The 72089-nt window shown below is 42.3% G+C and overlaps 2 protein-coding genes across 15 annotated transcripts in view; both read right to left on the reverse strand.

Moving 5' to 3' along the window:
* Window positions 1–2470: 2470 nt before the first annotated feature.
* Window positions 2471–48356, reverse strand: LOC110491743 (alpha-tectorin). Of its 3 annotated transcripts, none has more exons than XM_036946622.1 (25): window positions 48274–48356; window positions 48083–48161; window positions 47892–47915; window positions 33930–34051; window positions 32653–32931; window positions 32373–32468; window positions 30039–30192; window positions 29399–29799; window positions 27387–27966; window positions 26685–27268; window positions 22743–23313; window positions 20245–20846; window positions 19655–19812; window positions 19002–19402; window positions 18288–18484; window positions 16283–16681; window positions 15672–15955; window positions 14882–15153; window positions 14560–14679; window positions 14225–14409; window positions 13186–13355; window positions 10638–10886; window positions 9615–9777; window positions 8535–8637; window positions 2471–3169 (listed from the first exon to the last, which is right to left on the reverse strand). In XM_036946622.1, the coding sequence occupies exons 2-25, from the start codon at window positions 48126–48128 to the stop codon at window positions 3063–3065; spliced, it is 6267 nt and encodes a 2088-aa protein (XP_036802517.1). In that variant the 5' UTR covers window positions 48129–48161; window positions 48274–48356; the 3' UTR covers window positions 2471–3062. The 3 variants fall into 3 exon arrangements, with proteins under 3 accessions (XP_036802517.1, XP_036802518.1, XP_036802519.1); XM_036946623.1 differs by having other exon boundaries at window positions 14560–14676; window positions 48274–48355; XM_036946624.1 differs by lacking the exons at window positions 47892–47915; window positions 48083–48161; window positions 48274–48356 and adding an exon at window positions 34512–34593.
* A 14684-nt stretch (window positions 48357–63040) lies between these two features.
* LOC110491745 overlaps window positions 63041–72089 on the reverse strand; it is a 15431-nt gene continuing 6382 nt past the window's right edge. For 3 of the 12 annotated variants that reach the window (XR_002468874.2, XR_002468872.2, XR_002468876.2), the window contains 9 exons: window positions 70383–70439; window positions 66815–67391; window positions 66499–66731; window positions 65722–66104; window positions 64936–65282; window positions 64685–64802; window positions 63873–63978; window positions 63508–63681; window positions 63041–63395 (listed from right to left, as the gene is read on the reverse strand). Coding sequence is in view for 1 of the 12 variants with exons in the window: in XM_036946625.1 (XP_036802520.1) it covers window positions 66451–66731; window positions 66815–66916; window positions 70383–70439 (440 nt within the window). In the remaining 11 variants the exon portion in view is untranslated. The other 9 variants (XR_005036487.1, XR_005036488.1, XR_002468880.2 and 6 more) reach the window with 7 other exon arrangements.

Below are 72089 nucleotides of genomic sequence, written 5' to 3' on the forward strand. Positions count from 1 at the left end.
GTTTACAGGCTTTGCAAGAAGAACGATTTCCCTAACAATCCTGTTACATGGACACATTAAAAATCAGGCTAACTGATGGCACTCTGATTAATGCTGAAAATCGCTAATCAAAATAAAAATTTTACCACAGTAATCATGTTATTTTTGGGAAGCATATTTGATTCTGAGTTCGGTCATTATAACGTTTGTATGTGAAAACTACTTCTAAGATGCATACATTCAGTTGTTCCGAAATTACCTCACTTTCAGTTGAAGTCGGAAGTTCACAACGAGTTATTAAAACTTGTTTATCAACCAGTCCACTAATTTATTGTTAACAAACTATAGTTTTGGCAAGTCGGTTAGGACATCTACTTTGTGCATGACACAAGTCATTTTTCCAACAATTGTTTACAGAAGGATTATTTCACTTATAATTCACTATATCACAATTACAGTGGGTCAGAAGTTTACAGACACTAAATTGACTGTGCCTTTTAAACAGCTTGGAAAATTCAAGAAAAAAATGTAATGGCTTTTGAAGTTTCTGATAGGCTAATTGACACCACTTGAGTCAATTGGAGGTGTACCTGTGGATGTATTTCAAGGCCTACCTTCAAACTCAGTGCCTCTTTGCTTAACATCATGGGAAAATCAAAAGAAATTAGCGAAGACCTCAGAGCAATTTCCTAACGCCTGAAGGTACAACGTTCATCTGTACAAACAGTAGCATGCAAGTATAAACACCATGGGACCACGCAGCCATCATACCACTCAGGAAGGAGACACATTCTGTCTCCTAGAGATGAACGTACTTTGGTGCGAAAAGTGCAAATCAATCCCAGATCAACAGCAAAAGACCTTGTGAAGATGCTGGAGGAAACAGGTACAACAGTATCTATATCCACAGTAAAACGAGTCCTATGACTCGACATAACTTGAAAGGTCGCTCAGCAAGGAAGAAGCCACTGCTCCAAAACTGCCATAAAAAAGCCAGACTACGGTTTGCAACTGCACATGGGGACAAAGATCGTACTTTTTGGAGAAATGTCCTCTGGTCTGATGAAACAAAAATTTAACTGTTTGGCCATAATGACCATTGTTATGTTTGGAGGAAAAAGGGGGAGGCTTGCAAGCCGAAGAACACCATCCCAACCGTGAAGCACGGGGGTGGCCGCATCATGATGTGTTGGTACTTTGCTGCAGGAGGGACTGGTGCACAAAATAGATGGCATCATGAGGCAAGAAAATTATGTGGATATATTGAAGCAACATCTCAAGACATCAGTCAGGAAGTTAAAGCTTGGTCGCAAATGCCTCTGCCTGTGGAGTAAGAAGAAACCTGTCAACTTGGACTGCCTTTTGAATCATGGTGTGGATCATCCTGCCTCTGTCTTTGCATTGACAATCCCTGTCCCATCACCTGTTGTCCTTTACGTAGTCCGGGGAGAATGTCACTTCGCACCGATTTCATGTCGGTTGTAAGGTCCTCTATTATTTTCACGAGCCGCTCATCACATTAAGTGGTTGCAGCACCTGAGCCTGGCACAAGGGGTTAGATGTGGCAGACATGTTAACCATTAGACTTGGGGAGTTCAAATGCATTTTCTTCTGTGCTCGCGCCCAGCAATTACAAATGCCTGTTTCAGAGTAACAGCCCCATGTTCGTGGCGTGTAAGCCTGAAGCACTGGGTACAGTCCAGCTTCAAAACGTTTCATTTGGATGGCAGCATCATTGTAGCCTGGAAAAGCTTCCTGTGTTAGACGTGTGATTTCAGCTGCATACACCTCTAATGCTGATCTTGGGAGTCTGGGCCTAATATTTAACAAAGCTCTGAAAAGGAGTATTGCTTTCCACCAAAAACATCACTCCACTTTTCCATAGTCCAATTCAATTGCTTGTTGCAGGGAAATCCAACAAGACAGTGCATCATCACTCAGTTTAGTTGGAAGACTTGTGGCTAAACAATTGTCTGTTGTGCCAGCACAAGCTTTGACAGCTAATTCCCAAACGTTTTTTCCTTTGAGTAAAACTCTCCTTGTCCTTTCCATCGCCATGAAATGGTGGGGGCAGATCCACTTTGTAATGTAGCATGTTGTTAACAGTGGGATGCGCCGGGTACCAGGCAGTACTCACAGGGGCTCCAGTGGTTTCTGCTCGTCCCTCGGGTCCTCTCAGCGGTGCAACGACGTCCTCGCGCACCTCCTCAGAGTCCGACGTTCTCGTTTTAGCTGTTTGGTCCGTTTGTTATTCCACTCACTTGTATTTGTATAGTCTGTTTGTTAGTTTGTTTAGTTTTATTGTTATTGGTCATGAATAGCAAGCTTCACAGCAGAGACTCATTCATTCATATTCCATTTGCTAACTAGGTCAATGCTTTAGTAGGTAGCTATTGATGCAAAACAGCATAAAAGTCTGTAATTCCTAACAGAACCCACTGTCACCAACTATGTAAAGGCATGGATATAAAGATGAGCCGAACAACTTCTGTCGTCAATGATTCATATTTAATTTCCAACTGCTAGTTCCACATAAAACATGTCATACATCAAAAGGCTAGTTCAAAGACAGCCTGGGAACATGCATGAACTCCAATAACCTTTTCCCAAGACAAGTATTCTATGAAATGATTACATCCTCTCCTGGCAAGTAGACATGAACCATACATCACTTTCTACATTAGGATAACATGGCTTCATGGTTGGCCTAGCAAAACATTGAATTTGCAATGCTCCGGAGTTGAGAATATTGATAGCCTATATCCAGAGACCAAAAAGTTGAACAGGTAAACACATTTTAAAATTGCAGGAGGGGAATTGTAAATCAAACGATTAATTAACAATATTTCACAATATCACTGTACAGTTTTATCGACTTCATTGTAAACCTCAACACACACTATATCCCTTTACTCAAACATGATCACTATATCACCATTAACAATGTCACTGTGAAGGTTGGTCTACTTCATTGTACACCTCAACACACACTCTACAATGTCTCTTCAGTCATACAGTCATATTCAGATTATTTTGTAACCGGACAGACCCAAGCCTGGGTTTGCCACAGAGACAGATTGGTCCTAGATCAGTGTTGTGACACTCAGGAGGACAGAGAGCAGCAGGGTCACCAGGGAGCCAATCTGACCTGGGGCTCCACTCACTCTCTCTGATATTGGAATCGACATATCTGAGGAGAAATCAAAACAGATCAGAGATCAGTTAGTCCAAAAAATAAGAGCACTGAACAAAATAGGAATAATAATAATACATTTCATTTGTATAGCGCTTTTCATTACAGAGTTATCGCAAAGCTCTACTGAGGAAAAAAAACAATGATACAGAATAAAAACAAATACATTTAGAATCAAGGCAAGTAAAATATCAATAGTGAGCTTGGTGCTAAATACATTTAAGGGTGGGTTTTAAGACCAGTTATAGAAGTTCTGAGTGATGGAGAGAATCTCAGATGGTCAGGTGAGGGGCAAGGGAGCAGAAGGCTCGGTACCCCATAGTTTGGAGACATGTCTTGGGGACTTGAAATAGTAGAGAGTGGCTGGAGTGTAGAGTATGATGTAGTGAGGCTCAATCCATTTGAGGCTTTAAATACAAGCATGACCATTTTTAAGTTGATCCTGTAGTTGACCAGGTAGCCAGTGAAGTTGGGCGATGATTGGGGGGGTGTGGTCTGACTTCTTGGTCCTGGTCAGGACCCTGGCAGCACTGTTCTTGACTAGTTTGAGCCTCTGTAATAATTTGGCTGGGGGGCACCCAAACAGCGCATTGCCGTAGTTGATCCGAGAAACGATGTACACTACCATTCAAATGTTTGGGGTCACTTAGTAATGTCCTTGTTTTTGAAAGAAGAGCACCTTTTTGTCCATTAAAATGACATAAAATTGATCAGAAATACAGTGTAGACATTGTTAATGTTGTAAATTACTATTGTAGCTGGAAATGGCAGATTTTTTATGGAATATCTACATAGGCGTACAGAGGCCCATCATCAGCAACCATCACTCCTGTGTTCCAATGGCACTTTGTGTTAGCTAATCCAAGTTTATAATTTTAAAAGGCTAATTGATCAAAACCCTTTTGCAATTATGTTAGCACATCTGAAAACTGTTGTCCTGATTTAAAAAAAGCAATAAACCTGGCCTTCTTTAGACTAGCTGAGTATCTGGAGCATCAGCATTTGTGGGTTTGATTACAGGCTCAGAATGGCCAGAAACAAAGACCTTTCTACTGAAACTCGTTAGTCTATTCTTGTTCTGAGAAATTAAGGCTATTCCATCTGAGAAATTGTCAAGAAACTGCAGATCTCGTACAACGCTGTGTACTACTCCCTTCACAGAACAGTGCAAACTGGCTCTAACCAGAATAGAAAGACGAGTGGGAGGCCCTGGTGCACAACTGAGCAACAGGACAAGTACATTAGAGTGTCTAGTTTGAGAAACAGATGCCTCACAAGTCCTCAACTGGCAGCTTCATTAAATAGTACCCACAAAACACCAGTCTCAACATCAATAGTAAAGAGGCAACTCTGGGACGCTAGCCTTCTAGGCAGAGTTCCTCTGTCCAGTGTCTGTTCTTTTGCCCATCTTAATCTTTTATTTTTATTGGCCAGTCTGAGATATGGCTTTTTCTTTGCGATTCTGCCTAGAAGGCCAGACTGTTGTTTTGCGGGTACTATTTAATGAAGCTGCCAGTTGAGGACTTGTGAGGCATCTGTTTCTCAAACTAGACACTCTAATTAGAACGTGGTGTAGGTATGGATGAATTCCTCTGCATCTGGATGGGAGAGGGATGGTATGACCAAGGCAATTATGTTTTACATGTGCATCGATGGACAGAGAAGGATCAAACTTGACTCCTAAGTAGGAGATGACAGAGGACAGGTGGATGGCCTGGCCGTTGATTGTAAGGGAGATGTTTCCAGTACTGGTGACCTGCTTGGGTTTCCCAATAAGCATAGCCTCAGTCTTGCTACTGTTCAACTGGAGGAAGTTCTGTTTCATCCATGCCCTGATGTCCTTTAGGCAGCCGCTGAGTCTTGCTAGGGTCAGAGATGGTGTCTAGTTTTTTGTTGTAAACCTGGTTTCGTCAGTGTAGCAGTGGAAGTTAATGTTATAATATCTGACGATTTAGGGAGCATGTAAATTAAAAACAGGATAGGGACCAGCACTGACCCCTGTGACTGTAGACTCCTATGATCTGGACTCTCTAAAAAGGATGTATTGTTTCCTATGGGAGAGGTAGGAGGAGAACCAGTTCAGAACTGTTCCAGAGACAGTAGTATGCTCTCTGATAAGCCGCAGGAGGATGACGTGGTCTACGGTGTCAAAAGCAACACTGAGATCTAAGAGGAGGAGGATGCTGATCCATAATCATCAGCCATCAGTAGGTCGTTGGTAACTTTATCCAAAGCTGTTTCAGTGCCGTGCAAGAGCTGGAAGCCAGACTGGAAAACCTTGTGCAACTGCACTTTCTCCAGAACTTTTGATAGGAAGAGGGGGTTGGAGATGGACCTGTAGTTGGATAGGATGTCCTGGTCAAGTTTGGGTTTCTTCAGTAAGGGGGGGTTTTGAGAATCGATGGTACTTCTCCGGTCAGCAGGGACTTGTTGATCAGGGTGGTGACAAACATAAGCAGGCTAGATGAGCAGTTTTTGAGTAGGGGTGTAGGGAAAGGGTCAAGGGAGCAAGTGGTGGCCTTCATTTGTGAGATGATTGAATGCACAACAGCGGATGTGACTTCTGTAAAGTTGCTGAAGGGAGGGGCACGTGGGGTCCTGGCCGTCTTAGAGGCCATTATATTTGTCCTGATGGTATCAATCTTTGTCTTTAAAAAAATCTCAGAAGCGATTGCACTGCTCAGAGGAGGCTGCAGGAGAGCATGAGTTTGCAGGGTTGAAAAGGCGGTTAATGGTAGGGCTAACTTTGTCATTGTCAACCGTGGCAGAGTAGAAGGCTGATCGTGCTGCTTTTAAGGCAGCAGAGTAGCTTGCCTTGTGGTCTTTATACATCCTTCCTCAGATGTCTCTCAATCTTACTGCCATGAGTCTTCATTCTGTGCAGTTCATGAGTGAACCAAGGAGACGAGCGTTAGAATGTTACTTCACATGTTTTTTATGGGGCAAGGATGTTCAAAATATTACTCTGTGCGCTGTTATACAGATTGACCATGTCATCGAGGGCCAGCTCACAGCAGTCAAACTCAAAGGTGGGCTGCATGTGTACCTGAAAGAGGGATGAGGTTAAGTTTCCTCAGGTTGCAGAATTTAATGGTCTTTCTTTGGGCGGTAGAGAAGAGTTGGGGCGGTTACAGTGTCACAGCGTTGTGGTCAGAGATGCCTAGCTCGATGACATCCAAGTCAGAGGCAGGGACATCGCATTTTCATTGCATGTTGGTTGGTCCACTGTGCTCTGTATGGACTGTATTGGCTTGGAGTGGGTGACGTCAATTGCCTGAGGGTCAGCTTGCAGAACTGGCAAGTGGTCCTTATTGTCCAACTCCAGTGTGCATGCTGTACTGCTCGCACTGCGAGTGCACACAATAGACTTTCATTTGTGGATCAATTTCCCATGGCCTATCGTCCTCGGCATCTGCATGTTTTCCGTAGGATCCCGTATTGCATTAAGCCTGTTCTTGAGCTCCTTGCACAGAGTTGTTTTAATCTGTTCAAAACTGTGCATAATGGAGGAAAGTTGCTGCCATTTCTTAATATTTGATCCTGCCATGCTCGATGGCAACGTTCTTATCCCTTGCTTGCTAGCTAGCCAACTAGCCAGGGCTAACACAGTCACGGCCTCTGCAGAATAACAGCAAAGTACTTCCATTTGCATTTGCTTAAAACCTCTAAAAGTGGAAACTGTTGGGGGAGGGGGGTACTAACTTATGGAATTGTTTTAGGATGGTCATGGAATATTTAGCTAATATTGAATTTTAGGACTCCTTTAGGTACCCCAAAAAATATAGAACAATTACTGATTTTGGCCTTTACTACTATAGCCCATTGAAACGCATTGAATAAGACATTCATAATGGCAAAAAAATACAGTAAAAAAAGAAATGATAAGGAATAAGGTTTTGAAGTGTCTGTCCTATATCTAGGAGATACTGTATAAGAAAGCTCAGGAAATATACAGTACCAGTCAAAAGGTTTGGACACACCTACTCATTCCATTTTTTTTTATTTTTTTTACTATTTTCTACATAAAGTGAAGACATCAAAACTGTGAAATAATGCGTATTGAATAATGTAGTAACCAAAAGTGTTAAACAAATCAAAATGTATTTTATATTTGAGATTCTTCAAAGTAGCCACCCTTTGCCTTGATGACAGCTTTGCACACTCTTGATTTGTATACTGTACACTGTTTTGTTTACTACATGATTCCATATGTTATTTCATAGTTTTGATGTCTTCACTATTATTCTACAATGTAGAAAATAGTAAAAAATAAAGAAAACCCTAGAATGAGTAGGTATGTCCAAACTTTGGACTGGAACTGTATATATTATAGTTTTCTTCTACACATACTTAACCCCATATTTTTTGGGGCAAAAAAAACACCTCCATACTTCCATTCATTTGTATGGGTCACCTTCAGACGCGTCCCGTGACACTTGTGAGGTCATATAGCAAAGCGGAGTAGTCTCCCCCATAATGAGGAAGGCCGACATAGGCGGATGCGGTGGATTGAGACTCAGCCCACGCAAAAAAAAAACATGATATCGATATCTTAAATTGATGGATTTTGATGGGGATTATTTTATTATGTTACTTAGATTGACGCACGGGTGTGGCAATCAGTGGAGGCTGCTGAGGGGAGGATGGCTCATAATAATGGCTGGAACGGAGCAAATGGAATGGCATCAAAGACACGCTATAGCCATTACCACGAGCACGTGCTCCCCAAACAAGGTGCCGCCAACCTCCTGTGGCATCAATAGACTCTTAAGGATTAAGCGGTTTTCTATTGACATTCATTTGGAGACATCCATAACAATGAGCTGATGATGCCCAATTTTGCCTGGACACTCGTCGACACTGGTCATCGCTGTTAATTATCTATGCATAGTCACATCACCCCTACCTACATGTACAAATCACCTTAAATTCATGTTCATCACTCACAACGTTATGTCATCAGATGCTCCAAAAAAATATATCTCTGCAAAAACAAATCTATTGCTAGCTAGCTAGCTACATTTTTCTTTGTTGGACTTGCATCTATGCAATTTAGTTTTGTGTGGTTGTTGGTTTAGCTTTCTGTAACTTTATAGCAAATACGGTCTGCATGTGTAGACGCATATTGCGTCATGATTGCAAGGTGTCCCGATATCTTTTCCAACTGTCCCAAAATCTTTTCCAACCGTCCTGTTATCTGGTTTTAATGTGTATTCTAGAATTCCCTTCTCGCCAGTCAGAAACGAGTATTCAACAATGCTGTAAGTTATTTTCAATTTGTGCAGTTGGTACGGTATACCATAGTGTATTCTGTATAAAATATCATATTCTAAGGCCAGAAATACACAGTGGTAAATATTACCTCTGTCTTTTCCATTCAAAACCAGAGGTCCCATGGAAATGGCAGCGCTGTCGTGGAAGGACACGTCCCTGCGTCCTCTGTGGTGGTGCCCAGGGTAGCAGTGCTGCAGGACACAGAAACCAGACGGAAGACTGTATTACCATGTTTAGGCTATGGACTACTAGAGTTTCCTCCAAATGACTACTGTTTGTAAACAAGTTCAACTTATCTAGGATGATTCCAGAACATTTTTTTTACATTTAACTATAAGTGGTTGTCTTGGCTATTTGACATTAACTCACAAAAGTGAGAGGATAATCTAACATCAGCTGATTTTAGAGAAAAATGTCAAAGTTCAATTTTTTAAAAACATCAAAGGCATCAACAGGATGCTTGACTTCCGGCGTGTGTAGGGCAGCCTTGGGTAAATTAACAAATAAAATAATTTAGTTGCATTTTAAAGGGGCAATCTCCAGTTGCTACATCCATTTTAGGATTTATAAATGAATGATATGTACCCATTGATTCTTTACGAATATCACTTATTACCATTGGTTCTTTACGAATATAACTTATTAATGTCTCATGAGATTAGTTCAACTGTTCTACCCCTTCAGAACCCCAAAATATACGTTTTTGTACACCAATTTTTTTAAACAAATTAAATGTAAAAAAAACACTGTATAGCCTCAAACATGGTTAAAAATATACTTTTTATATCATGGATGGTCAGTACTCGCATCCATTGCTCTGTTTATCAATTTGAGAGTGTTTACATTTCTTCAGCCCCATCCCTCAGCTTTTTACCGAAATAGTGGCAGGGCAAACACTTTGATATTGTTTCAACTGCGGATTGCCACTTTAACGTAAAGCTTTGAGCTTGCCTGGTACAATGGAATCAACAATGGAATAGTCGCAAAAGAGCAAACCACACACATCTGCCACTCCAGACAGGCTCAATTAAAAATGCCCAAAGTATTTGAAAGTAAACAAATACTCTTTTAACCCTGGGACCTGTTTCATTTGTGCCTTACACAATGTTTTCAAACGTTTTGCAAAATGAACATGGCCCAGGTGTGTTGGGGAGGGGAGGAGACTCACAGTGGTGCAGTCGTTGAGGTGCAGCAGGCACAGGTGGACCTGGCAGTGCAGGAAGACACTGGAGGAGTTCCTGGTGAAGGTGAACATCCGGAAGGAGAAGTGGGCCGATGTGGAGACGCCATTTTGGATAAGCTCCACCGTGCTGTCCTCAGGGTTAGGGCACCTGGAGTAAACAAGGAAGCAGGGGAGGAAATGGGAGGAGGAAGTGAAGGAGGAAGTAAATGATAAGTTATGCTGTTATTTTTGCTTTCTAAATGAAATGTCATTTTGGTGATTACATGTGATTACATTAGGATGGTTTAACAGTCAAGCATTTATCAATATCTCAACTATTTTGTTCCATCAAGTGTAGTTTCCTTGTTAGATAAATACAATTTTAGTTGACCAGGAAATGACAACCTGTTTAACTGCGCGGTTGTTTTGGACCTGGTACCAATTGCTAGCGTCATTTTAAGATGTCTGGCTTGAAAATCAGCAAGCCACTACCCAAACTAGATCAAACTAGACTCTGGCCAAGTCACATCATGTGATATTCTACTGCGATCTAGTGGATGAATTGAGAATCAGACATGAGATCTGATTACATCAGCGAAAAGGTTATGACTAAAGCTTTCTCATCACATGTATATAATTCCTGTAAGGCGAAAATGAAAGCATGGGACGTTGCACAAGTCCCGCACTTTTAAAATGGCTGTGTTCCCATTGGAATTTGTGCATGTTAAGAGCGTCACCCATAGCTGCAAGAAGTAGTTTGTCAGGGGGTGGGGGGTTGGGTTGCTGAGAATGTTTTGTTCAATTCTGATTATTCAGGACCCCTACTTCCCGTAGCTATGGCGCCATTTTCCCGTAGCTATGGCGTAGCTAAGTTATGACCATTTTTGTTTAGTTTTGATCCTTTTGGAATGGTAATTGGTGTCATTTTTATATCAAACCTACACTTTCAAATCTCTTATTTCCATCATGGGGACAATTTGTGGCTCTGAACATGCTAACATTTCCCTGGTAAACATAATGTCTCCATACTCTCTAGCAATAAGATTCCAGCGGACGGCGTAGTTTGGGTCGTTCACAGGCGTGGCCCAACAGGAGTCCAGCACAGTAGAGATCTGATGACCGTCCACTCCGTCCACCTGCACGGCCACATAGATCTGCTGGTCAATCTCCACGTTGATGTGAGAACCAGATAACGGGTAGCGGAAGCCGGCATCCTGGTATGGGATCATCCGCATTTGGTAGTGGCCCTTGCCGGAAGGAAGCTTCCTGGTCACAATGCTATGGAGCAGAGGAACAAAATGTTATTCAAATAACTAGACAAAACTCAAGGGTTGAAGATTAAAAAATCCCATGACTGAAACAGAAGTCGATCTCAAACCAATTGTCTGAGGGGCCTAGTTAACCTCCCCTGCCATGTAAAAAAGTAATGACCATCATACTTTTAGGGGAAGAGTACATGTATTGTACATAAACTGTAAATTTGTTCTATTCCAGTACCCTTGCTTAGGGGGTTCCAGCTTCCTCTTCTGGGATTTTTTTTGTGTAGACGGTCTGAGTAGCTCAGTTCTGGTGACTTTAGAAGTAGTTTCTACTCTAAAATAAAATATAATTTCCACCTCCAGAAATGAGCCCAATAACATATTGGTAAAAAGCATTATTTTTATGCATGGTCTGTCTATATTATCACATATGCTATAAATACATATGCTGAAGCATGGGGTTTGTCCATATGCATTTACCCGATTGGACACAACATCCTGATTGTTAATATTATTAATTATTATTACACACTCAAAAAGTTATATATTTTTGTTGTTTCTATTACGAAGTATGTCATTGCCCTTTTAAGATGACATTGCCTCTTTAAGAGCTCTGTTGCACAGTTGCGCCTTAAAACTACAATATTGCGACCAGACCAAATTCACATAGAAATGTGAGTTATATATTTGTCATTCTCATTGAAAGCAAGTCTAAGAAGTGGTAGATCACTTTTATATGCGCTATTTCTATGCTTCTTGTTCTTAAGTTGTGTTTTTGCATCTTTTACTTTTGGTTTTGTACAGCAGCTGCAAAGAGCAGAAAATACGATATTTTTGGTTATGGGAAATATATTTCACAGCTGTTTAGATGGTACAATGATTCTCTACACAATGACTGCTTGTTTTGTCCCATAAACTGAAATTAGGCAAACTATTATAATTTTAGCAACCAGGAAATGGCAGAGTGATTTCTGCATATTGCACCGTTAAACAGGCTTGAAACTCTGGTTGTACCTGCATTTTTAAAATGATGCCACACATTTTAAGAAAACAGGAATAAATGGAAAGCTGGGATCCCCCAAAACTGCTTTCAAAACATAATTGCATAAAAAATGATTGTGCATTGACTGCTTGTCATAATACGTTTTCCTCCCTGCGGCTCTCGCAACCTGAATGAGCCTCGAGAATAATATGTATATTGCATAGAACACACAACAAGCCGACTAGGTGAATATGTCAACTATTGGGTTGTCTGATTTTGTTTAAATAATAACACTGGAAAGTTTCATCGTTAGTGATGAAATACAGGCTTTGAATTACTTTGCCAGCAGCTACAGTAGGCTACCCACCACTATTTGAGTTGAGCGCTGGGGTGGTGCGCATAATAGACTGGTTATTTCCTTTCATCTGAACATCAGTGTCAGCAACAATCATGCATTTCAGTTCACAGCGTATGCACTGAACTCACCAGAATTCTCTTCCCCGCAGTGACAGAGAACTTTAACCATTGTAAGACTATTCAGCTAATTTGTCATAATTAACGGATACTGCGAGATTCTGGCTACCGTAACTGTAGACTTCAAGTCAATGCGCTAACACTAGTCAGTACTGTCTCGCGAAACTTGTTCCGAAATACAGCGCGCAGAGACATAAAAATGGTATCCACGAGTTCATCTACTCTGGGTAAATAGAAAAATGGCCAGAATACCGCCTAAAAGGCCTAAAATAAAGGTTATTTGTATAGCACATTTTATACAGGTGAAGCGCAACCTAAATTGTTGTACATAAAAAAAGTAGTTTATAAAAGGATTATAAAAATATACTTTTAATATGAAAGGATCATTTTGATAATAGGATAACATGAGCATAAAACAGAGTTTCACGCACTGACTACAGAATATTAACAATGATATACTGTACTAGCACACATAGCACTTAAATACATCCTCCAGCGATGTTATTTACTTTTCCTGTTGAAAAGCGATATCCCAAGTATAAATACAGTACACACACTAAAGGGTAAAAAATAAAAAAATAAATGTTTTGAGCAAAATAGTTTTTTTTTTTACACAACTGCAAACTTCAAGGAATAGGGCATTCAAGGAGTTGGTCTGATGGTCAGATGTGATGTCATCAGCCTCCCACTTGCTTGAGATACAACTTGTGTCATGTCATGTCTGACCTGGACCACCTATTGATGTGTCCTTTGTTAAGTAAATAAGGTGTTACTTGAGGTGAAAAGGAGACTGGAGGAGAACTTTAATGCTAAAATCAATTCAATTCCAGTCAGCATAGGCTGTTTGAGAGGGTGCTCTGACCTCTCTAGAGGGTTGAGATCCATGGTCATGGACAAGGACTGGTAGAGGGGGTACTCGCAGCAGAAGCGCAGGTTGAGGTGCCTCGCACGGCTGATGACCCCCATCGCCCCTCCGTGGGGTTCCACCTCACCCTGGATGTAGTTCTGATAGATGAAGTGAGTCCCGTTGCTCTGCGGAGAAAAAACAAACAAAATAAGAACATTTGTCTCATTCCAAAGAGTCTCATTCCAAAACGCTCTATGTCCCTTTTCTGAAATGTTGATAAATTAGCTTATGAAAAAACAATGGTGTGTTTTTTCACTATCTAATCATGGCATGGGGTTGTTCAATGACAGACATGTATTTGTTTGATATCTATCAGAGACAAATATGCATGTTTTTTTGCAAAACGCTATATACAGTACAGTAGCTCTCTCACTCTCAGAGAAATAAGTAGTCCTGCTTGGTTTTACACAGTTAAATGTGACAAACAACAACAAAAAAATATAAATAACTGTACAAATGACACATTTGTGAAGTCAACATTAAAAACAAATCTATGCAGTAATATGAGATCTGAATGTAAAACATTTACATTTGACATTTTAGCATCTTCTCCAGAGGGACTTACAGTTAGTGCATTGATCTTAACAAAAAAACATTTGAACACACATTAAATCGATGAATTAAAAATCTGAGAATATTCATATTTTAAACACACATGAAGGTACCCATAAGCAGTCATTTGTAGTGGAAAAACCCAAATGTGAAAAACTGGTGGATGTAGAATATTATAAATAAAATCTTCACTTGATGGGCACCTACTGTATGTAAGGATTTCATAGCACATTCATAAACTACAGTATACTGCATTTATGCAGTAAGAAGTCAGCAACACTCGACAATGAAAAGTTGACAAATATTTATAATATGAATCATTATTTGGACTATGATTTGTATTTGTTGAGCCTTTTTTGAGCATGGGTTGTCTGTGAAGTGCACTATGAGACTACATAATCCCAAGTGATAATATCATGATTGAACTGTGAAAATACAGTACCATAAGAGTTGTCCCACAGAGTTGGTTGTCGTTGTCGAAGTGGAACTCCAGGCGTCCATCCCGGACAGACCCGTTGCAGGTGGAGTCAGTGAGGTGCAGGGCGTGGGGTGGGAAACCGGCTTCAAATAGCTGGCACCGGGACAGAGACATGATGCCTGAACTGCTGGAGCAAGACGTGACCGAATCTAAGGGCGGAGATGGACAAAGACCATGGATTAATCTCTAAACGTCCGTCCTCAGTTTCTCGTATCCTCTATACTCATCCTGAATTTGCACAGGAGACGTGGGTTTCGGACAACGTCGGTCACATTGGCGAAGTGCTAGGGAAGTCTCACCGTAGCTTTCGTTGTTGGGCCGATGGTGGTTCTCGTCACAGAAACAGCCGTAGACGCCGTCCTGATCCCCACACCACTCATCATCAGTACAGTCCAGATCATCACAAGGGTCCGACTCTGCTAGAGAGAGGGAGGGAGAGAAGGAGGGAGAGAGTGATAGAGAAAGAGGGGAGAGAGGGACAATTGGCAACAGTAACTACTACAGGGTTAACTAGAAATAGTATGGACAGACATTTGGAAAAGAACAGTAATGCCTACTAATTGCCAATTTCTCAATTTTTCCATTTAGACAAAATGCCCCCAAAGACACCCGGACACTCACCACACAGCAGAACCGCACGCCATTCTGGGATATCGAGACCCAGGACGGAACAGGACTCTTCATAGGCCGCCACGGCAGAACACAGCATCCCATTGGCTGGAGTGTATAAGCAAAGGTCGTAGACACAGGAAGTGAAGTAGGGCTGGGGGTCAGAGTGCAGGTGGCAGGCGCTGAAGGGGCCGGTAGTGTTGGTGATGATGCTACACAGGTCCGTGTATTCCACAATGAAGGGACAGTCGTCTCCGCCGCCTCTGTTATCAGAAGCCCCACATCTGGAAAAGGACACGTAGAAGAGTTAGTTAGTTATTTACCTGGTGAGTGAGTGGCTACATTACGATTCTGTACCCTTCTCCGACTAGTGTGAAGAATATGGTTGAAACTCCCTCCAGCCATGCTTGGACCAATCCAATGGTTTTAAATACATGAGGGCGAGTGAACGAGACCACACTTCTGGAGAAGGGTAGAGAGTCGGAAGGCAGTGAGTGAGTGAGTGAGTCAGTGAGTGAGTGAGTGAGTATAGCATAGCACTTTTATCTGTTAGGAAATAACGAAAACATTGCAAGGGAATAACAGTCACTGTACAATCATCTAATCCCTTGTGTTTCCGTTATTGATGAAAGTATGTATTTTCATTCTGCTAAAAACTTTGCTTCTGAATCATCTTCTTGTGTTTTTTTATGAAATTATACATTCTATGGCATATTTTGAATAAACTGAATTTCAATAGAGGTTGTTTCCCCAGAAGCCTTAGTTGTTTCAAAGCCTGACAACAACAGCAGCAGCAGCTCACCCTGGCCGGCTAGTGTCTGCCTTCCAACCGTCACCAAAGTCATAGTCACTCCGCGCCGGCGTGCCATTGGGCAGGACTTTGTCATCTTCCGGGTCACCGTTGAGGTTGCCACACATCCCGCACACTGCACCGTGGTGGCTCCGGCCCAGCCTGACCATCAGGGTGCTACGGCCGTCGAACTGGACCGTCAGGTCACTGGAGTTGAGCATCACGAAGCCCCGCTCCCGCACCACTCCGGCAATAGAGCCGATGGAGGAGGGGATAGAGACCTCACTCCCGTCCACCTGACCGAGAAAAAAGGGGGAATGTCGGAAAGAGATTTGAGGTTATTGGAAAAGACCTCAGGCCTAAACTTGACTAGTTTGATAGAGGACAGTGGACGACAAAGAGACCTCAAGAAGCTTTTGTCCTTGTAAGCAAGAAAATAAGTATTTGTAGGTAGTGTGAACAAAGCAAAAGCAATGAGGACAAAAACTTGTTGTTGGGGAAGGCTAGGCGACTACCATCTTGAAGGGCTCTATAATAAAAGTCTCATATCATTGCTAAAAACTGACAGATTTGTCACATTTGCATCAACTTTAAAAGTGTTATTTGGATTTTAGTGCATTTACCATCACGCTCTGGCTCTGTCCAATGGAGACATGGGTCTCCTCCCCTCCATGGGACAGCCACACATCCACCAGCGACACAAACGAGACAAGGTTGTTGCCACGGTGACGGTTGGTGGCCACCACACGGAACGTGAGGCCATTAATGGAGTGGTTGGAACAGGTCCTAGCGATGTCATAGGAGCAGGTGCCCTGGAAATGGGCCACGGCCCCGTCAAAAGTGATGTAATGGGGGTCGCCCCAGACCGTGCAAGTGGACAAGGCGCTGAAGCAGCCCAGGCGGCCATTTTTTATGGCGCACTCCTGGTTGGGGGTGCAGGATGCGGCAGAGCAGCGGAGGTCATTTGGGGCGTAGCACTCACAGTGTCGTGAGCAGCCTTGGGTCCAGAAAGACTCACTAACCTGAAGTACAAAAAAACAGTGTGGATGTGTTACAAAATATAATTTAATAATAATAATAATAATAATAAATATAATTGATTTCTGAATACATTTTCTACTGTAATATTGTCTTAATATTTTACCATGACTAGAGTGTTGGTACATTATTTCAAAAAGCACTGCAATGCAAATCCATCTGTCCCCTGAGTTTAGCAGAGTTGATATGAGAAAATATGACGATAAGAATGATAGAATCAGAATGGTTTGTTCCATTTCCGATTAATTTCCGATGAACCCGTTGCAACCTTTCTCTCTCCTTCTGCATCAATGGGAAGTGGTTTGTATTTTCCAGCTCTGCTAATCCTGTCATAAAAATGATGTAATTATCACTACAGAGTAGTGAAATATGTTCCTTGTCAACTTTATTAATATTTATTGTACCATCTACATTGGGAATTCCCTGTGTTTAGAATGTCATCTTTGTACTCGAGCTCAATGGAATGTTCACCTTAGTCTGAGCACGAGCTGCTAACTCTTGTGTTGTTTTTAGCATTTGCTGCAGCATAGAGTGCTATGCAACTTAGCATGTTCGTATATTAGCTATGCTGTAAGCTATTTCCTTTGGGAAAACGAGCAGTCATTGTATTCTCACTGGTCAGACACTGACTGAGGGTTATATGACTTTACCATCCAACAGGCACGGATGCAGTTGAGACACTGAACTGAAAGCCTGCTTATGCAGGCATGGTACTTTTTCTATTACACTGAGTGTACAAAACATTAGGAGCACCTGCTCTTTTCATGACATAGACGGACCGGGTGAATCCAGGTGAAAGCTATGATCCCTTATTGATGTCACTTGTTAAATCCACTTCAATCAGTGTAGATGAAGGGAGACAGGTTAAAAAGGTATTTTTAAGCCTTGAAACAATTGAGACATAGATTGTGTGTGTGTGCCATTCAGAGGGTGAATGGGCAAAACAAAATATTTAAGTGTCTTTGAACGCGGTATGGTGGTACCGTACGCGGTATACCGTACGCGGTATGGTGGTACCGTACGCGGTATGGTGCGCACCGGTTTGAGTGTGTTAAGAAATGCAATGCTGCTCGGGTTTTCCACACTCAATAGTTTCCCGTGTGTATAAAGAATGTCCCGCCACCCAAAGGACATCCAGCCACCTTGACACAACTGTGGGACACATTGGAGTCAATATCAGCCTGCATCCCTGTGGAACGGTTTTGACACCTTGTAGAGGGCCATGCCTTGACGAATTGAGGCTGTTCTGAGGGCAAAAGGGGGTGCAAATCAATATTAGTACGGTGTATCTAATGTTTTGTACACTCAGTATATATGGTGTATGTAATTTGTGGTGCCACGCACACATTGCATGTGCACAATTATTTACTTGATCTTGACTTCTGCTCTAATGGGAGAATGTTCCAGATGTAGTTGAGACACAATGAACTGAAAGAACGTTGTTTCATGTTTCTCTAACTCAATATGCAGGCGGGAAAAACTCTGATCCGTCGAGAAAGTCTTTGCGGTGTCACCCTTGATCCTTTACTCTGCATACAACACAGAGCGAAACCTATTCCCCTGGCATAAACTATGAGATGAGTAGCTCACATCGTAGTAGAAGCCATCGTACTGGCAGCCACAGCTCTCTACGGGGACACAGTGCCTCCCGCTCCTGAGGTAACCGTTGTCACAGAAGCATCCCTCGGTGCAGCTCTGCTCGCAGCTGGCATCAATGCTGCTGACACAGGTGTGCCCACAGTCTGATCCACAGAGCTCATAGTGGCTATTTGCTGGGCACTCAATATCTGCACATGCAGAGAGAGAGAGAGAGAGAATGAGAAAATCACCTGGAGACTACGTAAAGCCTTAGTCGTACAGTTGCAATCACTGAAAAGGTTTCCACACTGCGTGATGTTGACAAAACAATTGTTACAATGCGTGTTTAACTGCACCACCAGCAGTTTCTCTTAAGTGTTGGAGCTTATGTGATACTTTATTGTCCCCAATGTACATTCGATAAATACCAGACATTCTACAAATTTGATCATGTGAAAGCTTCACAACTTGAGACGTTGTTATTAAAACTCACGGGGCTGTCTTTAGAATGCAATCAAACTTGCAATTGTGCATGAAGTACATTCTTCAGAGAAAAAAAAAACTACATGAAACTGTATGAGGCTTTTCACTCTAAATAAAATGCAGAATGACGTATATACAGTACTGTATGAGGTCTTGGGTCTTACCATATTACCACAAAGATTACACCACAGAATATGTTAGGTCCTATCTACCAATCTAAAGTGAAGACAATTTGTCACTCACTACAGGTGGTGTTCTGTCTCCAGGGGTAGATCCTGACGTTGGTTGACTGACAGGTGCTCACATACGTCTGGATAGCCCTGCAAAGAACATCCTGCTCTCTGTTCCCCGACAGACACACGTCAAACACGCAGTCGCGGAAGTAGGGCTCGGGGTCCACCTGGCCGTGGCAGAAGCTCAGGGGTCCCTCAACGTCCTTGATGACCTCACACCGGGCGCGGGCGGGACTCGGGTTGTGGCATTGTGGACAGGAGGCTCCGCAGCCATCGCTGCAGGTGTAGTTGCCCTCCACCTTCCAAGAATTCCCAAACTGGGAGGGAGTGGACGCCAGCGTTCCGGAGGGGGTGAGGAAGTCGTCGTTGCGATTGCCATTAAAGTTTCCGCACAAGCCGCACGTCATTCCGCTGTTGTAATGATAATAGTGATACAGTGAATTACAGATATAAGAACCAACTGTTTAAAGCGGTTAAAAACGAACATTTCCATTGTTAGGTTTTATTACGTACTTTAGGCAGAGTTGGGGTCAATTTAGTTTTCTGAATTGAAAACTAAATTGACCACAACCCTGACATCAGAATTTTAAACATCAATCCGTTTATTACATCCATCAATTTTACATTCGCCACCACTACCACCAATGTGTACCTAACACACACCTGTAGTTGGAGGGGACAGAGATAGACACCACACTCGAGCCGTCGTAACTGACACTCAGGCCGAAATCGGAGTTGACAAACGTGCGGAGTCCACTCGCGTAGATGGACACCCGTCCACCATGCAAAAGGATAGGCAGGTTGCTGGTCACTCCATCAATCTGAAAAGACAATTGAAGTAATCAGTCTTTCGACATTGTTTACAATGTGGCATAACAGCAATAGTATTTCTCAATGTTGTTCATCATCATCATCATCTCTGGTATTTGTCAAATAGATGATGAATGTAATCAACAGAAATGTGGTAGATAACGTTTGTATTCCCCATGGCCATCATAACACCTGAAGTGAATACCGTCAATTATCTTCATCATGCCTTTGTTCAAGTATTTCCGCTGTTCTGCTAGTCTGGGTAAAAAGACATGGTACTCTTTCAAAAAAAGAAGATAAAACAAAAAAAATGGTCCGCAACTTTGACATGTTTCAGTTCATAGTACTATCTGTTGAAAAAGCTGGTGCGTTTCGGAAAAAAGGAGTACCACAAACTGAAAAATGTAATTTGACATAGTCTTTATCAAAGCTTGTTACCTTACCTCAACCACTCCATGCCTCTCCCTGGAAATGTGCACCCAGTGGCCCCACACATTGACAAACACCTCGGCTGTGATGGAAACTGTCAACCCGTTCCATGGCTCATTCCTGGCCTCCACCAGAAAATGCTGCAACCCTCTTGTGGTGTTACCACACAGGGTTGCTAGGACGTAGCGGCAGGTGCCCTGGAAATCAAATGCCCCTCCATCAAATGTGAGGTAGTGGGGGTCTCCAGAGGCGGAGCAGGTGCCATGGGGGTTGGGGTGGCACCCGTACTCACCCTCCACCACACGGCAGGACTCCTGGGGGTTGCAGGCATATGGGGTGCAGCGGACTGCTCCAGTGGTGCCGTTACAGGTGCACAGGCTCTGGCACTCCCCACCTTCCCAGAAGCGCTCACCGCCTTGGAGGTAGCGTCCCTGGTGGTGGCATCCGCAGGCCACTGGCGGAACGCATTGATTGGCGCTGAGTAGGTAGCCATCATTGCACTGGCATCCTTCCTGGCACGCAGTGACACAGAGGAAGGGGAAGGAGAGGCTAGGGCAGGAGGCGGGACAGGAAGTGCCACACAGCTCGTAGTGGCTGTTGGGGGGACAGGTTTGTTCTGAGGGGGAAAAAAACGTGGATTTCATTGAAGAACCCTTTCAGACACAACACTAACATAATACCATTAATAGGCTATAAAGCTGAACCATATCATGATTGCACACATGTATCATAGCTGAATCTCAAACCAAACACTTTGTCCCTAAGCCCTTTATAGGATTGGCCACTTGCTGTTGTGTACTATAGTGATCACTCAAGTCTGAAATTGTTTTTGCCAAAATTTGCATCAATATTCAAAAATTCTAAAACCATTTGCGAGCAGTCTTTCACAACCTGTCTTGGGGCATGACTCACTTGCCATGAAACACGGGCACTGGAGACTTGAGGCAGACACATACTCCGATAGACAGTGACAAACTTGTAAAAACAACATCTCTACTCCTGCACAAAATAAGTGCAAGCATTGTATAACAGTTGCCAGTGATTTCATCAGCTGGTTTTAGCTTGTTGTAGCCTGCTGCTAGCTAGATTCACTGACAAACACAGGGATGGAATTTGAACTAGCGCTAGCTAAAGATGTTAGGCATTGCACTGATAAAAGGGCAGAGTAAGCTGTTTGCTAATTCATTAAAAAAAATGTTCATTGTGATAAAATAATGTTAATACAGTAGCTAGGTAACTAGCTAGTTTGCTTATGGAATGAGCATTGTATTTAATACAGGGGTTAAAGCAACGAACAAAAAAAATTATATGACAGAAACTTAAGTCGATCTCAGATTGATCATCGGAGGCCAACTCACGCAATTGAAGGTGTAGAGAAAAGAATGTGGTAGCACTGGAAAACTGCTTTGAAACGCATTTTCCCTTGATAGCATTAAGAATTGTTGTGCATTGACTGCTTGTCAGAATACATGTTTCCCTCTCGCAACTTGAATGCACCTCGAGAGGAATATTTATCTCACATAGCTTGTTATTGTGTGTTCTGACTAGGTAAATAGGTAAACTATCCTACTATGGGGTTGTCTAACAACATTACATGGCGCTGGAAAGTTTCATCCTGAGTAATAAACTTTAGGCTTTGAATTACTTTGCCAAGAGCTACAGTACACTGCTGTTTGATTTGAGCGCATTATAGACTATCGTTATGAAGTATTCCCTTCTTCTGAACATAGGAGTGTAAGCAACAATCATGCATGTCAGTTCAGCGCAAATCTTTCGTAGAACAGACATGCTTCTGTATTAGGCTGTCATCTCCAAATCCAATCCCCCTGAGATCGTTTTTTACGATCAGTGTAGATCCGCAATAAAACAACCTCTCCAGAATCTATATGACAGAAATCCGTCACAGTGACAGGGAACTTTAACCCCCTGATTTAGTGTTGCACTAGCTGGTTGGAAGGTTTCATATGAAGTGGCTGGCTCAAGCTTAGCTAACACGTTAATAATAGACAAGCTTCAGAAACATGAAACTCCTTAGCTGGATTTAAAATTGCGCGACTGAGACCTCCTCCAAATCAAAGTTCAAAATTAATTACAGATTTCTTGATTTATTCAGACTATTTTTGAGGGTGACGTAGTAATAACTGTTGTTGCTAGTTAACATGCTAAGATTCATGGGAACAAGTTGCTACCAAGGGCACAGTCGCAATAGGATGCCAACTCGATAAATAGGCTTCCGAAGGGCGCAGGGCGCAGTGAGATTGACCTGATTGAGTCATGAATGCTCATATCGAGTGATTGTGTGATCGAAGTGCTCGTTTTGAGATTCAGGCTATATGTATTATGCCCGTCAATGCTAGTATTCTATACTTAATTATACTACACTATACTTCTTATACTATACTGGCATTGAAGGGCATAATAAGTATACATGAACCAGCTTGTGATATATGTGCATTTTAATGTAGGGGTTCAGTTGACGTGCAGCGTATGCAATAATGCTACTGGTGCTCACCACAATCAGCGACATCCCTCCAGTTTCCCACTGTGATGCCACTCTGTTGGCACGTTAGGGCGTAACCACGAAGAGCCTCACACAGGACCCCTGGGGCCCCACCCGCTTCAGTCAAATCCTCCACACACTCTTCCACCCGATCCCGTGGGCCCACCCTGCTCTGGCACAAAGAGAACGGCCCACCAGGCAAAGCCATAAGGCCACATGACTGGTCAGAATAGTAAACAGTGGTGTTCTGTCCAATTTGTGGCAGCAACCTATTTTCCGTTTCCACACAGTGCGCCGAGAGGGACCCGTCCCGCCAACTGTCTCCAAAGAGTTGCGAGTTGTTGACCAGAACACCGTTCGGGGTTCGAAAGTCATCGTGCCTGTGGCCGTTGTAGTTGCCACACAGACCACTGAGGGAGCTATTGTAGGTGCCTGGTGTGGTGACCCGGACCAAGTGAGGCCAGTCAATTTGGACGGTGACATCAAAGGAGGTGTGGATGACGATGCTGTTGACACTGCTGTGGAAGACCTGGATGTGGCCGGACTCGGTGCTAAAGGGCAATCGGATCAGCTGACCATTCACCTATGGTGGGATTCAATGGGATCAATTCGTTAGGAAATGTGGGATTTGAGATTTGACAAAAAAACTGGTTAAAGGGATTTGTAATTTGGGTGAACTATCCCTTTAAAGGAATTTAGTACATGAAGGAGAGGTTTTAAAAGCTTCTAGATTAAATCTCTCTCCCAGTAAAGTATTTAAAATATAATTGTATATATAAACTCAGCAAAAATAGAAACATCCTCTCACTGTCAACTGCGTTTATTTTCAGCAAACTTAACATGTGTAAATATTTGTATGAACGAAACAAGATTCAACAACTGAGACATAAACTGAACAAGTTCCATAGCCATGTGACTAACATAAATGGAATAATGTGTCCCTGAACAAAGGGGGGGTCAAAATCAAAAGTAACAGTCAGTATACAGTGCCTTGCGAAAGTATTCGGCCCCCTTGAACTTTGTGACCTTTTGCCACATTTCAGGCTTCAAACATAAAGATATAAAACGGTATTTTTTTGTGAAGAATCGACAACAAGTGGGACACAATCATGAAGTGGAACGACATTTATTGGATATTTCAAACTTTTTTAACAAATCAAAAACTGAAAAATTGGGCGTGCAAAATTATTCAGCCCCTTTACTTTCAGTGCAGCAAACTCTCTCCAGAAGTTCAGTGAGGATCTCTGAATGATCCAATGTTGACCTAAATGACTAATGATGATAAATACAATCCACCTGTGTGTAATCAAGTCTCCGTATAAATGCACCTGCACTGTGATAGTCTCAGAGGTCCGTTAAAAGCGCAGAGAGCATCATGAAGAACAAGGAACACACCAGGCAGGTCCGAGATACTGTTGTGAAGAAGTTTAAAGCCGGATTTGGATACAAAAAGATTTCCCAAGCTTTAAACATCCCAAGGAGCACTGTGCAAGCGATAATATTGAAATGGAAGGAGTATCAGACCACTGCAAATCTACCAAGACCTGGCCGTCCCTCTAAACTTTCAGCTCATACAAGGAGAAGACTGATCAGAGATGCAGCCAAGAGGCCCATGATCACTCTGGATGAACTGCAGAGATCTACAGCTGAGGTGGGAGACTCTGTCCATAGGACAACAATCAGTCGTATATTGCACAAATCTGGCCTTTATGGAAGAGTGGCAAGAAGAAAGACATTTCTTAAAGATATCCATAAAAAGTGTTGTTTAAAGTTTGCCACAAGCCACCTGGGAGACACACCAAACATGTGGAAGAAGGTGCTCTGGTCAGATGAAACCAAAATTGAACTTTTTGGCAACAATGCAAAACGTTATGTTTGGCGTAAAAGCAACACAGCTGAACACACCATCCCCGCTGTCAAACATGGTGGTGGCAGCATCATGGTTTGGGCCTGCTTTTCTTCAGCAGGGACAGGGAAGATGGTTAAAATTGATGGGAAGATGGATGGAGCCAAATACAGGACCATTCTGGAAGAAAACCTGATGGAGTCTGCAAAAGACCTGAGACTGGGACGGAGATTTGTCTTCCAACAAGACAATGATCCAAAACATAAAGCAAAATCTACAATGGAATGGTTCAAAAATAAACATATCCAGGTGTTAGAATGGCCAAGTCAAAGTCCAGACCTGAATCCAATCGAGAATCTGTGGAAAGAACTGAAAACTGCTGTTCACAAATGCTCTCCATCCAACCTCACTGAGCTCGAGCTGTTTTGCAAGAAGGAATGGGAAAAAATGTCAGTCTCTCGATGTGCAAAACTGATAGAGACATACCCCAAGCGACTTACAGCTGTAATCGCAGCAAAAGGTGGCGCTACAAAGTATTAACTTAAGGGGGCTGAATAATTTTGCACGCCCAATTTTTCAGTTTTGGATTTGTTAAAAAAGTTTGAAATATCCAATAAATGTCGTTCCACTTCATGATTGTGTCCCACTTGTTGTTGATTCTTCACAAAAAAATACAGTTTTATATCTTTATGTTTGAAGCCTGAAATGTGGCAAAAGGTCGCAAAGTTCAAGGGGGCTGAATACTTTCGCAAGGCACTGTATGATGTGGCCACCAGCTGCAGTACTGCAGTGCATCTCCTCCTTATGGATTGCACCAGATTTGCCAGTTCTTGCTGTGAGATGCTATCCCACTCTTCCACCACGGCACCTGCAAGTTCCCAGACATTTCTGGGAAGAAAGGCCCTAGCCCTCACCCTCCGATCCAACAGGTTCCAGACATGTTCAATGGGATTGAGATCCGGGCTCTTTGCTGGCGATGGCAGAACACTGACATTCCTATCTTGCAGGAAATCACGCACAGTACGAGCAGTCTGACTGGTGGCATTGTCATGCTGGGGTCATGTCAGGATGAGCCTGTAGGAAGGGTACCACATGAGGGAGGAGGATGTCTTCCCTGTAACGCACAAATCGATCCCGCTCCAGAGTACAGGCCTCGGTGTAACGCTCGTTCCTTCGTCGATAAACGCACCATCACCCCTGGTGAGACAAAATCGCAACTCGTCAGTGAAGAGCACTTTTTGCCAGTCCTGTCTGGTCCAGCGACGGTGGGTTTGTGCCCATAGGCGACGTTGTTTCCGGTGATGTCTGGTGAGGACCTGCCTTACAACAGGCCTACAAGCCCTCAGTCCAGCCAATCTCTCAGCCTATTGCGGAAAGTCTGAGCACTGATGAAGGGATTGTGCGTTCCTGGTGTAACTCGGGCAGTTGTTTTTGCCATCCTGTACCTGTCCCGCAGGTGTGATGTTCAGATGTACCTATCCTCTGCAGGTGTTGTTACACGTAGTCTGCCACTGCGAGGACGATCAGCTGTCCGTCCTGTCTCCCTGATGCGTTGTCTTAGGCATCTCACAGTACAGACATTGTAATTTATTGCCCTGGACACATCTGCAGTCCTCATGCCTCCTTGCAGCATGCCTAAGGTACGTTCATGCAGATGAGCAGGGACCCTGGGCATCTTTCTTCTGGTGTTTTTCAGAGTCAATAGAAAGGCCTCTTTAGTGTCCTAAGTTTTCATAACTGTGACCTTATTGCCTACCGTCTGTAAGCTGTTAGTGTTAACGACTGTTCCACAGGTGCATGTTCATTAATTGTTTATGGTTCATAGAACAAGCATGGGAAACAGTGTTTAAACCCTTAACAATGAAGATTTGTGAAGTTATTTGGATTTTTACAAATTATCTTTAAAAGACAGGGTCCTGAAAAGGGGACGTTTCTTTTTTTGCTGAGTTTATATTAAAAAATAATTAAATCATACATTCGGGAGACAAAAACTAAATCTGATATATCTGATACAATTGAGCAATGTCATGATTCATGACACATTCAATACACATTGTGGTTGGCAAGTTATCTGTAGTTACATTGTATTACTGATGAATGGCACTGACCTGCACTCTGCTCCCACCTCCCATCTCAATGTGCACCTGTGTCCCCATCGCTTCAAATTTCAGCACCTGGGTGAAACCCTGCTGGCCTCTGGGTACCTTCTCTGCCGACACCACAAAGTGAGTGTGGGGGGACCACCCCATGACCCTGGCCAGGATCAGCCCACAAGCCCCGGGGTACTGGAAGGTCACTCCGTCAAAAGTGCGGTAGGACCTGGGTCCTTCCACCCAGCAGGTGGCGTAGCTGGTTGGTCTGCAGCCCCTCTCCCCATCCTCCACGCTGCAGGCCTCAAGTTCTCCACACCCATGGGAATAACAGGCCATGGAGCCACGGCTGCAGATGCAACGCCTGCCGCAGTTCTGGTCCAGTATGACGGTCGCTCCCGAGCTGTAATAGCGGTTTTCGAAGGTGCAGCCACACTGGGCGAGGGGTACGCACACCCCAGCGCTCAGGACGTAACCAAGGTTACAGATACAGCTCTCCTGGGAGGGGAGGGGGCAGCCATGGGAGGCATTGAGGTTGCTGCAGGTGGCAGGACAGCTTGTGCCCTGGGACTCAAAGTGACTGTTGGCTGGGCAGGAGATTTCTGATGGAATACAATGGAAAGAGAAATGGTGAAAACATATGTTAGTTGAATTTTTATGGTGCAATTCGGTGGAACAGAGACCATAGTTACAAGATTGATTGGCACATACAGTACATACCACAGAAGCCTTGCCTCCTCCATAATCCTGGCTGTATGCCATGCTGTTGGCACTGGGTGGCATACACGTTGAGGGACTGACACAGAATGGGCTGGTACCCTCCCCCCACGCACAGATCATAGACGCAGCTCTCCTCATAGGTCTGGGGGGGAAGCTGAACGTGGCATGGGGCGAATGGTCCAGACGGGTCCTGGAGGATACCGCAGTGAGCTGTGTTGCCATAAAGACTCCTCTGGGAGGGGGTGCAGAAGGCACAGTCCAACCCAGCACACTGGACCCTCTCACAGGCTGGGTCGTTGTCCCCAGACGCCTGCCAGCTGTTGGCAAAGTCAACGTCAGAGGTCAGGATCTGTCCCGTGCGAGAGCGGAAGTCATCCTCACGGTGGCTGTTGAAGGTTCCGCACAGACCGCAGGTGGCGTTGAAGTAGTTGAAAGGTACACTGATTCTCACATAGTGGTTGGCGTCATACATCACCAGCAGGCCAAAATCGGTGCTGACTGCCAGGGAGAAACCAGACTGGTAGACCTGGATGGTGCCATTACGGAGGGAGAACGGGGTGGAGGCAAAGCTTCCGTTGACCTGGATGAGCAGATTGAGTAGAAATCATAACATTGAGGAGTATGAGAGAGAAGGACATAATTAGGACACTACTACACTATATTTCCAAAAGTATGAGGACACTCCTTCAAATTAGTGGATTCGGCTATTTCAGCCAAACCTGTTGCTGACAGGTGTATAAAATTGAGCACAAAGCCATGCAATCTCCATACACAAACATTGGCAGTAGAATGGCCTTACTGAAGAAAGAGCTCAGAGACTTTCAACGTGGCACCGTCATAGAATGCCACCTTTCCAACAAGTCAGTTTGTCAAATTTCTGCCCTTCCAGAGCTGCCCAGGTCAACTGTAAGTGCTGTTATTTTGAAGTGGAAATGTCTAGGAGCAACAACTGCTCAGCTCACGAAGTGGTAGGGTACACAAGCTCACACAACAGGACCACCGAGTGCTGAAGCGCATAGTGCATAAAAATTGTCTGTCCTCGTTGCAATACTTACTCCAAACTGCCTCTGGAAGCAATATTAGCACAACTGTTCGTCAGGAGCTTCATGAAATGGGTTTCCTTAGCCGAGCAGCCGCACACACAAGCCTAAGATATGGAGGGGTGTGAAGCTCGCCTCCATTGGACTCTGGAGCAGCGGAAACACGTTCTCTGTAGTGATGAATTACGCTTCACCATCTGGCAGTCTAACAAATATGGGTTTGGTGGATGCCAGGAGAACGCTATGCATAGTGCCTACTGTAAAGTTTGGTGGAGGAGGAATAATGGTCTGGGGCTGTTTTTCATGGTTCGGGCTAGACCCCTTAGTTCCAGTGAATATAAATCTTAACACTACAGCATACAATGACATTCTAGACAATTCTGTGCTTCCAACTTTGTGGCAACAGTTTGGGGAAGGCCCTTTCCTGTTTCAGCATAACAATGCCCCCATGCACAAAGCGAGTTCCATACAGAAATGGTTTGTCGAGATTGGTTTGGAAGAACTTGACTGGCCTGCACAGAGCCCTGACCTCAACCCCATAAAACACCTTTGGGATGTATTGGAACGCTGACTGTGAGCCAGGCCTAATCGCCCAGCATCAGTGCCCGACCTCAATAATGTTCTTCTGGTTGAAGGGAAGCAAGTCCCCGCAGCAATGTTCCAATATCTGGTGAAAATCCTTCCCAGCAGAGATGAGGCTGTTATAGCAGCAAAGGGGGGACCAACTCCATATTAATGCCCATGATTTTGGAATGGGATGTTCAAATGGGCAGGTGTCCACATACTTTTGGTCATGTAGTGTATATCATAAAAGTAAAAATAATACTTCCTACAGCATAATGAATAGACAGTTCAGTGAAGTGCAAGTTCACATTTTTGTCAACTATGTGCAATGTAATGTGAAATCAACAGTAATAAACATCAATCATGCTTGAGCGACAAAGAAACTCTTACATGTGTACCGGCACTGACCTTTGCTTCGGCTTGGTGACCTTTGACCAGCTCTATCTCCACGTCGTAAACAGATACCCTCACCAGACGGGTCCAGGACACCTGGGTGCTACCACGGTTCTCGTTCTTTCCCTCCACACGGTAGTAGGGCAGTCCATGGCCACACTCCTCTGACAGGACATAAGTGCAGGTGCCCTGGAAGTGGAACACGCTTCCGTCAAAGGTGTAGTAGTGGGGGTCGCCGGAAACGGTGCAGGTGCTGCGTTCAATCGTTTGGCAGGAGAACTGGAAGGCGTCGGGTTGACAGATTTGGGAAAAGGAGCAGGGTTGGCTCTGGCACTGAACGCCTGTACTGGTGCAGGTACACCTCTGTCTGCAGCTGTTGTCACTCCAGAAGGAGTCACCCAACTGGACAGGAGAACCTGAAGAGAGTGATAGAAGATGTTTCATGCAGCCAATATTATGGGGTAAGGACAGAAGCCTGATGTCATGAATTTAATTTAAACCTAGTCAGAGTCTCTCAGTAACATGATGCGCAACCATCACTTAAAAAAAATATAGATTGAATATAGTTTGTCTATTTTGGAGAAGAACAGTAATTCTTAACACAAATCAAAAATAATGGGGCTCCTATGTTTTGTATTTTTTGTGTTGTTCTTACCATTGAAAGTACAGCCTCTTGAGCCATGGTCTGTGCGAAAGGCCCAGCGACCTGCAACATTGACGTTGCTGGTGGAGCTGAACATTGTAAAATTGCTTTGAAATGATCCAGGGATCGAGAAGTGGTGGATGGAGTTGATTGTGTCATAGCCAGCCTTGTAAAAAAAATTGACACAAATGTATTTAAAAAATGGAATTATGAAAAAACAAATTTACATCACCAGACAATATATATTTTTGTTGTTGTTGCAGAAATGCCTTCTTAAATGTGAACTTTCATGTTCCTTAATTACAAACTTGTAGGGGATCAGAAAATATTGAGTTTTGCCAAGGAGAAAGCACTGAGCTACAGTGCCTTGCGAAAGTATTCGGCCCCCTTGAACTTTGCGACCTTTTGACACATTTCAGGCTTCAAACATAAAGATATAAAACTGTATTTTTTTGTGAAGAATCAACAACAAGTGGGACACAATCATGAAGTGGAACGACATTTATTGGATATTTCAAACTTTTCTAACAAATCCAAAACTGAAAAATTGGGCGTGCAAAATTATTCAGCCACCTTAAGTTAATACTTTGTAGCGCCACCTTTTGCTGCGATTACAGCTGTAAGTCGCTTGGGGTATGTCCCTATCAGTTTTGCACATCGAGAGACTGAAATTTTTTCCCATTCCTCCTTGCAAAACAGCTCGAGCTCAGTGAGGTTGGATGGAGAGCATTTGTGAACAGCAGTTTTCAGTTCTTTCCACAGATTCTCGATTGGATTCAAGTCTGGACTTTGACTTGGCCATTCTAACACCTGGATATGTTTATTTTTGAACCATTCCATTGTAGATTTTGCTTTATGTTTTGGATCATTGTCTTGTTGGAAGACAAATCTCCGTCCCAGTCTCAGGTCTTTTGCAGACTCCATCAGGTTTTCTTCCAGAATGGTCCTGTATTTGGCTCCATCCATCTTCCCATCAATTTTAACCATCTTCCCTGTCCCTGCTGAAGAAAAGCAGGCCCAAACCATGATGCTGCCACCACCATGTTTGACAGTGGGGATGGTGTGTTCAGGGTGATGAGCTGTGTTGCTTTTACGCCAAACATAACGTTTTGCATTGTTGCCAAAAAGTTCAATTTTGGTTTCATCTGACCAGAGCACCTTCTTCCACATGTTTGGTGTGTCTCCCAGGTGGCTTGTGGCAAACTTTAAACGACACTTTTTATGGATATCTTTAAGAAATGGCTTTCTTCTTGCCACTCTTCCATAAAGGCCAGATTTGTGCAATATACGACTGATTGTTGTCCTATGGACAGAGTCTCCCACCTCAGCTGTAGATCTCTGCAGTTCATCCAGAGTGATCATGGGCCTCTTGGCTGCATCTCTGATCAGTCTTCTCCTTGTATGAGCTGAAAGTTTAGAGGGACGGCCAGGTCTTGGTAGATTTGCAGTGGTCTGATACTCCTTCCATTTCAATATTATCGCTTGCACAGTGCTCCTTGGGATGTTTAAAGCTTGGGAAATCTTTTTGTATCCAAATCCGGCTTTAAACTTCTTCACAACAGTATCTCGGACCTGCCTGGTGTGTTCCTTGGTCTTCATGATGCTCTCTGCGCTTTTAACGGACCTCTGAGACTATCACAGTGCAGGTGCATTTGTACGGAGACTTGATTACACACAGGTGGATTGTATTTATCATCATTAGTCATTTAGGTCAACATTGGATCATTCAGAGATCCTCACTGAACTTCTGGAGAAAGTTTGCTGCACTGAAAGTAAAGGGGCTGAATAATTTTGCACGCCCAATTTTTCAGTTTTTGATTTGTTAAAAAAGTTTGAAATATCCAATAAATGTCGTTCCACTTCATGATTGTGTCCCGCTTGTTGTTGATTCTTCACAAAAAAATACAGTTTTATATCTTTATGTTTGAAGCCTGAAATGTGGCAAAAGGTCGCAAAGTTCAAGGGGGCCGAATACTTTCGCAAGGCACTGTATATAGGGAGAAAGACAGGATCCTTTCTGGCTAGCCATGATTGGCTGAGACAATGGAGAGGTTGATCATGCTGACGGTTGGCCATGCCGACATGTGAATTCTTAAAGAGATGGGTGGATCTATGGCTTAAGAGGGTGTGGACGACAAAATTCTCTCCAGCACTCAAAATCTTTCAAGGGTATTTTCTCCTACTTGTCTCCTAAGTGGGATAACAAGTTTACCAACTTTTAAAGTAGAATAACTTTCCCATGTTTCCTCCAATCACAATGAATTATATACAAGCTCTGAATCTAAACTTTTGTACATAAGCCCCCATTGGGATAGACCGTTACAAGTATGCATTCATTCTTCTGACCTGAATGCTGCGTTGTGCTAGTGCAATCGGCCCATAGTTCATCAGGACAAAAGAGTATTGGACACCAGCAATCAGAACCACTTGGAAGGTGGTTTCCTTACATTAAGGAAATGAGAGAAAGATTTTAATACATAGCCTACTGTATAACGTAACAATTTTGCCCACCATAAGAAATCCCATGTCATTTCTATTTCATATCATTGCTTCACAGGTGTTGTATCGATTGCCTTTACAATAAGCATGACTTTTGATAGATATAGAACCACAAGAAAAGTCTTACCGTTCCTGAATTGGGGAAGTAGGCCACCCTATCCCACGTAGCAATGAAGACCAAATTAGCAGAGAAGCCCAGGTTTGGGAAGTACTGATTGATATCTTGTGTGGCCTGTTGAAGAACACTACCGCTGATGTACTGCTGGTAAAAGATGTTACCATTCCCTCGGTTGTCCAAATCGGTCCAAAATGGAGCTATGAGATCTATTGTGGAATGTGCAGGAAAACTGTATGGTGTGTAGCTGGACCATGCTTGGTTGAACGTCAGGTGTCCATTGTGGTTAACCTTAAATCAAATGAGTTCATTGAAAAATGGTAAATGATTACACAATTATTTTGTTTAGTTGTACTGTATATCAGAACAGGTTTTGAATTGCTTAAAGGAGTAGTTCAGGCTTTTACAACTTGATGTTAGATGGTTCCTCAACCTGAAAGTAGTCTATGGATCAGGAGAAACTGTGTTTTGTATACATTTCCAAACTCTGAGGTTGGAATAATACTGTGAAATTGTGAAAATTCAGATAATGTCCTTAGTGTGAGAGCTGTTTGAAAAGACCAGTTGAAATTTCAACGTTTTTTGATGGGCTGGAGTTTTGGTCTGTCTGGTGACATCACCAGGTGGTAAATTAGTTAATAGACCAATAAGAAGGAGAGTTCAAAACCTCTCTGCCTATAAGAGCTAGTTTTCCCCTCCCCACTCAGACCACTTCCAAACAATCCTAGCAAAATGATTGCGCTTGGCTAAAACGCTATTAATTGAAAACACGCACAGTAAGGTACTCAATTGTTACTCAAAGGCCAAATCACCTTTGAGTAACATTAAACAAAATATTCATATTTGAGTTGATTTCAGATGATGTGGACTTTGAAAAAATAAAACACGCTCACATAGTGAGCTATAGTGGCTGAAGTTAGTAGCAGCAACAACAAAAAACATGGATTACAGTTTCTCCTGGCCCATAGACTACTTTCAAGGTGAGGAACCATCTAACATCAAGTTGTATAATCTTTAACAACTCCAGGAGGCATCCCAGCATACTTTTTTGGGGCATGCAACACCGTAACAGCAGATTCTGATTGTAAAGTGGTTTACTGGTTGAACAGACATCATAGAACCAGATTACATCCAGGTAAACAATGGCATCTTGATTTTTGACAACCAATATTCAACCTGACCAGCAAAAGAAGTCATAATGCATTGCATACAGTTTTGCCCACAAAGATATTCAAAATACACAACAGGTTTCATGCAACAGAGATTAATAAATGTACATTTCTACCCACATATATCTGGTGGTACGTGTTTCCAAAATAGACAAATGGCCGGCTCAGGGGAATAAGAGGGGAACTTCCATCATCTGATCTGGAACTCATGGTGTCTCCAGCCCCAAATGGATAGAGTGGTCCTGAGATGAACAAAATGCCCCTCTGTCATAAAAAAGTTATTATCCAGCCATATTTGACCACACTGGCAATTATTTCAAGTGAGTTATTCGATCACCAACCAGTGATCAGGTCAGCAAAGTATAACCTGTCCATCAAAGTGGATCAACAATAAGCCAAGACAACTATTATTTTTTTTATTACTATTAATAGTAAAAAAAAAAAAAATTACATTTGATTTCACAAAGCATATCTAACTGTATTATATCTGGTAGGAATCTAAGAAATATTTGGAGGAATTATTCAAGTGTGATTAAATCACTCAGAAGTCTGGTTCTTTCACTTTTTAAATGCATGTGCCAATCAACAGAAATGGCTTCACTGGTTGGCAACAATCAATGCACACAACAAAGAGGACATGTATTTAGCCTGGTAGCCTCATCCTCATATTTCTAGCTAATCACATACAGTATAGCAAATTACCTGAAGGCCCACCTATTACCAGTAAGTCAAATGTTTGCGACTTCCTTTTCCTGGTGGGCAATGTAGGTTGGTAAGTGAACAAAAGCATTGCAGGTCATTTAGCAAATTACCTCTTCATTGTCAGGGGACATTTAAAACCTCTTAAGGATCCGCCCCTTTTTTTCCATTTTCGACTAAAATGACATACCCAAGTCTAACTGCCTGTAGCACAGGCCCTGAAGCAAGGATATGCATATTCTTGGTACCATTTGAAAGGAAACACTTTGAAGTTTGTGGAAATGTGAAAGGAATGTAGGAGAACATAACACAATAGATCTGGTAAAAGATAATACAAAGAAAGAATCAACCGTTCTTTTGTATTTATTTTTGTACCATCTTTGAAATGCAAGAGAGAGGCCATAATATATTATTTCAGCCCAGGTGCAATTTAGATTTTGCAGTGTATGTGCAAAGTTTTAGACTGATAAAATGACCCATTGCATTTTGGTTCCACATTTTGTGTCAATACTGCCCAAATGTGCCTAATTTGTTTATTAATAACTTTTCATGTTCAAAATTGTGCACTCTCCTCAAACAATAGCATGGTATTTTTCCACTGCAATAGCTACTGTAAATTGGACAGTGCAGTTAGATTAACAAGAATTTAAGTTTTCTGCCAATATCAGATATATCTATGTCTTGGGAAATTTTCTTGTTACTTATAACTTCATGCTAATCGCATTAGCCTACGTTAGCTCAACCGTCCCATACACAGGACACCGATCCCTAAGAAGGCAATTGAATGAACACCTGCTATGATAAATCAACACTTTTGGCAATAATGTTTTCATGGGGTACTTTTGATAAGCATATTTGTGGTCTGATTAGGGCTGTGGCGGTCACGAATTTTGTCAGCCGGTGATTGTCAAGCAAATAACTGTCAGTCTCATGATAATTGACCGTTAATTAACATAAACATATTTAGCATTTACTGGATGTCTGGATTTACTGGAGAATACATATATTTTAATGAACGATAAACACTTAAACTATACAAAACAATAAAACGAACATGAAGCTATAAATAATGAGAGCAGACACAGGCAACTAAAAATAGACAATAACCCACGAATTACCCAAAGAATATGGTTGCCTAAATATGGTTCCCAATCAGAGACAACGATAAACAGCTGCATCTGAGAACCAATCTAGGCAACCATAGACATAAAAACACCTAGACAAGTTCAACCCCATAAACATACAAAAACCCTAGACATGACAAAAACACATATATCATCCTCGTCACACCCTGACCTAACCAAAATAATAAAGAAAACAAAGAATACTAAGGTCAGGGTGTGACCTGTGGCCCGTCGTTAGAGGTTCCGGTCTGTGGCCCGTCGTTAGAGGTTCTGTAAACCGTCGCCGGACGCTCTGGACTGGGCACTGTCGCCGGACGCTCTGGACTGGGCACTGTCGCTGGACGCTCTGGACTGGGCACTGTCGCCGGAAGCTCTGGACTGGGCACTGTAGGCCTGGTGTGTGGTGCCGGCACTGGTGTTACTGGGCTAGGGACACGCACCTCAGGGCGAGTGCGAGGAGCAGGAACAGGGCGTACTGGACCCTGGAGGCGCACTGGAGGCCTGGTGCATGGTGCACTGGTGGTACTGGGCTGGTGACACGCACCTCAGAGCGAGTGCGGGGAGGAGGCATAGGATACACTGGACCGTGGAGACGCATTGGACATCCAGAACATAGAGCTGGCTCAATACATCCTGGCTGGATGCCCAATCTAGCCCGGCAAATGCGAGGAGCTGGAATAGACTGCACCAGGCTAGAATAGCGCACTGGAGACACCGTGAGCATCTCTTCATAACACGGTGCCTGACCAGTTACACGCTCCCCACGGTAAGCACGAGGAGTTGGCTCAGGTCTCCTACCTGACTCAGCCAATGTCCTCGTGTGCTCCTCCCCCCAAAAAATCTTGGGGCTGCCTCTCGGGCTTCCGTGCTAGTCGTGTACCCACATATCGTCACCGTTCCTCCATTCTCCTGTATCCCTCCTCGCACTGTTCCATTGAATCCCAACCGGGCTCTGGCACTCTCCCTGGATCGATCGACCACCTAGACAAGTTCGACCCCATGAACATACAAAAACCCTAGACACGACAAAACACATATATCACCCTTGTCACACCCTGACCTAACCAAAATAATAAAGAAAACAAAGAATACTAAGGTCAGGGTGTGACAGTGACTAAATGGTCATATGAAATTTGACTGCCTTCGTGACTCGTGACCGCCGGAGTGGCGGTAATACGTTCACCACAACAGCCCTGTCTGTTATGAACTGAAAAGAAGAATGACCCAGGGATGTGTTTGGGGACATTTAAAAGAATGTGACTGGCAGATCGGGTGCTGTATTTGAATAATCGACCCGGAGGGAATGGCTGCCGTTTTACGTGCTCCCAACCAACTGTGCTATTTTGTTTGTTTTTTCGCATTGTTTGTAACTTCTTTTGTACATAATGTTGCTGCTGTCTCTTATGACCGAAAAGAGCTTCTGGATATCAGAACAGAGATTACTCACCTCGAACTGGACAAAGATTTTTTCTTTAATGAGTCCAACGCAAAGGATATATTGCATCCCCAAGACCAGGCCCAAATCCCTGTAATTTCCAAGAAGAAAATATGGAAATACAGGGGGCGGAGATCAGGGTGCATTGTGAGAATTCTTTGGCAAGTGGGTAAACTGCCTCTAAACTGCCTCTGTTCTTTTGGCCAACGTGCAATCACTGGGAAATCAATTTGATATCTCCGTTCTATATTATAGTAACCAATAAAGTGTTAAACAAATGAAAAAATATTTTAGATGATAGATTCTTTAAAGTAGCCACATTTTGCCTTGAGGACACCGTTGCACACTCTTGGCATTCTCTCAACCAGCTTCACCTGGAATGCTTTAAAGGATTTCCCACATATGCTGAGCACTTGTTGGCTGCTTTTCATTCACTCTGCTGTACATCTCATTCCAAACCATCTCAATTGGATTGAGGTCAGGTGATTGTGGAGGTCAGCTCATCTGATACAGCACTCCCTCACTCTCCTTCTTGGTTAAACCTTACAAAGCCTGGAGATGTGTTGGGTCATTGTACTGTTGAAACACAAATGATAGTCCCACTAAGCACAATCCAGACAGGATGCGAATCACTGCAGAATGATGTGCCTTCAATTCAAAATAAATCACCAACAGCGTCACAGCAAAGCATGCCCAAACCATCACACCTCCTCCTCCATGCTTCATGGTGGGAATCACACAGAGATCATCTGTTCACCTACTCCGCATCACAAAGACACAGCGGTTGGAGCCAAACATCTCAAATTTGGACTCATCAGACCCAACAACAGATTTCCAACTGTCTAATGTCCATTGCCCGTGTTTCTTGGCCCAAGCAAGTCTCTTCTTCTTATAGGTGTCCTTTAGTAGTGGTTTCTTTGCAACAATTTGACCATGAAGGCCTGATTCATGCAGTCTCTTCTGAATAGTTGATGTTGAGATGTGTCTGTCACTTGAACTCCGTGAAGCATTTATTTGGGCTACATTTTCTGAGGCTGGTAACTCTAATGAACTTATCCTCTACATCAGAGGTAACTCTGGGTCTTCCTTTCCTGTGGCAGTCCTCATGAGAGCCATCTTCATCACAGCGCTTGATGGTTTTTGCCACTGCACATTAAGAAACTTTCAAAGTTCTTGAAATGTTCCGCATTGACTGACCTTCATGTTTTAAAGTGATGATGGACTGTCGTTGCTCTTTGCTTATTTGAGCTCTTCTTGCCATATTATGAACTTGTTATATTACCAAATAGGGATATCTTCTTTATACCACCCCTACAGTGCCTTGCAAAAGTATCTATCCCCCTTGGCGTTTTTCCTATTTTGTTGCATTACGATAATGTAATTTAAATGGATTTTTACTTGGATTTCATGTAATGAACATACACAAAATAGTCAAAATTGGTGAAGTGAAATGCAAAAAATAACTTGCTTCCAAAAAATGTTGTTTAAATTAAATAGAAAAGATCACATGATCTGTCACATGATCTCAGTATATCTACACCTGTCCTGAAAGGCCCCAGAGTCTGCAACCTCACAAAGCAAGGGGCACCACCAAGCAAGCAGCACCATGAAGACCAAGGAGCTCTCCAAACAGGTCAGGGACAAAGTTGTGGAGAAGTACAGATCAGGATTGGGTTATAAAAAAGTATCCGAAACTTTGAATATGGCACCATAATAAACCTGCCAAAAGAGGGCCGTCCACCAAAACTCACGGACCAGGCAAGGAGGGCAATAATCAGAGAGGCAACAAAGAGACCAAAGATAACCCTGAAGAAGCTGCAAAGCTCCACTGCGGAGATTGGAGTACCTGTTCATTGGACCACATTAAGCCGTACATTCCACAGACCTGGGCTTTACGGAAGTGTGGCCAGAAAAATAGCATTATTCAATGAAAAAAATAAGCCAAAAGGCATGTTGGAGACTCCCCAAACATATCTAAGATGGTACTCTGGTCAGATGAGACTAAAATGTAGCTTTTTAGCCATCAAGGAAAACGCTATGTCTGGTGCAAACCCAACACCTCTCATCACCCCAGGAAAACCACCCCGGGAAACCCAGTCCCTGCCGATGTTTATCCATCGGCAGGGACTGGGATACTGGTCAGAATTGAAGGAGTGATGGATGGCGCTAAATACAGGGAAATTCTTGAGGGAAACTTGTTTCAGTCTTCCAGAGATTTGAGACTGGGACGGGGGTTCATCTTCCAGCAGGACAATGACCCTAAGCATACTTCTAAAGCAACACGAGTGGCTTAAGGGGAAACATTTAAATGTCTTGGAATGGCCTAGTCAAAGACCAGACCTCAATCCAATTGAGAATCTGTGGTATGACTTAAAGATTGCTGTACACCAGCGGAAACCATCCAACTTGAAGGAGCTGGAGCAGTTTTTCCTTGAAGAATGGGCAGAAATCCCAGTGGCTAGATGTGCCAAGCTTATAGAGACATACCCCAAGAGACTTGCAGCTGTAATTGCTGCAAAAGTGGCTCTACAAAGTATTGACTTTGGGGGGGGGGGGGGGTTGAATAGTTTCTTGTTTATTTCACAAAAGAATGTATACTTTGCATCTTCAAAGTGGTAGGCATGTTGTGTAAATCAAATGATTCAAATTCCAGGTTGAAAAGGCAAAAAAAAAAAAAAAAATACCAAGGGGGTGAATAATTTGCAAGCCACTGTACCTTGTCACCACACATCTGATTGGCTCAAACGCATTAAGAAGGAAATAAATTCAATAAATTAACTTTTAACAAGGCACACCTGTTAATTCAAACGCATTCCAGGTGACGACCTCATGAAGGTGGTTGAGAAAATGCCAAGAGTGCACAAAGCTCTCATCAAGGCAAAGGATGGCTACTTTGAAGAATCTAAAATATAAAACATATTTCGATTTGTTTAACACTTTTTTGGTTACTACATGATTTCATATGTGGTTATTTCATAGTTTTGAATTCTTCACTATTATTCTACAATGTAGAAAATAGTAAAAAATGAAGAAAAGTTCTGGAATGAGTAGGTGTGTCCAAACTTTTGACTGGTACTGTATATTATTCGTAGCTGTCTATTTACCACCACAAACCGATGCTGGCACTAAGATCGCACTCAGCGAGCTGTATAAGGCCGTAAGCAAACAAGAAAATGCTCATCCAGAAGCGGCGCTCCTAGTGGCCGGGGACTTTAATGCATGCAAATTTAAATCCCTTTTACCTAATTTCTACCAGCATATCACATAGCATATCATGTGCAACCAGAGGGAAAAAAAACTCTAGACCACCATTACGCCACACACAGAGACGCATACAAAGCTCTCCCTCGCCCTCCATTTGGCAGATCTGACCATAATTATATCCTCCTGATTCCTGCTTACAAGCAAAAACTAAAGCAGGAAATACCAGTGACTTGCTCAATACAGAAGTTGTCAGATGACGCGGATGCTACGCTACAGGACGGTTTTGTTAGCAGAGACTGGAATATGTTCCGGGATTCATCCAACGGCATTGAGAATTATAACACTTCAGTCACCGGCTTCATCAATAAGTGCATTGACGACGTTGTCCCCACAGTGACTGTACATACATATCCCAACCAGAAGCCATACAGGCAACATTAGCACCAAGCTAAAGGCTAGAGCTGCCGCATTCAAAAGAGTGGGACACTAATTCGGACCCTTATAAGAAATCCCGTTATGCACTCAGACAAACAATCAAACAGGCAAAGCGTCAATACAGGACTAAGATTGAATCCTACTCTACACTGACTCTGACACTCGTCAGATGTAGCAGGGCTTGCAAACTATTATGGACTACAAAAAAATCTGCCCAGTGACACGAGCCTACCAGACGATTTAAATGCCTTTGAAGCTTCGAGGCAAGCAACACTGAAGCATGCATGAGAGCACCAGCTGTTCCAGACGACTGTGTGATCATGCTCTCCGTAGCCGATGTGAGCAAGACCTTTAAACAGGTCAACAAACACAAGGTCGCAGGGCCAGATGGATTACCAGGACGTTTACACAGAGCATGCGCGGACCAACTTGCAAGTGTCTTCATTGACATTTTCAACCTCTCCCTGACCGAGTCTGTAATACCTATGTTGTTTCAAGCAGACCACTACAGTCCCTGTGCCCAAGAAAGCGAAGGTAACCTTCCTAAATGACTACTGCCCCGTAGCACTCACGTTGGTAGTCATTTAGTGCTTTGAAAGGCTGGTTATGACTCACATCAACGCCATCATCTCAGAAACCCTAGACCCACACAATCTCAATCGCACTCCACACTGCCCTTTCCCACTTGGACAAAAGGAACACCTGTGTGAGAATGCTGTTCATTGAATACAGCTCAGCGTTCAACACCATGGTGCCCTCAAAGCTCATCACTAAGCTAAGGACCCAGGGACTAAGGACCCAGGGACTAAACTCCCTCTGCAACTGGATTCTGGCTGCTGCCAGGTGGTAAGGGTAGTCAACAACACATCTTCCACGCTGATCCTCAACACTGGCGATTGTGCACTACAGGAAAAAGAAGGGCCGAAGAGGCCCCCATTAACATCGATGGGGCTGTAGTGGAGCAGGTCGAGAGTTTCAAGTTTCTTGGTGTCCACATCACCAACAAACTATCATGGTCAAAACACACCAAGACAGTCGTGAAGAGGGTACGACAACACACATTTACCCTCAGGAGACTGAAAAGATTTGGCACAGGTCCCCAGATCCTCAAAAAGTTCTACAGCTACACCATCAAGTGCATCCTGACCGATTGCATCACTGCCTGGTGTGGCAACTACTCTGCAATCCGATCGTAAGGCGCAACAGAGGGTAGTGCATATGGCTAGTACATCACTGGGGCCAAGCTTCCTGCCATCCAGGACCTACTGTATATACTAGGCAGTGTCAGAGGAAGGCCCAAAAAATTGTCAAAGATGAATCTAATGTCCACCCAACTATCTACATTAAATTATTGTTAATATACTCTAACTGAAGTGTCCAATTTACAGTAGCTATTACAGTGAAAAAATGCCACGCTATTGTACCATGAAAATTGAAAAAAAGGTTCCGATCCTTAAGAGGTTTTAACTATTTCTTGAACTGCATTGTGGGTAAGAATTTCATGGTAAGGTTGTTGTATTCGGCGCGTTGTGACAAATACAATTAGATTTGATTTCAACGCTGCACATTGGTCCGATATTTCCTACTCCTCCTCAGAAGAGGAGGAAAATCACTACAGAATCACCCACCACAAAAGGACCAAGCAGCGTGAAAACCAGGAGCAGAAGGTTCTGGACTCCTGGACTTGGGAGGAGATATTTTACGGCAAGGGACCCTGGGCACAGGCTGGGGAATATCGCCGCCCCAAAGAAGAACTGGAGGCAGTGAAAGCTGAGCGGCGGCGGTATGAGGTAAGGCAGCGCAACAGGCACGAGAGGCAGCCCCAAAACATTTTTGGGGGGCGGCACACGGGGAGATTGGTGGAGTCAGGCGATAGACCTGAGCCAACTCCCCGTGCTTACTGGAAGAAGCGCAGTACTGGTCAGGCACCGTGTTATGCGGTCAAGCGCACGGTGTCACCAGTACTCGCTCATAGCTCGGTGCGCTAAGTTTAAATCTGTGTAAAAGCCTAAATACTCATAAAATGTATACCATTTCTACACGTTTCATTGAGTCCCAATACTAATATAAACCAGTTCGAGGACTACACCTGCATCTAAGCCCAAATACTCATACAAACCAGGTTTACACATGTCCCAATACTCCCAACCAAAACTCACAAATCTGGGTCTACCCTTGAGCAAGGGGTGCTGATCTAAACTATTAACATGAAATACAGTACGTTTTATGTTATTACACTAATTGAGTTTATGGCCTATACATTGCCAATTCCACCTGAATTTACAAAGTAGATGTTTTACAGCCAGAATCACAGATTTATGCATGTGTAAAGGCCAATGAATAATGGTCAAACTGTGTTCTTGGGGACCTTCAATGTTGCAGAAATGTTTTGGTACCCTTCCCATATCTGTGCCTCGACATAATCCTGTCTCGGAGCTCTACGGACAATTCCTTCGACCTCATGGCTTGGTTTTTTGCTCTGAAATGTATTGTCAACTGTGGGACCTTTTATGGATAGTTGTGTGCCTTTCCAAATCATGCCCAATCAATTGAATTTACTACAGGTGGACTACAATCAAGTTGTAGAAACATTTCAAACATCTCAAACAGCTCAATTTCGAGTCTCATAGCAAAGCGTCTGAATACTTATGTAAATAAGGTATCTGTTTTTTATTCTTAATACATTTTCAAAAATGTCCTAAAAACCTGTTTTTGCTATGTCATTATGGGGTGTTGTGTGTAGATTGCTGAGGATTAAAAAAAATCTACTTTAGAATAAGGCTGTAACATAACATTTTGAAAAAGTAAAGGGGTCTTGAATACTTTCTGCTGTAGAATGAAAAATCTACTATGATTAAATACATATAACAATATGCAAATATTTTTTGTGCGTGCTGGTTTTGCATGTTATTGTGGCATTAATTCAAGTCACATATCAGTTTGCAAACAATGTAAAAAAAATGTATGTGACTTAATAAAGCTACATATAAACATGGCCTCATTCTTAAAGTAAATAAAACAGCTTCAAAATGCAGATGTTTCAGCCTCGCTCAGTGCTTTCAGTGTGTCACGCACTGGTCTTAGTATTTTGTGTTTTCTTTATTATTTTGGTCAGGCCAGGGTGTGACATGGGTTTTGTATGTGGTGTGTTTTGTCTTGGGGTTTTTTGGTACGTACTGGGATTGTGGCTTAGTGGGGTTTTCTAGGTAAGTCTATGGCTGTCTGGAGTGGTTCTCAATCAGAGGCAGGTGTTTATCGTTGTCTCTGATTGGGAACCATATTTAGGCAGCCATATTCTTTGAGTGTTTCGTGGGTGATTGTTCCTGTCACCAGATAGGCTGTTTAGGTTTTCGCGCGGTTATTATTTTGTTAGTTTATTCATGTATAGTTTTCTTCATTAAAAAACATGAATAACCACCACGCTGCATTTTGGTCCGACTCTCCTTCACCGAAAGAAAACCGTTACACAGTGGTGGAGGGGCAGCCAGCCGAATATAGAGAGCATAGGGTTTGGTAATCTTCTCTAGTTCCACCGTGTTCGGTCACTCATGGGGACACTACATCACCGCAGAATTTACAGGGAGAGCTAGGCAGTTCAAGCCCCCTTGGGTGCTACCATAGATTATCATTAGTGTCCATCCAAGAAGCCTCATTGGCCACAGATTTTTTTTTTTTTTTTACCTCAAATCACATTATCTACCGTGGTTTTGAATGGACTGATCATGTAACTTTCAAAATCTTAGCTAGCAAGCTAGACAAGCAGTCATCATCATGAATCACGTCGACAATCTACTGTCAAGTCCTCTTCAATCCTTGTCATATGAATTTTAATTATAGATAAAAGGTGTAGGTGCTCATCGGCCATTGGACATAAACATTACACAACAAGTCTGTCACGGGTGATGAAAGGAGAGGACCAAGGTGCAGCGTGGTGAGCGTACATTTTCTTTTAATTGATCAAAATGACAGCGACAAAACAATACAAAACCGTGAAGCTCAACAGCAAAGCGCCATTTAATTTTTTTTTTTTTTTAAAGACAGGTGGGAAAGGGGTACCTAAGTATGGTTCCCAATCAGAGACAACGAGAACTATATCCGGCCAAACACAAAGAAATAGAGAACATAGAACACAAAACAGAATGCCCACCCCAACTCACATCCTGACCAAACCAAAATAGAGACATAAAAAGGATCTCTAAGGTCAAGGCATGACAAAGTTGGAAATCGCAAATTCAACAAGGAGTGGTTTGGAAGGAATCAGTGGCTAACTGCAAGCGTTGCAAAGCTATTACTATTTTGCTTCTCCTACCTGTTATTCGGTGGAGAGGGTGTGGTCCAAATCTGGGTTTAAGGATTTAAAACAGCTGGCTGAATTGGTCTTATTTCCAAGCTTAAAAGGATAGAAATAACCTCGCAACACAGAAAAGGTTGAATACATTGGCCATGCTGTCAATCCAGCATGACTTCAGCCGCATTTAAAACAACTGGGAACTAGGAACTGGAGAATCTCAGACTTCAGTGAGCTAAAGACAACTGGGAACTCTGGAAAAAAAACTAGCTCCGACAGGGAAAATATGTTTTGAACTGTAATCCAACTCGGAATTCCAAGTCGGGAACTTGGGCCTCTTTCTAGAGCTCCGACCTGAAGATCACTGATGTCATGATTCAACCTTATTTTTTTTCAAGGTTCCCAGTTGTCTTGAAAGCACCTTTGATGACAAAACTTGCCTACAAGAAGGACCACCGCTCCACCTTCCTGTTCAAGTGAGCACAGCACAACTGTCACACCCTGATCTGTTTCACCTGTCCTTGTGATTGTCTCCACTCCCTCCAGGTGTCGCTTATTTCCTTGGTGTATTTATCCCTGTGTTTCCTGCCTTGACACAATCCTGTCTCAGAGCTCTAAGGACAATTCCTTCGACCTAATGGCTTGGTTTTGACGCTGACTGTGGGACCTTATATAGACAGCTATGTGCTTTTCCAAATCATGTCCAATAAATTGAATTTGCCACAGGTGGACTCCAATCAAGTTGTTGAAACATCTCAAGGATGATCAATGGAAGCAAGATGCACTTGAGCTCAATTTCGACTCTCATAGCAAAGGATCTGAATACTCATGTAAATAAGGTATTTTTGTTATTTTTTGCTTTGTCATTATGGGGTTTTGTGTATAGATTGATGAGGAACATTTTTTATTTATTCCATTTAAGTATGACTGTAAGGCAACAAAATGTGGAAAAGTTCAAGGGCTCTGAATACTTGTACTGTCCTGCATTGTACTCTCCCGCAAATTACCTGAACGCACATATGTTTCTAGGAAGTCATGCCTTATTGGCAGTCTTTCAGCTATGTTTCTGGCAAGATTAGGAATGTGTCGCAACAAGGGGTGTGTCATGCAGAGTTATGCAGGTTCTTTTAATGGGTTATTTCTAATCGTTGAGATTAAAATACAGTATCTTTGACAAGAGCAACCTGGCCGAATGTGTTGGGCAAACAAAATATTTGCAGACTTCTTTTGCCAAGAGGGCAATGAAGGTTGGCAAGTAAACAAAAGCATTGCAGGTCATTGTCAGGGGACATTTAATACCATTGAATGAACACCTGCTATAACAAATAAACACCTTTGGCAATAATCTTTTCAGTGGATAGTTCGAATGCTAAGTATTGTGGTGTGATATTATACAATCTGCTGTTCAAACAACAACAGTGGACACCCCGGCACTGTTTTGGTTAAAAGTTGAGGGATGGGGCTGGAGAAATGTAACCACACTCAAATTAATAGACAGAGCTATGCATCATCCATGAGATCAAAATTATAATTTTAACTATGTTTTGAGTTAATAAAAACATTTTGTTAACGTTCAAGCTATTGCACATGCAACACTGAGCTAGAGTTCAATCAAAGAGACCACCGATGATTGCATGGGGCACTGAAACATTTGCTCTACCTTTTTGTCTGGTTTACATTTGGCCTATCGACATGTCTGTAGACAGTTGTGTGGTGACATCATGAACATTCAATTGTCATCTGACATCAAACTTGTCGTTGTCATTGTGAAAAAGTATAAACACAAAGCGACAGTCTGAATGGCATCAGCAGCCCAGAGCTTCAAATAGCATGCTTGCTCTATTTTAACACCAATAAACCCATATGTCAACCTATACTATCTGGCAAGGCAACTAAAAGCACCTTTCTAAACAATGTTTTGGTTTCTTTATATCCTTAATATTGTTGGACCCCAATGGGGATCCATAATAAAATACAAAACATGTCATCTAGCTAAAGTTAGCTGGCTAGCCAGTTCAAATAATGAACTAAGTATAGCTGATAAAGTCTTAATTTTACAGGAAAATAACATTATTATTACTTACAAAGTAATAGCGAGCATACAGAAAATAGCTTATAGTTGTGAGTGTGACTAAATAAAAGTAGTTCATTCTGAGGATTTTAGAACTCCGGAACTGTCTCGTCACAGATGGATTTGGTCTTGTTGCTGTACCAGCCCAGTAACCAAGACAAGGAAACCAACAGTCGCAGCAACGGTCTACAGTCATTCCACCGGAGTATAAATGAAATATAGTTTTGATCAGTGACACTTGTCACATCCTAATTATCTACAGACCAAGTATTTACTCTATCACATGCATTGTCTACACCTTGTCATAATGGATTTTTTGTCAAATAAAATAAAACAATGACAATTTCGAAGTGTGCAGACAGCATTATGCACATTCAGAACAACGTGCTCTTACTGAAGCAAATGTTCACTTAATCTTAATTGTTTTCTTACAGGAGTTTTAAAATTATTAAACACAGTTATGTTCCAAAACATTTTCTTCAAAGTCAAACAGATTTTCTTGAGTGATATTGTTTCAATATAAATTGAATGGAAGAGTGTGAGCTATTTTGGGGTGACTATTCATACATGAAGTAAACTATGACATTGTAGGAATAGTTTACTTCACAGGGCATTCCATAAAGCTTGTATTAAAAATATAATAGGGTCGCATAGAGCTTGTATTAAAAATATAATACAGTCGCATGACTCCACTCAAGGTAAGAAAACAATTACGATTAGATCGTCATTTTGAGAAACTATCCTTTAAAGGGAATTGTTTGTTTTGCTAACAAACAATTTGGGTTTTTGGGGGGTTGAAATCAGTTATTGGACATGATAAACTTACCAGAAACAGCATTGGTCACCCTACCTGTTGAGATACCAAAGATAAAATGTTTACGCAAGGGAAATGAATATGGAAAAATAAGTTGGTTGTATAGCCTTATAGACTAAATAGAAGTGGGGACAAAGGAAAACGTGTGCAATTCAACACCAGCTTTTCTCATCAGCGTCATATTGAGAAGAGACAATACTTACTCATCATCAACAAAAGCAGTACCAGAAGCATGGTTTGGTTCCCCATTGTCAATAGCTCCTTGGCCAAGATAATTCAAATCTATGAGAAAAGATAATCATTTTTACCATATTCGTCAGAAACCATTAATATTATTATCCCATCCTTAAAATGTATTTTACGCATGTTTTACATGTTGTATTGATGAGCTCACCTATTTCTGTTGATTCACCCTCTCATGTATGTGGTACAATTTGACACTAGGCTTATATACTGTTCATTTCTGTGATGGAATGCACCTTGATCGAAAGCTCTACAAACCGGTTGTCTCACCAGTTACAATAATTCCTTAACCATTTATGTGAAACATTCACGTGACAAAGGCAAAAACTAATTGCTTCCTCATATGTGTACTGTATTGAGAACGGCTTTATGGTAAGATTTAAGAAATATTCTATGGGGTTAGATTTGTTTCGTTATTCTGTAAGAATGTCTATTCAACATAACTCAAAGAAATCTATGATCTGTGAATATATACAAATATTTCACAAGGTAAACCATAATCTGCGAATACCGTATGTAAAAATAAATCACACATAAATCCATGATATGTAAATATAGTCAACATAGCTCACAAATAAAATTACAAATGTAAAATTATTTGTGAGCATATGTTCAGAAATCCTGACGTATTTGTATCCACAAATATGTGGTTTAAGATGAGGAGTATATGTCCATTCATTGGGATAATCTTTGTGTCACATTACTCTCTAAAGCTGATTTTTAGGGGCAATGTAACGTGTGCGCTGGGAGTCGGGAAGCAAGTTCAAGGAGTGAATCGTTTAATAAATAAATGAAACCAAGATACACGAACAACGCACAGACATGAAACAGAAACAATGACGACTGGGGAAGAAACCAATTGGAGTGACAAATAAAGGGCAGGTAATCAATGATATGATGGAGTCCAGGTGAGTGTTTTTATGTGCAAACGCGCGCCATAACGAGCAGCCTGGTGATCTAGAGGCCGGAGAGGGAGCACACGTCACAGTACCCACTCTGCGACGCACGGTACCAGCCGCCGAATAAAGATGACGATCCCGGGGATCAGGAGCGGACTGGCCACCTCTGCTAAGGCGCGGAAACCTGTCGATCCGTCTGAGGCGCGGAAGCATGACGACCTAGAGCGCCGGAGAGAGAGCATACGTGACAGTACCCTCTCCCCAGCGCGTTCGTCTCCGGCCGCAGGACGCCGACCACAGGGACGGTAGTGACAGTGTTGGTAGTGTTAATGATGTCACTCATAAGCATAGCTTCACGTCTCTCCTCTTCTTTACCATTAGCAAGCTTGTGGAATGTCATTCACCTAAAATTCAGCCTATGTGCATGGCGCCCTAAGGCAATTCCAGCACGCTTGCTGATTAACCTATGAGCACACTCATGCTCTCATCACTTCCCTTTCTTTCAAACAATGGACATAAATCTACGGGAGTATTTATACTGTATGTCAACTCACCACTTTTGTCTCTCCCCTGCTGTTTGCGTCATCAGTCTTCCAACAACCTTCTACCTCCCCACCACCACCAACTGATGGGTAACCTGTTATCAGCATCGGGTCTCCAAGGCGCGTTTGTTAATTGTGGTGGGAAATTGTATCTCAGGTGCCGCTTCAGCATAAGGGTTCAAATGTAATCAATTCCATGTAATCTGGAGAAAAAACTAACTAATCAGTTACGTTACCAGCTAAAATATTGCAATCAGATTACAGACACTAGAAATACTAGATGATTACGCCTTGGTTTGCTTTTAAATTCAGAAAGGATGTTAAAAAAAATAACACATTATGACCCCTTTCTGTTTTCTCAATGACATTCAATTCAGCAGTGACCGCACTCAGTCGGGGTCTCAATTTACTGTTGAAAGTTGGAATAATAGAATACACAAAGTGCAATTTCGAAACTTGGTTGTGCATCAGCAGTTTTCCTCTAGTTAGTGTCACTCACTGACAGTCGCTTAGTTAGCCCGTGTCGATAAAAACACGTGATTGATAAATTAGTCTAGTTAGTCTAGACAGCTATTTAAACTTAAAAATATGCACTATGCAGAAATCGCTCCGCTATTTTCTCGTTGCAAAAAAATGTTAATAGTTTTCCTAATTTCAGTTTGTGACAAAACAAGCAAGTATAGTGTAGAGAATCATTGTAACATCTAAACCGCTGCAAAATATCTTCCCCTTAACCAAAAATATTGTATTTTCATCGGTTTGAAGCTGGTGTACAAAACCTAAAGTAAAAGAGGCAAAAACTAAACTGAAGACCGGGAGCATAGAAATAGTGCATATAGAACAGATCTACAGCTTCTTAGACATCCATTCTATGATAATGACATATCTTTAACTTACATTTCTATGTAAATTTGGTTGGTTGCCCTAAAAGTTAAGTATTGCAGCTTTAAGTGGTAACCATGGCCAAGTTATCTGACAGGCAAAAGATGACGGTGGTGGGGGGGGGGGGGGAATGGGAGTCTTTGGGATCTTTGCCAGGGAACATTTCAATACATTATCAATGGCAAATACTGTTTTCTATGCTTGATTTCACTTAATATTTTTGGGTGTTGCGCTCATTGCAGTCAGAAAACAGATGTTTGCCGATCAAAACCCTTGCAGGTGATGTTGCTTTCTCTCCCCAAGTCGTACGAGAAAACTGACCCAAGATCAGTAAAGTACATCTGCAACTTCCGCAATCGGCTGCAGGGGAGGTTACTTTCTGTGTTGTTCAGTTTATATAAGTATATCAAATTAAACGAATCTAAGAAACGCTTTTCCAGGCAGTTTGAATGTATATTCTTATTCTTATTCTTTGCAGACTCTGTGTAATTTGACCTACAACACAAATGCGCATCATGACTTCAACTAAGAAGGCAACTTGGAACGTACCCGATCCTCCCATTCTCTTTCCCGGTAAGTGAAGTATGCAAATAAACCATGTGGTTGTAATCGTTAGTATGTGTTGGATCCTGTGTTTTACATTATAGCCATTACCATATATATGATTGAATATTATCTGCTGTTGGCTTGTGTGGATGTATGTATGTGTTATGCAACATAGCTGACTTGAAACATTGTTAAAAGCTTCAGGGCCATGGGCCTTTCTCATGATGGAAAAATACAGAAGACAGGAAATGTGCAATGAGTTGGGGGGGGCACATTCAGAGCTTGGGGTTGCAGAACAAGCGGTGTTTTGTTAGATAACAGGAGCCAGGTGCGAGATAACGGTATGGCGCATGAGCGCATGATGTTCTTCACAGCAACAGTTACATCTATCAACAGAAGCGCCAAGAGGCGGGGACCCTCCTGAGCGCCTGCAATAGGCTGAGCAAGTTTAAACCACGTCCAGCCTCTACTGTGATAGGCCAACAGACGGGTTGGAACTGTATCACAGTATAAAGAATACTGTTTACATACATCTTGTCAGTTCTCTGTTCTGCCCTGCGTGGTATTACAGTGAGCCCGTAAATACGAAAGTTGCATTTGCCATTTATTACTTAGCTAATAAAAAATACATAGTATACAATTGGTGACTCATTGTTATATTTATCCTGATACCAGATTCTAATTTACGCAACTCTACATGGTGACCACCGACGTGATCTGGTAAAGGACATCGCTGGACATTGGTGTGCCAGCCGATTGGCCAGTACTGTCGTTGGACGGTGTGTCTCACAAATCCTGACCGGTCAACTAAAAAAGGTAAGCAGACACCTGTTGTGAAAAAGTAAAGTTCTGCACATTGGAGTTATCCAAATGTAGTTTTGTGAGACACCTGTTTGATGTAAGTTACTAAATTTAAACTATTATGATGTGTGAGATTGGAAAATAGTTGAGAAAGTAATATCTCCATTGGCAACTGCAATTTTATTATTGATCAACAATACTTAATGATGCATTGTGTATGGGATGTACTAGTATGCCTGGCTGGTAGGTGGTAACAGAGAACACTTACTGCATGTATGAATGCTGGGTAACGGGTGACCACCAAAGTGCGAATGGAAAGCCATATGATGCGAATGTGATGTACTAGGCAGGGCCAAGTGTGAATGACGGATAAATAAATTGATTACTTGGACTTGAGACCGATTTAGCCTTAAGGAAAGGGTACCACTTGGGTTTGAGTAAAGGCATAGGTTGTTGACAGTATTGTAGTGTACATAAAATGTCATTGGAAATAGACAAGGTGTTGAAAACGCTGAAGTCCACTTTAGAACTGAATGGAGGAAAAGAAAGTAAAGAGTGGAAGATACGGGGTGACAATCTGTACAGAGAATGGATAGAAGGCAGGGCCATTGTGTCTCCTACTGGTCTGCTTACTGCGGTGAATGAAGATTTGTGTGTGTATGGTGTAAGTTGAAGCTTACTGACGTGAATGAAGATTTGTGAGACTCAAATTGTGTGCATGAAATACGCTTGATATTCAGTCGGGGACTAATATCGGTATGAATGAGGTCGGGGACCTTCAGATGAGATGTCTGAGTTGTATTAATTTGAGCCTGCCAAGCTGAGTGTGGTACATTAGGTATTTCAGTTGGAGCTGGTACCGGTGAGAATGTTTAAAAAGTCGCGGGCTTGCTGATGAGATGTTTGCACAGAGTTATATCATAGAATATTGAGGGGGTGTGCATGACTGTTGGAAAAAGTGTTAAACTCTGTTAACGTAAAATTCTGTGTGTAGATTTATATTATGAGGTTTGAACTATACTAATATTGTAGAATTACATAATCAACATCTGAACATACTTACGTTAAACATTAATTGAGCCACTGAGTAATAGATAAGATATACACTAGGTATGGGAGACGGGGCGAAGGGTGTGGTCGATGTAAGGGTGTTCTAACCAAGTGCTGAGAAATAAGGTAGATTTATTTTGTTCTTTTAATTAATTTACACAAGTACTTCCCGGTTATTGATTTTGGTTTGATTGTTCAGATAACACCATTGAAATTAAACTGGAGGTTAAGGTATACTAACATTAGAATCTGTTTTCATTATGGGGAACAATGAAAGGCCCGCAGAGTGGATTGCAGGCTGATTTTATTTTATGTTAAAGGGACAGTGTATGTTTATCACAGTTGTGTGTGTGTGTGTGGGTCTAATGGCTGGGTATTTAAGAAGTATTTTGGGGAGACAATTTGGAGAAACACGAATGTAAGACATGAAACATCGAGACAAATTATTAAATTATATATTATCGTAATTATTAGGTTTTGTTTTTGTAGTCAACGTTTGAGTTAAGGGGATTTCCCTGTTCCCAGAGACAAGATATCTTAAAGGGGTACACTCACATATGGAATATTAGGAGTTTTATTTTCTGAGTTTTAATTACACAAGTGCATTTAAGATAAAGGGTTCTTTAATATGTCTAATATGGTATGGAACACGAATGTAAGGGGATGGTGTAACCTTTGACCTGCTTTCATGGCTCCCCCGGGTGGTCTGATCAGCCACAGGGGGATGCCATTTGAATAATGAATTTGTGGTCATGGGTAATACTGTTTTTATTTTTTTATTTAATTTATTTTTAAGGTAAATTAATTATAGTGGAGTTTAACCTATATAAGGACTTTAGAAATTGCCACCATAGACATGTTTTTCTAAAAAAAATCCATGAGTTTAGATAAAGCCAAACTGTGAGACATTTAGTTAAAATGTGGAAACATGAGAAAAAGAGCTACAGACAGAAAGGGGGGAAAGGCAGACAGAACAGCCCTCCCCGCGCTGCGGAGACCTTGAAGGTTGGAGAGCAGAGAGGAGAAGTTTTAGAAGGGGCGCCAGGACGTGCAAAGATAACAGTTACTGAGTGGAGACAAAAGGGAGAATTGGACATGTGGAGAATGAAAGGGGCGCTCCTACATGATAATGTCAGAACAGAAGGAAAATATTAGTATATTATCCTTCTTACTTAAGTCATTATTTAGAGTAGGTAGAGCCAGGTATTTTTTTATTATTTTTTTTAACCTTTATTTAACCAGGTAGGCAAGTTGAGAACAAGTTCTCATTTACAATTGTGACCTGGCCAAGATAAAGCAAAGCAGTTCGACAGATACAACGACAGAGTTACACATGGCGTAAAACAAACATACAGTCAATAAATACAGTATAAACAAGTCTATATACAATGTGAGCAAATGAGGTGAGAAGGGAGGTAAAGGCAAAAAAGGCCATGGTGGCAAATTAAATACAATATAGCAAGTAAAACACTGGAATGGTAGTTTTGCAGTGGACGAATGTGCAAAGTAGAAATAAAAATAATGGGGTGCAAAGGAGCAAAATAAATTAATTAAATACAGTTGGGAAAGAGGTAGTTGTTTGGGCTAAATTATAGGTGGGCTATGTACAGGTGCAGTAATCTGTGAGCTGCTCTGACAGCTGGTGCTTAAAGCTAGTGAGGGAGATAAGTGTTTCCAGTTTCAGAGATTTTTGTAGTTCGTTCCAGTCATTGGCAGCAGAGAACTGGAAGGAGAGGCGGCCAAAGAAATAATTGGTTTTGGGGGTGACTAGAGAGATATACCTGCTGGAGCGTGTGCTACAGGTGGGAGATGCTATGGTGACCAGCGAGCTGAGATAAGGGGGGACTTTACCTAGCAGGGTCTTGTAGATGACATGGAGCCAATGGGTTTGGCGACGAGTATGAAACGAGGGCCAGCCAACGAGAGCGTACAGGTCGCAATGGTGGGTAGCATATGGGGCTTTGGTGACAAAACAGATTGCACTGTGATAGACTGCATCCAATTTGTTGAGTAGGGTATTGGAGGCTATTTTGTAAATGACATCGCCAAAGTCGAGGATTGGTAGGATGGTCAGTTTTACAAGGGTATGTTTGGCAGCATGAGTGAAGGATTCTTTGTTGCGAAATAGGAAGCCAATTCTGGATTTAACTTTGGATTGGAGATGATTGATATGGGTCTGGAAGGAGAGTTTACAGTCTAACCAGACACCCAAGTATTTGTAGTTGTCCACGTATTCTAAGTCAAAGCCGTCCAGAGTAGTGATGTTGGACAGGCGGGTAGGTGCAGGTAGCGATCGGTTGAAGAGCATGCATTTAGTTTTACTTGTATTTAAGAGCAATTGGAGGCCACGGAAGGAGAGTTGTATGGCATTGAAGCTTGCCTGGAGGGTTGTTAACAGTGTCCAAAGAAGGGCCGGAAGTATACAGAATGGTGTCGTCTGCGTAGAGGTGGATCAGGGGGATGGGTAAATTGTGGTCTAGGATAGGATGGGGCCTATTGGATAATAAAATAATTTTAAATAATAAAAAAAAAACATATTCTAGCTAACATAGAGGTTAAAGATATAATCAGAGAGAACAAATGATAAACTGTTTGTTAACCAAACCTGTATGTCCAAGATTTTATGCATTACAGGTGAATTAAAGGAGAAGGTGATTCACTCAATCCAGTCCCTGTGGAGAATAGATGTGAAGCAGTCTGTTGGGAGGGCCATACCAAGTGCTCCTGGTGACAGCCTTTGCGGTAGCTACCTGGGGACATATCACACATTGTTGGAGGGTAGGACACATTAACACTGCCAAACCATCACAGAGTTAGAGAGAAGAACCGAAACCAATATGGCTCGGGGTTTCACCCTCTTAACGAAGCTTCCCTGACCCCGCCCTCCCATCACTGTGTAGCGTTCATAGAAATGGAAGTGTGATTTGGCCTCTGGCTGCTGATGTGTTCTCTGGGAGAGGGTGGGGCTTTACAGGAGTGTCAGTGTACCTGTGTAATGGGGGAGGGTGTCTGTTTGGGGATTACATGATAACCAACTTGGGACAGTTCTGGGATTGGAGAAGAGGGTATCCTTATAGCATAGGGGATCCCACAAAGGTGGATAGGTTTTCCATGATATGGGGGAAACCTGGGAGCACTGTTGAACTTTGTAAAGGTGATGAAATCCTACTAACCATCAAAACTATTAAGCTCTCTGATGCAGGCACTTACACCCTCGGACTACAAAGGACCGGGACAGACACGATGGGTGTGTTTTCTATTAAGGTGCTGCCAAAACCACAGAGGTCCCAGACGAACCAGAGCCAGACACACTCCTCTACCACCACTGTGTTAAATCCCATTCAGGTAATTAATGTTAGACTATTCAGCTATTGATCAATTAGGCACTGAGACTGGTTTTGATGGTAGTGACAATTTGTGGCTATCCTATATGAGGTATACAGCTAAAACCCTGAAAAGAAAGGACTGCATTATTTGTAGTCATGCTAGACCTGTTCTGGCTACACACCCATTTGCTCCCATTATGGGAGATTGCCTGAAGCTGATTGCAGTAGTAACATAACCATTAATGCCACTTGGCCAGTTACAGGCCTAAACCAAACTAGTGGTCTGGCTGATGTGTGGTGGATCTGTGGACCCAAAAGAGTGCTGAGACCCATTCTTAGAGGAGACTGGCAAGGTACGTGTGCTCTGACCAGTTTGATAATTTCACTGACCATTGTTGATGTTACTGCTGAACAGCTGTTGGGTTCTGTATCCAGGGGACCTGAAAACATTCCATCCCATGGGAGACATAGACGTAGTGCTCCATGGACAGAGGATGTAGTTGACATACACACTAACCTGTTGGGAGTGCCAGTGGGGGTTCCTCATGAGTTTCAGGCCTTGGGTAGGAATGATGGACTCTGGCACTTACTACCTATTATAGGTCCAGCCATAGTGGATGCTAGACAGACTGCATGGATTAATTACATCTACTATAATCAACAGTGTTTTGTGAATTACTCCCGTGATGCACTCACTGGTATGTCTGAACAGCTGGAGGCCACATCTAGGGTTGCCAGACAGAATAGACTTGCTTTGGATATGCTTCTTGCCAGTCAGGGGGGTGTCTGCAAGATGTTCGGTGAACAATGTTGCACGTATATTCCTAATAACATCAGTCCAGATGGTAGTATATCTAAGGCCCTTAATGGGCTTGATGCACTATCTGCTGAGATGAGGACCATGGCGGGGGTGGAGGAGTCTGGACTGTTCTCTTGGTTGGGAGCCTGGTTGGTAAGTACACTGGGATGGTGGTTACTGGATTTCTGACCCTAATTCTTGTATTTTTGTTATTGATGTGTTGTGCTGCTTGCATCATACCGTGTTTTAAGAAGTCTGTTACAGATGTGAAGGCTTCAGGCATGATGCATAGTGGGATTGAATGGAGGACATGAAGGTGTTTTAAACTTTGTAACTGTTACATGATTCATTGCTGAATTTTTGTTCACACCCTTGGATGTGTGAAAAGGGGGGATTGTTGGATCCTGTGTTTTACATTATAGCCATTACCATATATGTGATTGAATATTATCTGCTGTTGGCTTGTGTGGATGTATGTATGTGTTATGCAACATAGCTGACTTGAAACATTGTTAAAAGCTTCAGGGCCATGGGCCTTTCTCATGATGGAAAAATACAGAAGACAGGAAATGTGCAATGAGTTCGGGGGGCACATTCAGAGCGTGGGGTTGCAGAACAAGCGGTAATTTGTTAGATAACAGGAGCCAGGTGCGAGATAACGGTATGGAGCATGAGCGCATGGCTGTTCTTCACAGCAACAGTTACATCTATCAACAGAAGCGCCAAGAGGCGGGGACCCGCCTGAGCGCCTGCAATAGGCTGAGCAAGTTTAAACCATGCCCAGCCTCTACTGTGATAGGCCAACAGACGGGTTGGAACTGTATCACAGTATAAAGAATACTGTTTACATACATCTTGTCAGTTCTCTGTTCTGCCCTGCGTGGTATTACAGTGAGCCCGTATATACGAAAGTTGCATTTGCCATTTATTACTTAGCTAATAAAAAATACATAGTATACAATCGGTGACTCATTGTTATATTTATCCTGATACCAGATTCGAATTTACGCAACTCTAACATATGTAATGTTATGGAGATTGATTTATTGCTTTTTACGACATTTCTCAAACTACTATGCATTTTCACTGATCTATCAAGGTTTTCAATCAAAATCTTAGCTATAGGCCGACTCAAGTTTCAGCTAGCTTTAGCGAGCTAGGCTACAGTCTATGGAGTTTCATGGTGGGCGCAGGGCTTTGTTCTGGGCAACATCTACACACCTGATTAAACTAGTTTGAGTGGTTAATTACTTTAATCCACGGGTCAAACTCCTACTATGGGAGGTCTGATTTTCTGCAGGTTTTTGCTCCACCCTTGATTGATAAATGAAGGTTACAAATGACTAAGGAACTCCCCTCACCTGGTTAGGTTGTCCAGGTGTTCTCTGTGGAATGATTTTGACACCCCTGCCTAATAGAGCTAGTTCAACTTGTCTTTGCAAAGCCTTTCTAAATTAGACAGTTTTAGATCTTATGGAGAAAATAATTCCAAACAATGGATGAAATGGGACCACCAGACAGCGATGCTCCCATCCACAGTGAATGTGTATCCAATGGTCATCTTGTTGTGCATCATTCACGTCAATTAAAATTTTGTACACCACCTGTATTTTTTGTGATGTAATCCACTTACAAAATTAAGTACATTTTAATGCTCAGTTAATTTTTAAAATTAAAATAAGTATCCTACATATACAGTGGTGAAATACAATTCTAAACTTGTTCTATTCTCTTTAATTTGCAGCTCCAAATTCTATTCAGACCACTCAGACCTTCACCTACCACCCTTCTATTCAGACCACTCAGACCTACACCTACCACCTTTCTATTCAGACCACTCAGACCTACACCTACCACCCTTCTACTCAGACCTACACCTACCACCCTTCTACTCAGACCTACAACTACCACCCTTCTACTCAGACCTACACCTACCACCCTTCTACTCAGACCTACACCTACCACCATTCTACTCAGACCACTCAGACCTACACCTACCACCCTTCTACTCAGACCTACAACTACCACCCTTCTACTCAGACCTACACCTACCACCCTTCTACTCAGACCTACACCTACCACCCTTCTACTCAGACCTACAACTACCACCCTTCTACTCAGACCTACACCTACCACCCTTCTACTCAGACCTACAACTACCACCCTTCTATTCAGACCTACACCTACCACCCTTCTACTCAGACCTACACCTACCACCCTTCTACTCAGACCTACACCTACCACCATTCTACTCAGACCACTCAGACCTACACCTACCACCCTTCTACTCAGACCTACACCTACCACCCTTCTACTCAGACCTACACCTACCACCATTCTACTCAGACCACTCAGACCTACACCTACCACCCTTCTATTCAGACTATTGCAACTCACTCCCCCCACGGCACCAACACAAACTTTCTCGATAAGCTCCAAATGGTTCTAAAACTCAGCAGCCCTTCTAACCCACTAAATTTTGCATACTTGACTACTCAGACCTAATAACTGAGGATAGCTTCATATTTTTATAAAGCATTTGACACAGTAGAGCATCAGTTTCTCTTCCATTCCCTTGAGAGACTTGGCTTTAGGGATTTTTTTCTGTAAGGCTATTAAGACACTATGCAAATGGTAACAGCTCTATCAAATTGAAATATGGCACCTCACCTAGATTTGAGTTAAAGAGAGGAATTAGGCAAGGTTGTCCTATCTCTCCGTACCTGTTTTATTAATCACCCAACTTCTTGCAAATTCTTTAAATAATAGTCCTGTACAAGGTATTTCCATAGCTGGGAAAGAAATTATTATAAGCCAGCTGGCAGATTCTACACTTTTTCTGAAAGACGCTAACCAAATTCCCATATCGATCAATGTGATACAATCCTTTTCCAAAGCGTCTGGTCTATATCTTAAAATGAATAAATGTGAACTCATAGCTGTCAAAGATTGTGTGACACCTCCATATTATGGTATTCCAGTAAAATAACTTACATATTTAGGCATAGCCATTACAAAAGATCAGAAGTCTAGAGGCTTACAAAATTGTAACCCTCTTATTAAAAAACCCCAGAAGAAGCTAAATCAATGGCTACAGAGGGACTTATCTTTAAAAGGTAGAGTCCTAATAACCAAGGCCGAAGGTATCTCTAGACTAACATATGGCGCTCTATATCTTGACAGTAAAATAAGCAAGGAGATAGACATGATGCTTTTCAACTTTTTTGGGAGAAACCATACCCATTACATTAGGAAAACTGTTGGAATGAACACTTATGAGAATGGTGGACTGAATTTTCTGGATATGACTACTTTAAATAATACTTTTAAGATCAATTGGATAAAACAATTTCTAAGACCCACTTCTATCTGGAATTTTATTCCTCATGTCTTCTCTACTTTTGGTGGCCTTAACTTCATGTTGTTTTGCAATTATAATATTGACAAAGTTCCAGTGAAACTTTCTGCTTTTCATCGACAGGTTTTCTTGTCATGGTCCTTAATTTTTAAATATTTTTTTCTCCACACAGATGTTATATATGGATCACTTCAATCATTCTGTGTCCATACTTTTGATGATTCATTGGGAGTGCCTGTAGATTCTAGGCAACATTTTCCAACTAACCGGTTTCATCTGCAGCTGATGGGAGTCAGTTCTTGTACTCAAGTACAAGTAAAGCTCATTGAGAGTAAATAAGTAACTGGTCAAAGTACTCAGTACTAGTTAATAATTTGTACATCTCATACATAAGGAATCGTTGACTTACAGTGCCTTGCGAAAGTATTCGGCCCCCTTGAACTTTGCGACCTTTTGCCACATTTCAGGCTTTAAACAAAGATATAAAACTGTATTTGTTTGAAGAATCAACAACAAGTGGGACACAATCATGAAGTGGAACGACATTTATTGCGTATTTCAAACTTTTTTAACAAATCAAAAACTGAAAAATTGGGCGTGCAAAATTATTCAGCCCCCTTAAGGTAATACTTTGTAGCGCCACCTTTTGCTGCGATTACAGCTGTAAGTCGCTTGGGGTATGTCTATCAGTTTTGCACATCGAGAGACTGAATTTTTTTCCCATTCCTCCTTGCAAAACAGCTCGAGCTCAGTGAGGTTGGATGGAGAGCATTTTGTGAACAGCAGTTTTCAGTTCTTTCCACAGATTCTCGATTGGATTCAGGTCTGGACTTTGACTTGGCCATTCTAACACCTGGATATATTTATTTTTGAACCATTCCATTGTAGATTTTGCTTTATGTTTTGGATCATTGTCTTGTTGGAAGACAAATCTCCGTCCCAGTCTCAGGTCTTTTGCAGACTCCATCAGGTTTTCTTCCAGAATGGTCCTGTATTTGGCTCCATCCAACTTCCCATCAATTTTAACCATCTTCCCTGTCCCTGCTGAAGAAAAGCAGGCCCAAACCATGATGCTGCCACCACCATGTTTGACAGTGGGGATGGTGTGTTCAACTGAGTTGCTTTTACGCCAAACATAACGTTTTGCATTGTTGCCAAAAAGTTCAATTTTGGTTTCATCTGACCAGAGCACCTTCTTCCACATGTTTGGTGTGTCTCCCAGGTGGCTTGTGGCAAACTTTAAACGACACTTTTTATGGATATCTTTAAGAAATGGCTTTCTTCTTGCCACTCTTCCATAAAGGCCAGATTTGTGCAATATATGACTGATTGTTGTCCTATGGACAGAGTCTCCCACCTCAGCTGTAGATCTCTGCAGTTCATCCAGAGTGATCATGGGCCTCTTGGCTGCATCTCTGATCAGTCTTCTCCTTGTATGAGCTGAAAGTTTAGAGGGACGGCCAGGTCTTGGTAGATTTGCAGTGATCTGATACGCCTTCCATTTCAATATTATCGCTTGCACAGTGCTCCTTGGGATGTTTAAAGCTTGGGAAATCTTTTTGTATCCAAATCCAGCTTTAAACTTCACAACAGTATCTCGGACCTGCCTGGTGTGTTCCTTGTTCTTCATGATGCTCTCTGCGCTTTTAACGGACCTCTGAGACTATCACAGTGCAGGTGCATTTATACGGAGACTTGATTACACACAGGTGGATTGTATTTATCATCATTAGTCATTTAGGCCAACATTGGATCATTCAGAGATCCTCACTGAACTTCTGGAGAGTTTGCTGCACTGAAAGTAAAGGGGCTGAATAATGTTGCACGCCCAATTTTTCAGTTTTTGATTTGTTAAAAAAAGTTTGAAATATCCAATAAATGTCGTTCCACTTCATGATTGTGTCCCACTTGTTGTTGATTCTTCACAAAAAAATACAGTTTTATATCTTTATGTTTGAAGCCTGAAATGTGTCAAAAGGTCGCAAAGTTCAAGGGGGCCGAATACTTTCGCAAGGCACTGTAAAAGCCCATGACTGATGTAGCTCTATCAGGATGCAAACGATTACTTTTAGACAAGGATAACCTTTTTTTTTTTTTTTAACTAAACGAATACAATACTAATATAAACTAACAAGCAGAGTACATTACAGTTTAACAAAGTTTAAATCGGAAATCACCAGGTGAAACAAATCGTTCTCCCCACCAGTGGTTCTGTAAAAAGCAGAGGGATGGGGCTGGAGAAATGTAACCATAGTTTAAACCATGTTTCACGGCTATAGTCCAGTGGTGTCAATCTCATTCCATGGAGAGCCTAGTGTCTGCTGTTTTTTTCTTTTTTCTTTTTCAATTAAACCTAACCAACCAGGTGAGGGGAGTTTCTTACTAATTAGTGACCTTAATTCATCAATTATGGGAGGAGTGCAGACACTCTGCTCACCCGTGGAATGAGTTTTGACACACGCTCGTATGTTTACATTTACTTTGTTTACAAACATTCGAGTAGAAAAAAATATCTATTTTGGGATCTGATGGGGTACATGTGATGGGGATGTGTAGGGTAAATACATTCATGAGCTATATTCATGAGGCATTTATAAATTATATTCTTAAAGAATCCAAAGTGGATGTAGCAACTGCAGATTGGCCATTTTAAAGGGGTGCATTGGACCTGGTCATGTAACCCTTCTCAAATCTGTGCCACATGATCACATTGTCAACAAGGAATAAACATAAAAGTTTATTTTCCATAAAATGTTCAAACTATTTTTCCTTAGGAAGGCAGATAAAGCACATATGCAAAACAAATGGAATCACTTTTTACCCCGTGCAAACTGCACCCACCCAAACGAACACCTTCAGTCTGTGATAGATTCCTCGTCATCAGAGCTGTAGTGGATGCTGTCATAGATGTCATCTATGAAGTTATTTTCTAGGAGGGAGGTGTCTTGGCCCATAGCTTTGCTGTACATCAGTTTGACAGAGTCCTGGTGTCTTCTGAGGCTGCTGACTCTCCTCTGAAGCATGGAGAAGAGACCTCTGCTCACAGCTTCCGACTGATTCAATTGCCAGCCTAACACCAACAATCGTAATGTGTAGGATAAATACAATGACGTATTCCTTAAGTACAATAGCAATTACAAGGTGCCAACATCAATTGTACATATTAATGAACGTTCCCCTACTTTGCCTGCTTAGGTCAAGTGCCACATGTGAAGCAAGGTCTTGCACATTTTCCGATTCCCTCTTTAGGCTTTCCCAGTGCTGCTAGACTTTCTTTAGGACAATTAACTCTTCCTCCTTCAGCCGTCTCAGGAGCATCACCCGGTCAAAGGCTATTTTCTTTGTGAGTAGGTCAGCTGTAAATTCATAAGAATGCAATGTGGATTTGTAACTTTAGCAGTGCTGTCTGTGGTTACGCAACTGAACAAACACAGATAACAAAACATCATCTCATCAAAACAAAAGGAGAATGGAATTATTTGCTACATTGCATGGCTTTGAAATTAATGAGAAATGAAGTGCGTGCAATTCAGGAAATGTAACAAACCTGTCTGACGGTAGAGGTTCTGTTTCCTTTGTTTGATGCTAAGAAACAGGACTTCAATTGTTATCTGTAGTACCTGGGGACCGTCCCATGTTCTCATTTGTTTCCTCTGAAATACAGTACATCTATAAATTAACAACGTATCTCCAGCACTGAGAAGTTGCACTCACATCCTGGAGGAACATAGGGCCTGTCAAGGTTTCTGTAACAAAAGACTTGTTATGTGGGCGGTGAATGAGCCCCAACCTGGATAACCAGGGAATGTTTAGTCTGCCTCCTACCCGTCCGGCTTGATTGCACGTGTCGGTGGAATACACCCTCTGAAGGTTAGCTCTGAGTCATTGGAGTACACAAGCCTCTCCACTACGTCAAGGTGACAGTCCAGGAGAGTTACATTTAGGATTATTTATATTTTGTATTAATTTACCTGTACTATCCCATTGCTGAACTTCTGTTGTACAGAGTCTCATCGCTTAACACCCAAATCACTCTTAAACTTTGAGAGTCTGGGTCTCTTCCTGGATTTTTGCTGTTGTCTGAGAACTATGACAAAAACTAAACAGAATAACTAATTGTTTAGTTTAAATAAATTAAATCCATAGATATAATACTTCTAAAATAAATGTATTGATCTACACAATACACCTTCAAATATCTTCTGGACAATACTCTGTGCAGGTTTTTTCTTCCTTCTGTTCCACCCCATAGCCTGGATGGTTAGCATGTCTGTTCTTGCTAGAAATGCCAAATAGAACTCCTTATTCCAGATAAGTATTAACATAGCTGAATAGAACAACCTTAAACAAAATGTTTACCTCCTTTGGACATTTGCTTGGAACAGATTGCAGCCCTCGACAAGAAGCTGTTCCCTTGTTCCACTTCCTCCCCCAGAGTTGTGCCAGCTCCTTCCTGATTCCGTCCTCCCCACTTAATCTTAATTTACATTTAAAAAAAAAAAATAGACTTGATATTGCAATTATGTGAATAACAAACATCTAAATGGGAAGCCTTGTAAAGGACTGACGCTGGAAATTCTCTTTGACCAGCTTAATAAAGAAAAACTGACCTGGCATTTCAAACGATGTGCCTTTGCATGCATGACAGAAAGAAGTGGCTTCATGTTTAAGAAGAGTGGCGAGCTCTGGACAATGACGGGCAACTTTGGTCAGGTATGGCCAAAATTTGCAGATCACATACACATGAATTGTATGTTCCTGCTTCCAGACAATTCCTTCTGCAAGAACAGTGGGGACGCAAATATCACTCCACGCATCATGTTGAGGCTCCTTAGAAGTATTCCATGGCGAGAGACGGCTACTTCGAGTCCCTCTTCATCAAGTTTGTCGTTTGTTTTCCTTGATGACTCTTTAGCTGCTGTCCACTGGGATGCTCCACATACTCCTTTTCCATAACCTTAGACAATGAAGTAGAAGAGTATAGGAAGAAATAATGTTTTGGGGGGGGAAGTGTTATTGGGACAGTGGTTAGGTTTTTTAAAATCTAGCTGAGGGCACTGAGCTACCCCCTGTGTTCGCTACAATGGAGATCAGAAGTTGGAGATTGACTGTCAACGCCATCAAAGAATCCTTTGTCATTAAAGGATTGAAAGGATACGTGAAATACATTAAATATATGACATATGGAATAGCAATCAAACTCAATAACTGATTGAGGGACACTTGACAATGTTGATAATTAATTTCATTACAAACTCAAAATATTTGAGCTAAAAATGACCTAAACTGCATTTGAAAACGTTCACACTGGACAAGGAAAAGACAAACCTTGTTTGGATTGTTTAAATGATATAGAGTACGGTGTTATTTGATAAATTATGAATACTTTTACATACCCTTTTTTGAATCGATACAGCTTCTTGTTCCCGTCCACTGACACTGCAAGCATGCTGGGTGAACAGACTGGGCAGTCAAAGTCCTGTATATCACAGACCAGGCTGGGCAGTCAAAGTCCTGTATATCACAGACCAGGCTGGGCAGTCAAAGTCCTGTATATCACAGACCAGGCTGGGCAGTCAAAGTCCTGTATATCACAGACCAGGCTGGGCAGTCAAAGTCCTGTATATCACAGACCAGGCTGGGCAGTCAAAGTCCTGTATATCACAGACCAGGCTGGGCAGTCAAAGTCCTGTATATCACAGACCTAATCAATTTCAGAGCGGCAGTACGTCCACTCAAAGAAGCTTTTTTGAAAAGTGTCCCCACAGATCATTCCGTTCTGGTAAGGGAAAAATACATATTTAAAATATATGAAATAACTTACAACAATAGTATAAACAAAACATACTATCATTCACTATGGCTGACTGGATTTGAGTTAAAGCAGGGCCAGTACATAGTATTGACAGCAAAGCAGGTGAAAGCCAATGCAAAAGTAGGATGAGTACTTATGTTGTAAAGAGCAGGAAATATTGGATGCAAGAGGGGCACAGATAAGGTGCATGGCCGGACAGTGGTGCAGGAGGCTAACACATACTGTAGCAAGAGACCTGAAGTTTTAACATAGTTATAGTACTGGAAATAAAGTTACGTTACACAAAGTGTTGTAACAAAATGTAACCTAGTTAACCTGAAGTCATACATTGGTAAAGCTGAGTATAATTGATTGTTACCCTGCCAAAGAAGTCAGTTCGCTGCTCCAAAATCCGCATAAACGCCAGACGGGACATTCCTGGGGCTGACACTTCCAGCTCCTCAAAAGAGCTGAACACATCTACCTGGTATATGGTGTCACAGTTGACAGTGGCAGGCCAGTACCCATTCTTTATCAGATCTGCCAAGTTTGCTGTCCAGGTGCTAAGACAAGTTGTGCAGGTAAGCACAGGCACTGTGACATTGTAGCGACCTTGAGGAAATAAATGTAATCTGAATTAATGTTGTTTTACATTGCATTGCTACATCACTGTTTGGTTCTTATATTGCACATACCATTTATTCCTACGAGTATTATATGTTTCCCAGGGCCAACATGGATGGTGCTTATCAGGCAACCACATATCACCTCTGGTACATCCAATGGTAAGAAACAATCTAGGGACAATATTTATATACAACAATAAACAAGAATACATTTGAACTTTGATATAATACATTCAGCCGCAAATTTTTTTAAAGCACACCCTGTTCATGAAGTGTATATTTGCCATCACTGTGGAGAGATATGGCTGTAGTTGGAGGAAGGGGCGTGTAGAACCCCTCGATCATGGACTCTCTGTTGTGTAGGGGGAACTTTGCATGTGTAGAGACATCGCAGCCTTCGCAGTAAAGCTGTTTCGGCAGAGTCTCTACATCGCAGAATAGCCCTTTTCACATTGCATGACTGACAGATCTTCTGAGAAACATGCTCTGCAGCCAGCAGAAAATCTACAATCTCAGGCCTGGACTCCCTCCTGTGAGAGTTCCTTCCTCACTCTCCAACTGTGTGATGCACCAGGCACAGCAGGATTTGAACACTCAGGGTCTTCTAAGTCAGCTAGGAGGATGTTCATTTCTCTATGAAGTATTGCTTTTTTGAAAACACAAAAATGGGAAAAGGATTAAAGTAAGAATGTGATATAATTAATCTATTAAAACGCATATTGGGCTGTCAGTAGGTGACAGCAAATATATCTATGCACAATCTATGGTGTGACAAGCCAAAAGCCTCAGCTTTGATTCTACAGTAAATTCAATTACAAGGCAGACCAAAATGTTGAGTAAAGTCTAAATTGGAATATCACACAATAGAACTTGATCCAATCATCGAAAATAAATTCTGAATGTTCTTAAAACAGCAACAACACACTTAGTACAAAACATTCTCTTTCCCTGACAGACTGACCAGGTGAAAGCTATGATCCCTTATTGATGTCACCTGTTAAATCCACCTCAGTGTAGATAAAGGGGAGGAGACAGATTAAAGGAGGATGTTTAAGCCTTGAGACATGGATTGTGTATGTGTGCCATTCAGAGGGTGACTGGGCAAGACAAAATATTTAAGTGCCTTTGAAAGGGGTATGGTAGTAGGTGCCAGGTCCAACGGTTTGTGTCAAGAACTGCAACGCTGCTGGGTTTTTCACGATCCGCATTTAATCGTGTGTATCAAGAATGGTCCACCACCCAAAGGACATCCAGCCAAATTGACAACTGTGGGAAGCATTTGAGTCGACATGGGCCAGCATCCATTTGGAATACTTTCGACACCTTGTGGAGTCCACACCCTGACGAATTGAGGCTGTTCTGAGCGCAAAAGGGAGTGCAACTCAATATTAGGAATATTTTGTACACTCAGTGTATTTTGACGACAGAGTAAACTCTCCTCAAAGGCAAATGCTTCCAGCTTCCACAATTACAGACAGTGGTTACAAAAAGGAACAACACTGTGTAAACATTCCAATAGTGGATTTGAATGAATTCAACTAAGACTAATTCCGTAATGTGGAACGGCAGATTGCTTCATATTAAAGGAAATGTGGAGGAAAAACCTCTGCCAGGATGTTGTTGTTGCACTCCCCTACAGAAGTATTTGGACAGTGATGCTAAAATGTTGAATTCATCTCTATACTCCAGCATTTTCAATTGCTTTGTCGAGAAGCTACCTGCAAGTAAGCATTTCGTTGGATCGTGTTACCATCTGTATCCTGTACATACGACTAATAAAACTTGCAACTAGACATACAGTGGCTTGCGAAAGTATTCGGCCCCCTTGAACTTTGCGACCTTTTGCCACATTTCAGGCTTCAAACATAAAGATATAAAACTGTATTTTTTTTGTGAAGAATCAACAACAAGTGGGACACAATCATGAAGTGGAACGACATTTATTGGATATTTCAAACTTTTTTAACAAATCAAAAACTGAAAAATTGGGCATGCAAAAATATTCAGCCCCTTTACTTTCAGTGCAGCAAACTCTCTCCAGAAGTTCAGTGAGGATCTCTGAATGATCCAATGTTGACCTAAATGACTAATGATGATAAATACAATCCACCTGTGTGTAATCAAGTCTCCGTATAAATGCACCTGCACTATGATAGTCTCAGAGGTCCGTTAAAAGCGCAGAGAGCATCATGAAGAACAAGGTACACACCAGGCAGGTCCGAGATACTGTTGTGAAGAAGTTTAAAGCTGGATTTGGATACAAAAAGATTTCCCAAGCTTTAAACATCCCAAGGAGCACTGTGCAAGCGAGAATATTGAAATAGAAGGAGTATCAGACCACTGCAAATCTACCAAGACCTGGCCGTCCCTCTAAACTTTCAGCTCATACAAGGAGAAGACTGATCAGAGATGCAGCCAAGAGGCCCATGATCACTCTGGATGAACTGCAGAGATCTACAGCTGAGGTGGGAGACTCTGTCCATAGGACAACAATCAGTCGTATATTGCACAAATCTGGCCTTTATGGAAGAGTGGCAAGAAGAAAGCCATTTCTTAAAGATATCCATAAAGTGTTGTTTAAAGTTTGCCACAAGCCACCTGGGAGACACACCAAACATGTGGAAGAAGGTGCTCTGGTCAGATGAAACCAAAATTGAACTTTTTGGCAACAATGCAAAACGTTATGTTTGGCGTAAAAGCAACACAGCTCATCACCCTGAACACACCATCCCCACTGTCAAACATGGTGGTGGCAGCATCATGGTTTGGGCCTGCTTTTCTTCAGCAGGAACAGGGAAGATGGTTAAAATTGATGGGAAGATGGATGGAGACAAATACAGGACCATTCTGGAAGAAAACCTGATGGAGTCTGCAAAAGACCTGAGACTGGGATGGAGATTTGTCTTCCAACAAGACAATGATCCAAAACATAAAGCAAAATCTACAATGGAATGGTTCAAAAATAAACATATCCAGGTGTTAGAATGGCCAAGTCAAAGTCCTGACCTGAATCCAATCGAGCATGTGTGGAAAGAACTGAAAACTGCTGTTCACAAATGCTCTCCATCCAACCTCACTGAGCTGGAGCTATTTTGCAAGGAGGAATGGGAAAAAATGTCAGTCTCTGGATGTGCAAAACTGATAGAGACATACCCCAAGCGACTTACAGCTGTAATCGCAGCAAAAGGTGGCGCTACACAGTATTAACTTAAGGGGGCTGAATAATTTTGCACGCCCAATTTTTCAGTTTTTGATTTGTTAAAGTTTGAAATATCCAATAAATGTCGTTCCACTTCATGATTGTGTCCCACTTGTTGTTGATTCTTCACAAAAAAATACAGTTTTATATCTTTATATTTGAAGCCTGAAATGTGGCAAAAGGTCGCAAAGTTCAAGGGGGCTGAATACTTTCGCAAGGCACTGTATAAAGTGCTTTCATTTCGAACCGGTAAGTCAGAAAAGTCTGAAAATACCCTGAAATAACCTCATATCAAACATTTGATCTCAAATCCCAAATTCTGGAGACTTGAGACACATTTAAAAATGTTGCATCACTGTCATAATAAAGATGCCGTGCAGTATAATTCAGTAACACCAAGATGACCCCAATTTTGAAAGTAAAACAATATTAACATACCTATTTCTTCATCAATGTTTAAAACTGGAGTGGATTCCAATCCACTGGTCCTTGTCTCTAAAATAAGATGTGCAAAAAAGGAAAGGATTAGACTTAAAGGGGCATTCAGAAGTTGATAAAGCCATTTTTGGATTTATATTAATGATATATGGTTAAAACTATTATTTTAATAACAATGATGGTAAGTTATTGCACTAATAGCTCTGTCAATAAATTGAAAGTGGTTACAATTCACCAACCCCATCACTCAGCTTTTAATAAAAACAGGGGAGGGAAGTGTGCTTTGTTATTGTAACGGTTTTCTGTATGAGAAGGAGAGTCGGACCAAAATGCAGCGTGTAGATTGCGATCCATGTTTTAATGAACAAACGTAAAACACGAATCAATACAAACACTACAAAATAAAGAACGTGATGAACGTAACGAAAACCTAAACAGCCCTATCTGGTGAAAACACATAGACAGGAACAATCACCCACAAACACACAGTGAAACCCAGGCTACCTAAATATGGTTCCCAATCAGAGACAATGACGAACACCTGCCTCTGATTGAGAACCATATCAGGCCGAACATAGAACTAGACAAACTAGACATGTAACATAGAATGCCCACTCAAATCACACCCTGACCAACCACAACATAGAAATATACAAAGTAAACTATGGTCAGGGTGTGACAGTACCCCCCCCCCCCCCAAGGTGCGGACTCCGGCCGCAAAACCTGAACCTATAGGGGAGGGTCTGGGTGGGCATCTGTCCGCGGTGGCGGCTCTGGCGCTGGACCCCACTCCATAATCGTTTTAGTCCACCTCCTTTGCGTCCCTAGATAGGTTACCCTCCTTAATGACCGCTCGGGACAGAGGGACAGCTCGGGACAGAGGTAGCTCGGGACTGATGGGTAGCTCAGCACTGAGAGGAAGCTCAGCACTGAGAGGAAGCTCAGCACTGAGAGGAAGCCCAGGCAGGTAGTTGGATCTAGCAGATCCTGGTCGACTGGCAGATCTAGAAGAGTCTGGTCGACTGGCAGATCTGGAAGAGTCTCGTCGACTGGCAGATCTGGAAGAGTCTGGTCGACTGGCAGATCTGGAAGAGTCTGGTCGACTGGCAGATCTGGAAGAGTCTGGTCGACTGGCAGATCTGGAAGAGTCTGGTCGACTGGCAGATCTGGAAGAGTCTGGTCGACTGGCAGCTCTGGAAGAGTCTGGTCGACTGGCAGATCTGGAAGAGTCTGGTCGACTGGCAGATCTGGAAGAGTCTGGTCGACTGGCAGATCTGGAAGAGTCTGGTCGACTGGCAGATCTGGAAGAGTCTGGTCGACTGGCAGATCTGGAAGAGTCTGGTCGACTGGCAGATCTGGAAGAGTCTGGTCGACTGGCAGATCTGGCTGCTCCATGCTGACTGGCTGCTCCATGATGACTGGCAGCTCTGGCTGCTCCATGCTGACTGGCTGCTCCATGCTGACTGGCAGCTCTGGCTGCTCCATGCTGACTGGCTGCTCCATGCTGACTGGCAGCTCTGGCTGCTCCATGCTGACTGGCTGCTCTGGCTGCTCCATGCTGACTGGCTGCTCCATGCTGACTGGCTGCTCCATGCTGACTGGCGGCCCTGGCTGCTCCATGCTGACTGGCGGCCCTGGCTGCTCCATGCTGACTGGCGGCCCTGGCTGCTCCATGCTAATTGGCTGCTCCATGCTGACTGGCAGCTC

The sequence above is a fragment of the Oncorhynchus mykiss genome, chromosome 16 (genome assembly GCF_013265735.2).
Source record: "Oncorhynchus mykiss isolate Arlee chromosome 16, USDA_OmykA_1.1, whole genome shotgun sequence".
Classification (NCBI taxonomy): domain Eukaryota; kingdom Metazoa; phylum Chordata; class Actinopteri; order Salmoniformes; family Salmonidae; genus Oncorhynchus; species Oncorhynchus mykiss.

Coding starts and splice junctions, on each gene's coding strand:
- LOC110491743 (XM_036946622.1), bottom strand. CDS start 48,128: ATGGGGAACCAAACCATGCTTCTGGTACTGCTTTTGTTGATGATGA. Junction 27,967..29,398: donor GTCACCAAGCCGAAGCAAAG/GTCAGTGCCGGT, acceptor CTGCTCATCCAG/GTCAACGGAAGCTTTGCCTC. Junction 15,956..16,282: donor GACAGAGCCAGAGCGTGATG/GTAAATGCACTA, acceptor TTTCTCGGTCAG/GTGGACGGGAGTGAGGTCTC.